This window comes from Mytilus edulis, chromosome 14 (genome assembly GCF_963676685.1).
Source record: "Mytilus edulis chromosome 14, xbMytEdul2.2, whole genome shotgun sequence".
Lineage (NCBI taxonomy): Eukaryota > Metazoa > Mollusca > Bivalvia > Mytilida > Mytilidae > Mytilus > Mytilus edulis.
The window spans coordinates 64,515,398-64,587,486 of NC_092357.1; the positions used below are offsets into that span (position 1 = coordinate 64,515,398).

Here is a 72,089-nt window from a genome sequence, read left to right on the forward strand (position 1 = left end):
GAATTTTTGAAAATTCTCAAGCATTTAAAAAAATTCTAATTAAATATTTCGTGGAAGGGCAGACTAAACATTTTCAGTGGTAGAAGATTATAAACCCTAGTTATCACACACAAGAAAATCATATTTTTTCGAAGATATCCATTTTCATCATCCAAATTAAAAGACTGTCGTCAAGAACTTTTAGAAAAAAAATAGCGATTCGAACACACCTACTCTGTTTTTGTGATTCATTAGATAGGTATCTCAATTGACCCATATATTTCATCTTTTTGTACTGTCATTTTTTTACGTTATAAAGTCAACCTGTAGCTTTGATATATAATAATGATAGAATCTGAAGCGAGATGCTATATAAAATACTCTTGCTTTGTACGTTTTAAAGACAAAATATACACCCCAAACATGCCCTAACATAAAAATGTGCACTCGATTTTTCTCTTTTCGATACAATCGTTACCTGTTTTGGGGAATTTTTTCTTGATTCACATAATGGAAGGGCAGACACGAAAATTTCTGAACTAAAAGATTGATATGTTCTCCGTCCGTGATAAAAAAAAATCGGAGGTTATGCATTTTCTACATCCAACTTATAGATACTATATATAAAAAAGAAGATGTGGTGTTATTGCCAATGAGACAGCTATCCAGAAAAGACCAAAATGACACAAACATTAACAACTATAGGTAACCGTAAGGCCTTCAACAATGAGCAAAGCCCATACCGCATAGTCAGCTATAAAAGGCCCCGATAAGAACCATGTCGTCGACTTGATATCTTATTGTTTTGCATTACTATGTAATAGATACATTGAAAACTTATGCAAATGGTGTTTTTAAAATAAGAAAATTGTCGTTTTATTTGTTTCTATTAACTTTTTAAAATTTTGTTACTATATCAAACATTACAGTTAACTTTTATCGCTTTCTCGATAAACACAGCTTCGATTCTTTTGTTCTATTTCAAAAGTGTTTCCGCCTGCATATATCAAGACAAATTAAGATTTTGATCTGCTTCCTCTGGAACCATACACATGGGCTCGATTACCAAATATTCGTATGTATTATTAATGTTTTTAATGCTCCATTTATTGGCATTATGTTTTTCTGGTCTGTGCGTACGTTCGTCCGTTCGTCTGTTTGTTTGTCCGTTTGTCCAGCTTCAAGTTAAATAAAATTGAAAATTAGTACACTTTTTCCCTATGGTATGATCTTTTTAATTCTAATGCCAAATTACAGTTTTATCCCATTTTCATAGTCCACTAAACATAGAAAATGATAGTGTAGATGAGGCATTCGTGTACTAGGGACACATTCATGTTTCTTCAAATTTTCGTCGTATCGCTGTCAATTTGTGTTAAAATTTTAACGTCGATATCAATAAATATTTCATTGTTTACGAGAAATATGCAATTTACTATCATTGTTATAAATCCTAAATATGGCCAATTATATTATAGTTAAAAAAAGAAATTTATGAAACATATTTATATCCGCTAACCGAGCCCCTATTGAGATCGACAAACCCAACAAAAAAGCTTTGAATACAATACGGATATTTCTTAGAATTGATGGTCATCCTATAAAAGTTACTGTCGTCCTATGTAAATTACAGTCAGTCTTTACAAATTACGGTCATCCTTTACAAGTTACGGTCATCTTTTTACTAATCACGGTCATCCTTGTTTTATGTTACGGTCATCTTGAAAATATTTTGATTATGATTTACGGTCATCTTAACGATTTTTTCAAATCGAATTTCCCGTTCCATGCACATTTCTCGGAAGTAATTAGTGATTTTCGAGTGATTCTTTTATAAATTTACATCGTTTCAATGTATGATTTGTAAAGAAAATGATATAGAAACACTTTAACAGACAATACAGAAACTGACCTAATTTTTCATCCGACATCTTGGGATGACCGTGAATGCAGTTACGGTCATCAGCTTTACCCCAGTGTACATATGCATGTATTAATTTACCTCTGAGCCATATGATACATACATGTATCTGTACACATACATGTACTTGTAATCATACATGTACTGACTTACGCGCCTGTAAATTCAGTGGTTGTCGTTTGTTTATATGTAACATATTAGGGTTTTTTTCGTTAATATTTTTCCCTTATATTTTTCCTTCAATAAGGCAGTTATTTTTCTCGTTTGAATTGTTTGACACTGTCTTTTCGGGTCTTTTTATAGCTGACTACGCGGTACGGGCTTGCGTCATTGTTGAAGGCCGTACGGTGACCTATAGTTTTTAATGTCTGTGTCATTTTGGTCTTTTGTGTACAGTTGTCTCATTGGCAATCATACCACATCTTCTTTTATAAATTACCTCTTAGCTATATGAACATGAAAACATACATGTTATAACTAACTTCGTAGCCATATGATTAACCTTTATCAAATGATGCTTGATTTGACGTACACATGTACTTCTTAGCTATACGATGGATCTGTACAAATGCGTGTACTAACTTTCCTCTTAGTAGCATAATGTACCTGTACAAGTACATGTACCGACTTACGTCGTAGCTATATAAAATACATGTATATGCACACATGTGATAACTAACTTCACAGCCATATGATCAATCATGTATCACTGCTTGTTCTGACCTACCTCTTAGCTATATAATGAACCTGTACACAAACATGCACTGAACAGCCTGTTAGTTATTTGACGGACCTGTACTCATACATGTACTGAATTATCTTTTAGCTATGTGATGGATTTGGAAAATTCATGTTCTAACTCACCTATTAGTTATATGATAAACCTGTATAAATACATGTACTGACTCACTTCTTAGCTTCATGACGAACATGTACAAATACTGAATTAACTATTACTTTTATGACGGACGTGAACAAAAACCTGTCCTGACCTAACTCTTGGCTTTATGATGAACCTGTACAAATACATGGACAGATCTACCTCTTAGCTATATACCTGTAACGAACCTTTACACATACATGTACTGACCCACCTCTTAGCTATATATCGAACCTTTACAAATATATGTATTGACCTACCTCTTAGCTTTATGATGAACCTATACCAATACATGTACTGACCTACCTCTTAACATTATGATGAACCTTTACACATACATGTACTGACCCATCTTTATGCTATATGACGAACCTTTACAAATACAAGTACTGACCTACCTCTTAGCTTTATGATGAACATATACCAATACATGTACTGACCTACCTCTAAGCTTTATGATGAATCTGTACAAATACATGTACTGACCTGCGTTTTAGCTTTATGATGAACCTATACCAATACATGTGCTGACCTACCTCTTATCTTTATGATGAAACTATACCAATACATGTACTGACCTACCTCTTAGCTTTATGATGAATCTGTACAAAAACATGTACTGACCTACGTTTTAGCTTTATGATGAACCTATACAAATACATGTACTGACCTACCTCTTAGCATTGTGCTGAACCTATACCAATACATGTACTGGCCTACCTCTTAGCTATATTATGAAACTATACCAATACATGTACTGACCTACCTCTTAGCTTTATGATGAAACTATACGAATACATGTACTGACCTACCTCTTAGCTTTATGATGAAACTATACCAATACATGTACTGACCTACCTCTTAGCTTTATGATTAATCTTTACACATACATGTACTGACCTACCTCTTAGCTTTATGACGAACCTGTACAAATACATGAACTGACCTACCTCTTAACTGTATGCTGAACCTTTACACATACATGTACTGACCTACCTCTTAGCTAAATGACGAACCTATACTAATACATGTACTGACCTACCTCTGAGCTTTATGGCGAACCTGTACAAATACATGTACTGACCTACCTCTTAGCTTTATGATGAAACTATACAAATACATGTACTGACCTACCTGTTGGCTTTATGAAGAACCTTGTCAAATACTTGGACTGACCTACCTCTTAGCTTTATGATGAACCTATACCAATACATATACTGACCTACATTTTACCTTCATGATTAACCTGTGCAATAATACTTACGGATCTACCTCTTGGCTTTATGATGAATATGTACAAATACATGTACTGACCTACCTCTTAGCTATATGACGAACCTGTACAAATACATGTACTGAAATACCTCTTAGCTATATGATGAACCTGTATAAATACATGTACTGACCTACCTCTTAGCTATATGACGAACCTGTACAAATACATGTACTGAAATACCTCTTAGCTATATGATGAACCTGTACAAATACATGTACTGACTTACCTCTTAGCTATATGACGAACCTGTATAAATGCATGTACTGACCTACCTCTTACCTATATGACGAACCTGTACAAATACATGTACTGACCTACCTGTTGGCTTTATGATGAACCTTGTCAAATACTTGGACTGACCTACCTCTTAGCTATATGACGAACCTGTACAAATACATGTACTGACCTACCTCTTAGCTATATGACGAACCTGTACAAATACATGTACTGACCTACCTCTTAGCTATATGACGAACCTGTACAAATACTTGGACTGACCTACCTCTTAGCTTTATGATGAAACTATACAAATACATGTACTGACCTACCTGTTGGCTTTATGATGAACCTTGTCAAATACTTGGACTGACCTACCTCTCAGCTTTATGATGAACCTATACCAATACATGTACTGACCTACCTCTTAGCTATATGACGAACCTGTACAAATACATGTACTGACCTACCTGTTGGCTTTATGATGAACCTTGTCAAATACTTGGACTGACCTACCTCTTAGCTTTATGATGAACTTATACCAATAAATGTACTGACCTACCTCTTAGCTATATGATGAACCTGTATAAATGCATGTACTTACCTACCTCTTAGCTATATGACGAACCTGTACAAATACATGCACTGACCTACTTCTTAGCTATATGATGAACCTGTACAAATACATGTACTGACCTACCTCTTAGCTTTATGACGAACCTGTACAAATACATTAACTGACCTACCTCTTAAATATATGATGAACCTATACCAATACATGTACTGACGTACCCCTTAGCTATATGAGGAACCTGTACAAATATATGTACTGACCTACCTCTTAGCTTTATGATGAAACTATACCAATACATGTACTGACCTACCTGTTGGCTTTATGATGAACCTTGTCAAATACTTGGACTGACCTACCTCTTAGCTTTATGATGAACCTGTATAAATGCATGTACTGACCTACCTCTTAGCTATATGACGAACCTGTACAAATACATTAACTGACCTACCTCTTAAATATATGATGAACCTATACCAATACATGTACTGACCTACCTCTTAGCTATATGACGAACCTGTACAAATATATGTACTGACCTACCTCTTAGCTTTATGATGAAACTATACCAATACATGTACTGACCTACCTGTTGGCTTTATGATGAACCTTGTCAAATACTTGGACTGACCTACATCTTAGCTTTATTATGAACCTATACCAATACATGTACTGACCTACCTCTTAGGTATATGACAAACCTATACCAATACATGTACTGACCTACCTCTAAGCTATATGATGAATCTGTATAAATACATGTACTGACCTACCTCTTAGCTATATGACGAACCTACACGAATACATGTACTGAACTACCTCTTAGCCTTATGATGAAACTATACAAATACATGTACTGACCTACCTGTTGGCTTTATGATGAACCTTGTCAAATACTTGGACTGACCTACCTCTTAGCTTTATGATGAACCTATACCAATACATGTACTGACCTACCTCTTAGCTATATGACGAACCTGTACAAATGCATGTACTGACCTACCTTTTAGCTTTATGATGAACCTATACCAATACATTTACTGACCTACCTCTTAGCTATATGATGAACCTGTATAAATACATGTACTGACCTACCTCTTAGCTTTATGATGAAACTATACAAATACATGTACTGACCTACCTGTTGGCTTTATGATGAACCTTGTCAAATACTTGGACTGACCTACCTCTTAGCTTTATGATGAACCTGTATAAATTTTTAATCGCAGATTTAATCCTCAATTTACTTTCGCTAAGAAAATGCCTGTACCAAGACAGCACTATGACAGTTGTCATTCGTTCTTTTGTTTTGAGCTTTTAATTTTGCCATTTGATTATGGTCGTGGTTAATTGGTTTTTGTGATTTTCTTGAAACAACGGACATTCATAAACACTATCGACTGACGTAGCGATTGTCAAATGAAGGGAAGCTTGGGAAGAAGACGTTATACCGCAAACATGAGGTGCAAATATTGGTAAACCACATCCAGATCTTGACATCTCTGTTGTGATGTCAGAAATCGAAACAGTATTTGGTAGGTCATATCTTTTTTTATTTATTTTTTATATAGACAATGATTTAAAACGGATCGTGAATAAGCTGAATAAGTTGCAGACAGATTTTAGACACACTAAACCGTGGAAGTGCTCAGATGTTATTTACAAGGTGATGTTAGCTTGCTGGATTGAAAAACCAGAACACAGACCATCTTTTGACGATCTATTTAATTTTGTTGATACCTACAAGATGTCGCCAGCGGATGTATGTCCAGTATGGGCAGGTAATTGCAAAAGGAAGACATACAGGATCTGCTTACCCTTCCGAAGCACCTGAGATCACCCCTAGTTTTTGGTGGGGTTCGTGTTGTTTATTCCTTAGTTTTCTATGTTGTGTCATGTGTGCTATTGTTTTTTTCTGTTTGTCTTTTTCATTTTTAGCCATGGCGTTGTCAGTTTATTTTAGATTTATGAGTTTTACTGTCCCTTTCGTATCTTTCGTCCCTCTTTAGTTAGTAAGCTTAGTATCCAGACATAAATTTTATAAATTGGAGTACTAGTAACCAAAATATTATTAAAGATACACGTCGAAGATGTCGGAAATCTGATTTAAGTAAAGTTAAATAACAATAATAACAATAAAAAATTCCAAGCATAAAAAATAATGAAATCGTTCTTTTAGTATCAAATCATAAACATCATGTATACGGAAAATTTCAACTGAAAACGACAAAATAAACATCAAGAGTAACAAAACGAAGTAGTGAATGTTACTTTTACGTGAAATAAATAAGCTCATTATAGATACCAGGATTGCAATTTTGTATTTGTGTCAGACGCGCCTTTCGTCTAGAACAAAATGTAGAAAAGACTCATCAGTGACGTTTGATTAAAAAAAGGTTAAAAAGGCAAAATAAAGTACGAAGTTAAAAAGCAAAGGACCAATTATACCGTGACGTTTTGCCAAATACAGCTAAGGTTATCTATTCCGAAAGCCTTCGTTTTTCAAAACAAAAAGTGATTACTGTGCTCGTGATACCCTTTGGAATAAGTACAAAAAAACTCTACGTGCAGTGGCATCTACCCAGTGGTTGCAAGTTACTTTACCATATATACTAGAATTGACATTTGTATTTGCACCAGAAGCGCGTTTCGTCTTCTTAAGAATTATCAGTGATGTGCTGTGTTGATTCGATAACATACTTATTTTTTTATATGTAATTAGTGTTTTCCTAGATCGCGACCGTTTGCCTTTTGGGAAAAGGAGAGGTTGTCAAAGCAAACATTAGTGTTACACTAATACGCAACTTAATAAGCACTTAGTCCAATAGACAAAGCATTCCGGAACTAGCATGAAAATACGAAAACTCTTATTTGAAACAACTTTTTTAAAACATGAAATCAATATTCAACCTTTTTCATTAAACGTTTTATATCTGAGCAACATGCAATATACATGAATGCCCTCAATATTATAATTACTTCACACATATTGTATAATTCACAATTATTAGTAAACATGTGTTCTACATAGTAAACATGTGTTCTACATAGTAAACATGTGTTCTTCATAGTAAACATGTGTTCTACATAGACAACATGTGTTCTAAATAGGAAACATGTGTTCTACATAGTAAACATGTGTTCTACATAGTAAACATGTGTTCTACAATGATCAGCCATTCATTAGCTTTCATTGCGTTACTTGAAAGCTAGACAGTATTCTACATAGTTATATATGTACGCCAATGCGTTAAATTAATGTTGTTTAAAATATGTACCAGATTTCCTGTAAAAATTGATCTATAAAAGCAATGAATCTTTTCTCTAACGTTGTTTTAATATATGATCGTTATGCTATAATCTAGAGAAATTTTGGCCAGTTATTAACAAACAAGTTTCTGATGTTACCTATGTTTGCAAGGAATTAACTTTTAAAATTGATTCATGGATATACTAGAATATTGTTCTGATACTGTTATTATTCATTTTAAATGAATATAATATATAAATTTATTTTGAAGATGAATTCATTTACACGCATAGTGGAGAAGATATGCAAATACTATATGAAGACGAACCAGCATACGCAGAAATAGGAGAATTATACCAGTCTGAATCCATAGATACTGCAGGTACGTAGTAAATATAAGCTTAGTATTTTCTTACAATCATGATAAGAGTCATAAAAAAATATTACACCTAGGTTTTCGATATCACAAACTAGTCAAAACATTTACTAAATGTTATAATCGGTACAAGGACATCATTCTTAAATATAAAATAATACGCAGACATTATATACGTTCAGGTATTTCACAACTTATAGTTATGGTCATATTCTTAACAAAGCACAAAGCACAAAAATGTTAGCATTAACCTCAAATACTTACAAGATCTTTAAAGAAATATAATTTGATAGGATATTGTTACGATACAATTGTCATGTCATGAGAGATTGTATTTTTTTATTCTAAAACCTGTTGTTTGCTTGATACGGGTTATGTGCTTCTCATATATTTAATGATGGTTTGATACTAAACCACTAACGGGAGGGAGAGGAACAAAATATACCAAAGGGACAGTCAAACTCATAAATCTAAAAAAAAATAAACTAACAACGCCATGGCTAAAAATAAAACAAGACAAACAGACAAACAATAGTACACATGACACAACATAGAAAACTAAAGAATAAACAACATGAACCCCAGGAATTGTACTTTTCTATTGATGAAGACATAATATTTCAATGAGTTAAATTGAGTTAAACACCCGTGTTAAGTATGTTCTCATACTATATTCTATATAGTAAATTTATGATTATTTTGTAAAAATGACTTGAGGACAAACTGTTTCTTTCGATAAAACAAATTTTACAAACAATTCTTTCTGATCACTGAGATTCAAATCAGTGCGGTAAAACATAATACACTGAGAAAATATGATTTGTACATAACTGACTCATTGTTGTTTGTCAGCTTCTAGTAGCTTATATTTCGTGCATTTTTTGAGACGAGAATGATGTAATATTTCTGCAGTGGATTAATCTGGATAAAGAACAGAAATTACAATTGCCGCTTGTTAATCGTTACATGTAGCATTGGTTTCGCAATACAAAGCGGCTAATGGTTGTGATGCCAATATAGGAGTGACTTCATTTCTACATTTAAAAAATGCCTGTTCCGGGTCAGGAATATGACAGTTGTCATCCGTAAACCTTTGATGTGTTTGACCTTTTGATTATGCCATGTGATTAGGGACTTTCTTTTATGATTTTACCTCGGATTTCAGTATATTCGTGATTTCTCTTTTTTATTATTCACTGCTTCAAGTAAACTTCTGTTATAGGTGCATCACTGTTATGTGCAGATCTGATTCACTTGGTTAAAAACGATAAGACAACAGATACAATTTAGTAGGGCATAAGCTACGAGATATATGAAAAGCCTAATATATTATTTTGTTTGGATCAATCAGTAATGAAATACAAATAGTGAAATAATAACTCCTTTTAAGAAGACAAAAAGGTTAGATTTTGTCAAAATACGCAATAAAACATTGATTTTGAAATATTCACTCTCATTGGATCCGTATTTATGTGAACTTTAATTAAACCCCTTAGCTTGAGATAGATAACACGTGAATTGTATGGGCTTAGTTATTTATAGGCAGATAATATCAAAATTGAAATAGAAACAATCATTTGATTGACTGATTCGATCCACAATTAAATAACCTAGTAAAACGATGATAAACATTTATTTTTAACTGTAGTATGAAATTGTATAGACCTAGAATAATTCAACAGCACATGTTTGCTTAATCTTTTTATATCTATATGTATGTTTAATTCGATTATATGGTCATCAAATGACTATAGAGGTCATTAGAAACTCGGTAAATAATTAGATGGCGTTTAGACTCAAATACATAAGAAACGAAGCTACGTATTTTCATATATGTGCCTTGTTTATTGTTTTATTTAAACTTTCAATAGTTTGGATAAATACAGTATGAGAATTTGATTAGAATCGGTGAATAACAATTTGACAGCTAGTGACACTTTTAACACTAATCATGATTATTTATTTTGAATCTTCTGAGAACATATGAAAAAGAAGATATGCATGTGTGACCTGTGTGCTCATTGCGAAAACTAATGTTGTTGAATGTTAAGTGTATTCTCAGAAATGGTAATGGACGTGCTTAATGAGTGTTAATCCAGATTTCCTAAAAGTGGTCGAAGTGCTAAAACCAAATTTTATGCTAACCAATGAATTTGTAAAATATCATGACAAATATTGTGATCAGTTCTATCATCCAAACATTTCGTGAACTTATAAATATTAATGACCTTGTGTGAATTTGAAATAATTCAGTAACGTTTAATCTTGGTTATTTTAACTGAGTTTTTTTGATAAATTTAGTAATTATCAAAGATAAAGTTGCTCTACTGTTTAAAGCTTTCAATTGTTTGCTTTTTACATTTCATTCAATTAAATATATTTAGGCATTTTTTGTTAAATGCCTTTCAAATTTTTCAAGCATTATATAAAAATCCCCATTATGTGTTATGACTGAATCTTGCAGGTATTCAATATAAAATGCTTCACTTTTTAGGCATTTAAAATGGCTGTAATTTATTGTTTTCATGTGAACTGTAACATATTTCTGTAAATTGTAACATATAATTGTAAATTGTATTAATTAAATCAATTAAATGTACTTTGTAACGTCAAGCTACTCATTTATCTGATTGTAGATTCTCAGAATTGATGCTTTCCTTTATTCTTATTTTTTTTTCTTTTCTGGTTTTTATTATTCATATACACCAATCTTTCTTTGGTAGAGGAAATAAAGTTAAATATCAGCTAATTCAGTGATTGTTCAACAATGGAATTTATTTAAAAGTCTTTTGTATCTTGTGTACTAGAATACAGTCATATTATACGTACATACGTACACATATTTCCACTAACTTTAGTGTATTAGTGCTTCTTAAATCATGTATATACTGCATATATACTAAGAACGGAACCATTATAACGGACCTTCATACCAAACAAACGGACAAACATCAATTTCTTTCTCCAAAAAGTTGCCATCATAAACACTGCTCCCGTGGTATCCCATTCAGCCAGGCATTACGAATCAATAGAATATGCTCTAGTGAAAATACGAAAGATGCTAGACTTGGACAACTTCGTAAACATCTAGATGTTCGAGGATACAATAACAACATCATTGATAGCGCTTTCGAAAGAGCAAACAAAACTAGTCGCCAAGAACTTCTTGAGTACAAAGATAAGAATAAAGCAGCTAACAGAACACCCCTTGTACTCACTTACCATCCTGATTTTAAAAATGTGTCATCCATTGTTCAGAAGCATTGGAAAGTTATAGAAAATGATTTAAATCTAAAAAAAGTATTTTCATCACCACCAGTCATGGCCTTCAGAAGACCTAAAAACATCCGTGACAAATTAGTGACTTCTGTATTAGCAAAGCAGCCTACTCCATCGCCCGGTTGTTACAAACAATGTGGTCGAAGGAATTGTTTGTGTTGTAAAGCTGCCAATACAAGCAGTTTTTTCATCAGCTCCGTTACTAAACAAAGTTATACCATCTACTCAAATTCCAACTGCAGAACGGAGAACTCAATTTATATATTAACATGTGACACTTGTGGCATTCAGTATGTGGGAGAAACAATGGACAAATTTAATATTCGGCTTAATAACCATCGTTCATCGTACAAAACCAACAAAAATTGTCCTCTCACAAGACATCTTCGTTCTACGAAACATCCTTTTGAAAATGTCACTTTCCGAATTATAGAAGTCAACACCGAGTGGGACACCACGGCGAGAATGAGAAGAGAAAACTTTTGGATCCACCAACTCCACACTTTAGAACCTGATGGTCTTAACGAAAAAGACGAGAAAAGATACAGGTAATATCGGCCAATGGACGTTGCTAATTTCAACTTCCAATTATGTATTTTTAAGGCAGCTAAATCCAAGAACAACATATACATGGAGCTGCAAATTTTTTTTTATTTTTAAGGCAGCTCAATCCAAATTCAACATAGACATTGAGCTGCAAAATTTTCTTATTTTCAAGGCAGCTAAGTTCAACATATACATTGAGCTGCAAAAGTGTCTTATCATCTACATCCGATTTCACCTGGATAGATGCACGCTTGATAAAGCTAGTTGGTCTAGCGAAATATTGCGTTTTTTTTCATCATTTTGTTAATATTTTAAACATTCTTATATTTACATATTAAATAGTGTGTTAAAATTACATTGTTAGGCAATCTACTGCCAGGGTTTCCGCTGGCGGTCGCCATTTTCGCAATTTGCGAAAAAATAATAATTGTGGCGATAAAAATTTGTCATTTGCGAAAGAATTTGGCGAAAGAAATATATAGAACGATTTATTTTCCTCCATCTTGCTTAATTTTTTTGTGGAGTTTCTAGGACTTTACCCGATCAGACAATATTCGGAATTCACCTTGACCTCATTAAGATTTGGACAGAAAATCAATAATCAGCTGATTGCATTTATAGATATCGACAACAAAGGACTAATTAATAAAGGTGTTGATTCAATTGTTTGACAAAATGGTATGGTTAAAAGGCTTCAGCTAAATTTCACATACAGAATTTATTTACCCCTTTGCGACGTACCTGTTTTAAGAACTCTTTTGACGTTTCCTCTCCTTTTAAAGATAGTTTGGAAAAGAAAGCTGTTGTTGTGACGAAAAATGTTCAAAAGCGAGAAAAATCTCCGATTTGAAACTTTAATTATCCTTTGACTTTAATATAGGTAATTGATCAGGGAGAATACTTTAAAGTCGTTTGAGTGACAATCGTCTTTCAAGCATAGTTTTACGTCTCAACTTTTTCATTTCGATGGTCAAGAAAAGAAAATGGTCGACATGAAGAAATATATCCAAAAGGTTGGGAACAACTCCTCGAATGAGAGAAGCCCTTCAATGTTATGACTACACATGAAATAAGTTTGTTACATTCCAGGACTTATATCTTCTTTATTATTAAAAGTATAGTGGCCCCCTAATTTAGAAAAGTTGTTTAAAATACAATGAATATAGTTCCCTTTTAATTTAATGAGTGTTTATTCATTAAATGTAGACTCTGAAATAAGTTTGAGAGAATAATCATAGACACAATGGGGCAAAATCACTTTATTAAAGGGAAAAAGGGGGGGTTAGGGGTAGAAAAAAGGCAAATTGTAAATGGAAAATATAGTTGTGTTACTTGGCGAAAAAAATAATAAAGTGGCGAAAAATATATTGTTTTGGCGAAAGATGTGGCGAAAAAAATAATTGACCATGGGGAAACCCTGTACTGCATATATACTATATATATATATATGTTGCAGACCACCATCGACAAAAAGAAAGAGATTCACAGAAGTGTGAAGAAAACGAGTCGTCAACAGATGAATCATTGTACAATGACGACGTAGAAATTGGAAGTTCAGCAATTCTGAAGACTTTTAAGTGTCCAGTGCGTTATAATTCAATTACAAAGATAAAAAAAATGGACAAATTAAAAGCAAATTATAATTGTATTCACAATTTATCTTAATATGGTGTCTATATTGTATGAATGCTTATTAACAAGAAAGATGGAAATTTTTATTTTTTTATGGTGTTTTAATGCTGATAAAATAAATGCCGCTTCAAACAGAAAAACTATGCAAGTAACAATATAGGTAAAAAGTACGGCCTTCAACACGGACCCTGAACTCATATTGAAGTGCAAAACATATCATACAGAAAAAAAACCAGTCTAATGAAACGCCAAATATACTCATAATGTATATTGTGGAAGATATCTAGTATAAAAATTATGATGGCATCTTTTCTTGTAATTTACAATGAATGAAATTCGAGTTTCTAATATTAAATGTCGATTTTTATTTTTAAATCCAAGTCAAATTGACTTTTAAACTGCATTAGAACATTTTGTAGTCTTATAGAAAATTCAAACTTAATTTATTTTGTCTTGTTCATGTTGTTAAAGATTTGATTTTCAGTGCATTTCTATTATGCATTACATCGTTAATATGTGTACTACATTTTATCAACATGAAAATCAAATACAATTTAAATGTCAACAAGCTGTACAATGATCTTGTAAAGTGAAGAAAGATATTCAAATCCATTCAACGTATATCCTTGGAATACCTTTTAATCGATACCATAGAAAAACATGACGAAGATAGTATTTCAAATGAAATATTCAGTTTTTTAAAAAAAAATTTTACACTGATTATGCACCTTTATTATCTAAATGCTACAATAGTCATAACTAGCCGTATGCTTAGTAAGCATTTTATGAAGCTTTGCGACTATTGGATCCATTATTTGTATAAGTGAGAAATTGACCGGATAGTTCAGCATGTTAACTAGTCAAAGTCATAAATTAGGTTTCTGAGTATTTATTCCGCACCACAATATATATATACATGTAGTGCTTTTCAAGAATCAGTCTATCGTATTTTTTCAAGCAAACCATTAAAAAGTATAAAAAAGTACAATCACAAAAACACTGAAATCAGAGGAAAATTCAAAACGGTAAGTTGTTAATCAAATGGCAAAATCAAAAGCTCAAACACATCAAACGAATGGATAACAACAGTCATACTGGTGATTTGAAATAACGAGATAAAACAATGATTATCGCGTAATTACGCGATAGTTTTCTCGTAATTACGAGATAAAAAAAAACCATCTTATCTCGTTATTAGGCGATAATTGTCTCGTTATTTCGCTATAATTGTCTCGTAATTACAAGATAGAAAAACATCTTATCTCAATGACGTGATAGTTTTCTTGTTATTTCGCGATGAGGATCTCGTAATTACAAGAAAAAAACTTCTTATCTCGTAATTACGCGATATTTTTTCGTTATTATGCAATAGATATACTTCTTGTAATTATTCGTAATTACGACATATTTACTTCGTAATTACGATATGAATTTTTTAAAAATGTTACCCTAAATGGCTTTCGTGAAGTCATGACAAGTTAGAGAAAAAAATGAATGAAAAAAGCAATTGAAGGTTTGAAAAATTTAAACATTTAGATTTACCAAAAAAAAACATGAACCCTGTTTGAATACAACATAACGCCAACACAAACTTAAACCGAATTAAACACTATAGCCTTTCCATATATTATTGTGCATATAAACTATAATGCACATTCTTGATCAATTTTTCAAAAACCTTAACTGTATATAATGCGTGTCAAACTGTCCTTAAACTGTTATAAGACATTTTATGTTTAAAGATAAGTTTAAATATGATGTTTTAACCTTTTTTGTTAAAGGTCTGTTTAACAGTTGGGCGTTATTACAACAACCATGTCTATTATATGTTATTCTAATATTGCTGACATTGAAAGACCTGCAATGTGGTACAATATATCTTTAAAGGCATAAATAATGCATATCGTTGTCCTAGATAATACTTTAATTTTAATCGGTCTCGTGCACTTTGTTTAGATATTTAATTTTCGAAAATCATTTTATTCACTGAGAATGGTTGCAAGTTAATCATGAAATCTTTGAATCGTTATATTTAAATACTACAACAAGCCAAATGAACGACATGCTCAACAAGCATTGTTAGTATTGCTTTGGGTCTAGGAGATTTAATATTTTCTACTATATAGATCTGGTAAGAGAAACTAATAAATATTAAAAAAAAAAATCATGTTTGCAGTTTGAAAATATCAGTTTTAATAATTTGAGTGAGGAAGAATAAGAGTTGACAACGCAATGTTTAGGGAGTGAAAACTGCTCTGAGTTAATCGATAGAAATATCAGCTCAATCCCATATATATATATAATTATATATAAGAAAAATATTAAAATATGATAACGGTTTCAATGCATCATTTTTTACTAGTACTTTCACTGCTTTCGCAGATCTTCAGGTAAATATATATATATACTTTTTACTTTTCTACATTGGTTAGAGGTATAGGGGGGGGGTTGAGATCTCACAAACATGTTTAACCCCGCCGCATTTTTGCGCCTGTCCCAAGTCAGGAGCCTCTGGCCTTTGTTAGTCTTGTATTATTTTATCTTAGTTTCTTGTGTACAATGAGGATATTAGTATGGCGTTCATTGTCACTGGACTAGTATATATTTGTTTAGGGACCAGCTGAAGGACGCCTCCGGGTGCGGGAATTTCTTGTTACATTGAAGACCTATTGGTGACCTTCTGCTGTTGTTTTATATTTGGTCGGGTTGTTGTCTCTTTGACACATTTCCCATTTCCATTCTCAATTTTATATGTATATAACAATCTAGTTTGTGTAGTTGTTTAGTTGACTTCATAGTTTGAACCATGTTAACTAGATATAATAGAAGTCTTTTATTTGCATATTTGTACATGATTTACTGCATCATGAGATTATGTTTCAGTAGCGTAATGTGAGGACCGACAAACGTTACCTGGTTAACCGGGTCTTTTTTCTCATTTTAATAGATTAGAAATGAATGTGCATTGGAATCCTTAAAGTCATAAGAAACCTCAAAATAAAAAAAAATATGCATATGCAATATGGATAGTTTTCATTATACAACTTGCGTACATATACTTTTTTTCTGAGGAAAGTTCTTTAATATGTCCACATTTAGAAGAAGTTACTTATTTTTAATTGCTTGCTTCCAGGAAGCAATTCGCCGACATATTTTACGTATGCATAGTGACCTAAGCGTAATCCTCCTCGTAAAAATCTGGTGATCGCAATACGCATGAATCTGTCATTAAAATAAACAGTTATCTGATTGTACATGTTAAACACGTGCTCAATACCAATGCTTTTTGTTATTTGTTTACTATAAGGTAACAATTGGTAAACTTCGGCTTCAAAACACGGCATTTAATGAGCAGCCATATTTGTTAAATCATAACAGACAGATAGAAAAAAAATTGACGATTATACGATATATTTGAGTACAAAATGATAAAATCGTGCCCAGAGGACTAAGTTTATGATATATACATGCATTGGTTCATGAATTGGATGAACATTATTTTTCACCACTCACTGGTTTCATATGACTTTAAGATACATTTTCATGCCCCATTTATTGGCAATATGTTTTCTGGTGCGTTCGTCTTTCCCGCTTCAGCTTAAAAGTTTTTGATGAAATTGAAGTCAAATCAATTTGAAACTTACTACACATATTCCCCTATGATATGCTCGTTCAAATTCCAAAGCCACATTAGATTTTTTACCTTAATTTTACGGTCTACTGATCATAGAAAATGGTAGAGCAAGTGGGGCATTCGTATACGATGGGCATAATGTTTTTTGGGGTTTTATTTAATGATCGTTATGGAACCCAATTTGACAAATCAATTGTCTCGTCGCCAGAAAAAGCTTATTTTTGCGACCAATAAAAAACAATTGAAGCCATCAGTTTTTAAAAATACAATACAGTTATCTCCTGATTATTTCGGTCCTGAATGTAAATATATCTTCAGATACTGTTTCTCAGTAGATATATGATAATTAGTTAAAACCAACCATTTCATAAGATGAAAACTGCTATCAACTTGAACATATGTAATATAGATCTGGTAATCCATGTTTTGTTCTTTAATCTGAAACATGGGTAGGTTATCTAATTGATCAAGAAATAGCAAATCATTATAGATTATGATACAAGTATTCAACTTATTTGTTAAAATAATATTTCGTAAGAGCTACCAACTGGGTATTTTTATTCAGAACATGTGACGGCCGCATATGTTATATTAATACGTCTAAATATTAGTGTTTTCAGGTTACATTATTCAGTCGAATCGGCTTCTAGGATAATCTACGACCGATTTACCGATTAAAAAAGTACAGAAGGTGATGTTCAAAGGTCTTGTTTATAATACAAATGCACATTTTTGCAATCAGCTAAATAGAAATTTTTCATAGGCATACTCCCCCAAGAAGAAAAAAAAATGTTTTCAAGGTTTTGAAAAATATAAGCTATTCAAAATTGGCACTAATATCAGACACCATGGATCGGCTTCTGTAGTACTGACAGAGTTATATAAAACCTTACAATGTATGAAATGTAAATCATGTGTAAAAGCTAAACAATCGAAGATGAAAATGTTCGAATATGTCAAAACAACTAAATTTTATATATTGATTCATTACAATTCTTTTATATAGATTATGTCTTTGTACTGTTGTATACCAAAGACTCTCTTGCTCATTTTCTCAGGTAAGATGATTTTCTATTGATATGCCATCTATAGTTTGAACGATAATTTTGACTCACCGAGAACTAGGTTGCTCTTGTGTATATACTACTAAGGCCAATATATCTGAACGTGTTTATTGAACTAAAAATTAATCTAATTAAGTTGAGGAACAAACCAGTGGTAAAGCAAGTAGAGGTAAGTTTGGTATGTATGTAAACATTATTTTTTCACATCTCACTGCATTCAAACGACGCCGACATGACTAAATGCAAAATGATTCAACAACAAAATCAACAATACACTAATAAGAAAGACGCCAACCAATTAAAACCACCGAATTAGTGGTTACTAAATTAAGAATACGGCTTGTTAACAAATATATTTGGGAACACTATGTACTCTGCATCACCTAGTGCAGTGGTTATCTTTTATGCACGTTTTAAGTATCACCAGCCTAGTAGTCAGCACTACTGTACATGTGTTGACACGAATATCATAAACTGGTCATTTTGATTAATTTTTCTTTGAATTTTACAAAAAACTAAGATTTTGTTATCCCATAAAAAGATTAGCTTAGCCGTATTTTGCACAACTTTTTGGAATTTTGGGTCTTCAATGCTCTTCAACTTTGTACTTTTTATTTTGATCTTAGCATCACTGATGTTTCTAATGTAGACGAAACGCACGTCTGGCGTATTAAATTATAACCCTGGTACATTTGATAACTATTGTCGACATTACGACATTAATCTATAATCAAAGAAAGGTTTATCGCTGCATTGAAGACCTATTAGTGACCATCTGCTGTTGTCTGTTATATGGTCGGGTTGTTGGTTCTTTGACACATTCCCCATTTCCATTCTCAATTTTATTGATTAAGATTTAAACTCGTCATTCTAAACCCAAACCGGGAACGTTTTTTTTTTCGTTTGTCATGTTTTTATACTTTTGATAACTATTTACACCACTGGGTCGATGCCACTCCTGGTGGACGTTTCGTCCCCGAAGGTATCACCAGCCCAGTAGTCAGCACTTCGGTGTTGACATGAATATCAATTATATGGTCATTTTTATAAATTTTCTGTTACAAAACTTTAAAATTTTCGAAAAACTAAGGATTTTCTTACCCCAGGAGTAGATTACCTTAGCCGTATTTGGCACAACTGTCTTGAATTTTGGGTCCTAAAATGCTCTTCAACTTTATATTTGTTTGGCTTTTTAATTATTTTGATCTGAGTGTCACTGATGAGTGTTATGTAGACGAAACGCGCGTCTGGTGTTTAAAATTATAATCCTGGTACTTTTGATAACTATTTACACCACTGGGTCGCTGCCACTGCTGGTGGACGTTTCGTCCCCGAGGGTATCACCAGCCCAGTAGTCAGCACTTCGGTGTTGACATGAATATCAATTATATGGTCATTTTTATAAATTTTCTGTTTACAAAACTTTTAAATTTTCGAAAAACTAAGGATTTTCTTACCCCAGGAGTAGATTACCTTAGCCGTATTTGGCACAACTTTTTTGAATTTTGGGTCCTCAAATGCTTTTCAACTTTATATTTGTTTGGCTTTTTAACTATTTTGATCTGAGCGTCACTGATGAGTCTTATGTAGACGAAACGCGCGTTTAGCGTTTAAAATTATAATCCTGGTACTTTTGATAACTATTTATGCTTTTCGTTATTGTGTTAATGTAGATATTTTATTGTTTCCGTAAGATTCATTCAAATGTATTTCATACCAAGAGCTTGGAAAAACGCAAAAGAATTTGTCTTTCATCGCCTTTTGCTTATAATGGTTGATCTACTGTCTCATTGAAGTACATTTATTTTCACATATTACTTTTACTATTTATATTCAATGAATTCTAATTGAAAACCATGAAAAATCAACCCTAGTAAAAAAAAAGTAACCGAGTTAAAATTTGAGTTTTTCATGTATTCTGAATTCCTTCATTCAATACAATCGTATTATAACGTAGCTGTTGAAGTCTCCGGGTTATTTAATAGCACTTTTTTGATGGATTATTTTCAGTGTGTTTCCATGTAGAAATTGTAGTGTCTGTATGGGGTAAGTATTTCGTCAACACTAATGAAACAGTCGGTTTGAGTTTATTATTGCGAATAACTATTAAAAATATACGCGTAAAAAGTCATGAAAAATAAGGTAAGGAAAGGTTGTCGACACGTTTTCGAACACGGATGTTGTTCAAGAAACAAGCTCATCATAGATACAAGGATTGACAAACAAATGAACGGAAATTATTTTTATAATACATCGATTATACAGCAAGGCTTAAAATATACGTAAACCGGTATTTCTTATTATATAATAATTAAAAAATATGATGAGCAATGCAGTATAAACGTAATTAATATATTTTAAAAGTAGATTTTTCTTCTTTATCAAAGATTCAAGCTTTTAAAAGCTTATGATGTTGACAATTTAGGTGGTACCTGTACGCATGTTGAACCAGGACCATTTAATTTTAAGTACTGTCAAGATATCAAACCATTTTGTAACATCACTATACTACGTTTACTGATAATAGAAACTAATGCAACGATACAACACTTATAATCGCTTGATGAGATGTAATCTTTGAAGAATCAGGTCTATACAGGTGCCATATTAACATTATGATTTAAATTTAAGAATGCTACCCTTTAAAAAATCGCTTTTAATAGAGCTGCGTAAGACAAAATTAATTACCTTAAAATGAAAATCACACTAAAATGCGTAAAGATTGTTATATTTTAAACGTTATCAATACAAACATATTGCAAATGCATGTAAAGTATTCTTTTCTCTGTGTTCGACAATTACAGCTTTTTTTCTAGGCCCTAAATCAAAATGACACACGATGTTACAAACCTTACATAGTATGATATTATAGTATGTTGTCATTGAAGTCTCGTATTTTCTTTGTGTCAATACATTAATAAGAAATTAATCGATTTGTTTAATAAATGTTGAAAAAGTACATCAGCGATTGAAATTAATACGGACAAACTAATACAACCTGTTCATCGCATTTTACAGGTGTTCCAAATGTTACAATACCCAATGCTGAATATAGCGGAGGGTATGGTGGGTCTATAACTCTGGAATGCATTGTTGATTCTACTCCAAACTACACTGATGTATACTGGCAACACATATATAATGGTACAATAAAGAATATAACATCGTCTAGTCCTAATGTTGCTAATGGTGCAACGATTAGTGAACCGTCGTTGACCATCAGTCAGATAACGTTTAACGATGACGGACAGTTCATATGCTTCGCGGTAAACATCGTAGGAACAGGGAAAAGCACACCAACAAGTCTGACAGTCTTAGGAGGTACATTGTTTTTAGAAATAATTTACTTAAGTACGTCTTAATTTCGATACATACATACTAATCGTAGTTATCCAGATATTAAACATGAACTTATTGATTACAATTCTCACAGGGAATAAAATAATACATATACGTTATACACAGGTTTGATAGATATTCATCAATAAATTATATAAAAACGAATTGTGTACTTAAGCCTTATTGCATGGGTATTTAAAACATGGACTAATATTTTGGGATAACGGCAATACAAGAGATTATTAGAAAAAGAAAGGTTCACAAAGTGTTGGAACATTTCATTTATGACATGATAAATGATTATATAATTTTATGACTTTGAAAGTTAGGCGGCAGAAAGGGAGGGAGTCTGATCACACATATTGCTAGGGAATTATACCCGTTAATAATACACTGTAAGCTTTAAAATGCTTTTTGTCGTTTAATTTCTCGGATTATTAGCGGACGATGTAAAATAGTAACTTGTTTAAATACTTTTGTCACATACTTTGCTGGTCTATTCGGGTATAAATCAGGTGTGAAACTGCTGCATACGCTACCAAAATGAAAATCGGTTTACATTATCTTCAATCTGCAATTTGTGTTGCTTCCGAACACAAAGCGTGCTTCTTTTTTCAAATTTGTGAGAATGAAATTTGCAACAATAAACTGTATAAAGTTATGAAATTGCAGTTTTCAATTATTCCACTTATTTTTAATGTATTAAATCATACGATACAGTTTTGATCCCGTATTTACAGTTTGATGAAAATTTGTGCCTGATTAAATCAAATATGTAATAAAAAATATATCATGTGCTACTTTTTGAGTTTTATGAGGTCGAATTTTTGTATATTTGCTCAAAATTCTGATGTGTGGCCGTATTTTCCCTTTCGAAAGAAAGCCATAACTTTATTGTTTTAAAAAATAAACACAAATTGGTTTTTGTTAAATGATTTTCAATTTCTGTATTTTATAAGTATCCTAAAAATTTAAACATTTTTTATTCAGAAACAAGTGTGGACACAGATCAATGTGGATAATATGTTTGAATGTTTGACGGTGTTTTCTGATTAAAAAAAATATGTCCCCCCCCCCCCCCCATAGTGTTACAGAGTGACAGCCATCTTCAATATCAGACCAGTACCAAACACTAAAAATGTGTAGTGTTTTTTTCAATATTTGGGTTTTATGTTCAAGATTATCTTGGAGGAGACACTTTTTGTACACAATATATGGATTATCAAATGATTCTGTTAAAATGAGATCCACTACTTTGCTTTTGGATAAAAAAAAAAATACTAAAAATTAGTAGAAGAACACATAAGCTGCATTTCTACATTATTTGTTATTTTGATATACAAGATGGTTAATAAGAACCTGTATGTATGTTCTTCTCGTATGGTTCTAATTATGTCCATTGTGGTGGGCATTTCTTACTTGGAACACTGTAGTCAAGGATCATCCCAGTATCATTAGTGAAAGATTCCCTTTACATATTCGACATTGTTTCTTAGATGTCTTATAAATCAAAGTGATGATAATACATGGCATGCACATGGGCTAGCTGAGCAAGAAAGTACACTTCTGTTGTATCACACATATATTTTAATTCTTTCTTTGAAATTGTCTTTATCTTAGATTCTCCATGGCCTGATTGAAGTTATATAAACATGATAAAAGACAAATTTACCAGAATGAAATAATTTTAATAACATGGTATATCCAATTTATTTGTTTATGATTCTTAATTTCTCTAAATAGATTATTACAAATAGTGTAGACTATAAAAAAATATGAATAAGGTTTTGCAGAATTATTCTTGTTTCAAGGTATTTGTTATGTGGATAGAAATATAAATGAAACTTGTAGGATGCAGTTTTTTTGTGGCCATGGTATAAAAATAAACGGTGCTGTAATCCGTCAATTAACATCAACACAAAAGAACCTTCGTGAGCGCGCTCACACACCCCACGCCCCCACATTGTCATTGGACAAATAAAATAACTCTAAGAAAAAAAATTGAATCATAATTTCCTGTCGATAAGCACATCAACATAGTATGTCCTTATTATCGAAAAAGTTTCATGAAATTCTGTTATGATGTTTCAGAGTCGTTTTGATGATAAACTGTTGCATTAGTTTATTGAGCCAAATAAGTTCAAAGGGGAATAACTCCTAGAAAAAAAATCGAATCATAATTCCGTGTCGATATGCACATCTACATAGTATGTCCTTATTATCTACAAAGTTTCATGAAATTTTGTTGTGTGATTTCAGAGGAGTTGAGATGACAAACTATTGCAGTAGTATATTGGTGCAAATAAGTTCAAAGGGGAATAACTCCAAGAAAAAAAATGAATCATAATTTCCTGACGATATGCACATCTACATAGTATGTCCTTAATATCTAAAAAGGTTTCATGAAATTCTGTTGTGTGGTTTCAGAGGAGTTGCGATGACAAACTGTTGCAGTAGTATATTAAGGCAAATAAGTTTAAAGGGGCGTAGCGTCTGGCGTATAAAATTATAATCCTGGTACCTTTGATAACTAACTAGAAAAAAAATTGTATCGTAATTTCTTGTCGATATGCACATCTACATAGTATTTCCGAAATAACTCATATTTATCTAAAGGTCATGAATTTAGAAAAAAACGTATTTTTTGGCTGTATATTTATCAAATTTAAAAAATTGCACTACTTACAGTTTTATAAAATTTGGTCCACACAATCCACCAGCAAAATGAAACAAAATGTCGTTTAAAAAAAAATAGGGGGCCATGCACTTGTTTTTAAATTAAATCACATTGAATGATAAAAATCAGTCGAAACATGCGTCTTTTCCCGATATGTCATATATGTTATAGTTTGACGTCGCGAAAATAAGATTTTACGTTAGCAACGTCATTACCTCCCCTGTAACTGTATCGTATGCCCTTAAGTTAAAATTGATTATTGCTATAATCGAAATTAATTAAGTGTCTATTTAGGACAATGAGAATAACATACTGCACAGGAGGCGCTAATATTTAAACGCCCATACCACCTTAAAGAAAGAAGAAAAAAAATCAAATACTAAAAAAACAAAATATGTGGTAATATTTGAATAAAACAATTATCCTTTTGAATATGATTGACCTAAATTTACGTAAATAAAGGACACCAAGGACAGTTCATTTGAAGATGAATATCTATTAAGTTTTCTGCATGCATGCATTATGATGCAAAATAACAGTAGTTTTGCAAAATTCAAACAACAAAACATCTTATTATCATAACAACCATATCAACGAATACTGAATTTGCCTGAAAAGCGAATCTTGTAGAGCTAGGAGTGTCTACCATATCGATGTTCCAAGACTTCTTCCGTTTTATGTGCTCAGCGAAACTGTTCGATCGGGAATTGTCATTGCCTTGTTTGTCATTTCAACTTTCCGTATGTCTAAACATTAAGCTTTTTCCCCCAATCAATTTTGTACATTTGTAGATCGCTAATCATTATACCATTTATGATTTAAATCGAAGATCAGCAATACAGTCAAATATTATTGCTATATTTAAAAGACGTTGATTATCCTTACTATCAAAAAAGCAAATTGTAATAAACCTTAACTTAATCATTTTAATGTTTAACATTTAGATGTTCCAAACGTGCATGTTGAACCAGGACCATACAGTGTGGAATACGGTCAAGATATCACACTTGTGTGTGATATAACATCATATCCAACTCATTTCAACGTATACTGGTCACGTGTACTCAACGGCAGAACACGAACTTCGCACTTTGACGGAAACATTACCTATTCTCCAGTTATGATTGCCCTATTAGAGGTAACATTTGAAGAATCTGGACAATATAGATGCCATGCTGAAAATATGATTGGAATAGGACAAAGTAATCCTGTGAATTTGACCGTTAATGGAGGTGATAAAATAGCTATTTTATAATACAAACTAACTTGATATGCCTTAAACTTTTTATATATATTAACTCGTTTAATATACGAGTAAAATTGAGAAAGGAAATGGTGAATATGTCAAAGCGACAACCACCCGACCATAGAGCAGACAACAGCCGAAGGCAACCAATGGGTCTTCAATGTAGCGAGAATTCCCGCACCCGTAGGTGTCCTTCAGCTGGCCCCTAAAAATATGCATAATAGTACAGTGATAATGAACGTCATACTAAACTCCGAATAATACACAAGAAACTAAAATTTAAAATCATACAAGACTAACAAAGGCCAGAGGCTCCTGACTTGGGACAGGCGCAAAATTGCGGCGGGGTTAAACATGTTTATGAGATCTCAACCCTCCCCCTGATATAACTGGATGGTAACTTCTTTTAGTATAAAAGTCGTAATCAGATAAATATTGTATGTGATATCATTAAAAATCAAAAATGTATCAGAATAACACGAGCGATGGAAATATTGCAAACATAGTTTTTACGACGTTATATAGTACGTGTGTAAACCTGCAGAGGAAATTATTCAATGATTTTACCTCAATACTGCTTAGTATTTCCAGCTTGAAATCCTAAGTTATCTGATGAAGAATGTCTTTCGACGAGTTTTGAGAAATAATGTTGTAACCCGTATCTTTTTTTTGGCAAAGTGTATTTCAACCGTGCAGTATAATTAGCGTAATCGCGCAACGGAATATTGTCACCTATTTTTGTTCGTTGCAATCGATTTTTTAAAATTAGTTAAAACGAACAAATAAATTATTGAGTTAATCAGACAACGTGAACAAATTGAAAGTGTCTTTTCATTGATTTAAACAGGTGTTCCAAATGTAACAATACCCGATTTGAAATATAGCAGAGGGTATGGTTGGCATATGACTCTAGAATGTATTGTTGTTTCTACTCCAAACCACACTAGTGTATACTGGCAAAAAGTATCTAATGGTACAGTAATGAATATAACATCGCCTAGTCCTACTGTTTATGGCGCAACAGTCACTGAACCATCGTTGACCATCCGACGGGCTACGACAGATGATGAAGGGCAGTACACATGCTTAGCTGTTAATATTGTTGGAACTGGAAAAAGCAAACCAACCACTCTTACAGTATTAGGGGGTAAGCTGATTCATCTTTTTTTCAGTTTTGAAGCAAATAACACCAATTTATTTAATGTTTATATTCCTATGTCGTGTAAGCAGTCATACTATCAAAATACAATTTAAAGATAACATAGTCGAAAACAGATAATCAGACAAGACGGTGGTAATAGTTTATGAATTTCTGTCAAAAGATTTGTTTTAGTAAAGACTTCTAGATATAACTCTCTACCATTGTATGACTTTTGAACAACGGTAAACTACTGTTGCCTTTATTTTGTCTTTAACATATGTTGTTGATTGTAGATCTATGATAATACAAGTACAATTATATGATTGATGCACAATTGTAAAATAAATAAAGGAACACCATAATAAGATCCCTGTAAAAATGATTACACCATGTATGTTAGTGAAGGTATTTAAATATATGTAGTACCGAAATCCTTAACTTATTAATACAAATTTCAAGAAATAAATAGATCAAAATACTTCAAAAATTCAATATAAAAACGTCACTTTAGACAAAAGCAAGGAGCACAACGTGTCAAGGACGAAATTCACAAATCGATTGAGAAAAACTCATATCCGGGTAACAATGGCCATTTTCCTGGCTTAATAAAGTACATTTTAAGAAAAAAATAATTGAACCTGGTTTTGTGGCTAAGCCAACCTCGAGCTTGTATTGTAATGTTAGCTGTAACACTAAATGGGCACCATTTCATGCCAGGAATACAGTACAAATAAGTTCAAGAACATTCAGGACAGTGAATTACACACATAAACATTTCGACAACAAAAAAAAAACAGAAAGACTGAAGTGAACGGAAAAAAAACGACGATGCAACACACTTATAAAAAAGCTATACGATAACAATTGCCATTTTCCTGAAAAAAAAGGTTTGGTTGAACCTGGTTTTGTGGCAACAGATATGAGTTTGCAGGATTGATTTTTCAATAGACAATCGGTATTCCAATTGATACCTAGAGTGATACCATCATGTCCAAGTGGGTTTACTACTCGTATGCAGCAGACTTAATTATAAACCTTCTAAAACCAAAAAGAAAAAAACACATTTTGAAAAGCTTAACTATAAAGTTCAGACATAATTATGTTGTCCTAAGACAAAATAACTGATATGCCATACAGAAGTTGCATCTCTTATATCCAAGTGAACTTGAAATTAAGGATAATACAGATACTGCTCATGTCTTGATATCTGCATCAATATTAGCACAGATGGACAACTTAACATTAGAATCTATGAAAAACGGGATGATGTCAACTTCCCAATTATCAATAATTTATTTCTCAGCAGCAACATAGTCTCTGCTAGTCGAATGGTGTTATAATTTCCCAATTGGTATGCTATTTTCATGCAAGCTCACACTACAATGTATACGGACTTAAAGTGCGGGTGTGGGCTCCTTACGCAGAAACAATTCCTACAGATTTTTAAGGAACAAAGACTAAAGTTTACATTTCGTGAACTTTGTCGACTCCTTCGTGAGGTATTTTATCTTCAGGTATATGTAAGAAGACGAAGTATGAGTGTCAATGAGACAACTCTCAATTCAAGAAACAATTTGTAAAGTAAACCATTATATTGTAAGTACGGTCTTCAACATTAAGCATTGGCTCACACAAAACAGCAAGCTATAAAAGAGAGACGAAGGATACCAGAGGGATAGTCAAACACATAAATCGAAAATAAAACGCCATGACTACAAAAAAAGACAAACAGACACATACAAGTACAAAAGACACAACATAAAAAACTCAAAACTATGCAACACGAATCCGACCTAAAACTGGGAGTGATTTCAGATGTGCCGGAAGGGTAAGCGGATCCTACTCCACATGGGACGCCCGTCGGTAGGTCACACTCGGGGGGAAAGGTAAGTGGGTTACCTTTATGACATGAGAAACATATCCGATACATCTATGAAACAGTTATTCTATAACGGCCATCCAACTCGTGATTGCGTCCATAACATTTACGAAGGGATGTTTCATAGCTTCCATGAAGGGCATCAACCTTCTATCAATGAAATCATGATAGGAAAAATAAGCCCAGAAATATCGTATTAATTGGAAGATATATAATCCAGATGCAGGACCAAAATGACTAGTGTTAAACCAATCAAACTGGAAAACCAACGGTCTAGTCTATATGAATAGCGAAAAACACTTGGTAGATGACACTGCTGGGGAACGTTTCTTCCCCGAGGGTATCACCAGCCCACACAATAGTTTACACTTTGGTATTGACATGAATACCAATTGTGTGTTAATTTTTAAAAAAATGCTGTTTTCAAAACTTTGAATTTTTTGAAAAACTAAGGATTTTCTTATCCCAGACATAGATTACCTGACCTGTATTTGGCATAACTTTTTGGCATTTTTAATGTTCTTCAACTTTGTACTTCTTTGGCTTAATAAATATTTTGATCTGAGCGTCACTAATGAGTCTTATGTAGACGAAACGCGCGTCTGGCGTACTTAATTATAATCCTGGTGCCTTTGATAACTATTCATCAATCACATCAACAAACAACTGAACATAAAATTTCTGACTTAGGACATGTGCAAACAAATGCAGCGGATATAAACGTTACAATAAGTACCAATCTTCATCCTTAACTGAAACAATAGTTTAATAACACGACATAGAAAGACACACTTTAACGTCAATTGAAATTACTTGACATATATAATCACTAGTTAACATACATTAAAAAAATAAATACAAAATCATTAAAATAAAGGGTGAATACAGGTTTATGGACCTGTTTAATTATTCTCATAACCAAATGTAAGAAACATGAATGATTGATCACTATTTTCATTACTTCTACGTAAAAACCACAATTTCTTTCAATCCATGTGTATGAGTTGTCTCTCATATAACAGGTTAACCCTCTTAACAAACAAAAAAGCACCTTTTATAAAAGAAAATAATAATATAGTTTGATTGTTCACACAGTATCTATTTGAGCTAAAACCAATCTGTTTTAACTAGGGATGTCAACGACTACTTGAGTACCAAAATGATATTTAACTAATCGGTTTCCTGAGGTAATGTTGTTGCTTTCTTAAGTTTCAACAACATTTATATGTATTTAGAGCGCCTACCTGACAACTATTAGTTTATATATAGTTAAGCAGTTGTTATATTTGGCTTATACAGGCTACAGCTGTCTAATCTGAAAACTTTTACAATACGTTGTTTAGTATGACGTTTATCTTTACATAACATAATTTACACCCAATTAACAATATTTTTTTTACGTTATATGGTTGAATAATAACTGGATATAGTTTTTCATTACTTTATATTAATTAAAATTCATTGATGTATCTGCGGGTTGACATAACTTATGTATTTTATTACATGACGTGGTGTCGTTGTTCTTGCACATGTACTCTTTGCAAAAGGTTACTTCGGGCTTACTTTAACGATGTCACATTTTAGTTCAAATAACAAACAAAATTACACCAATGTAAAGTTTATCATTTAGCTGTATTTGAATGAGGAAAGGGCAAATTTTATAAACCTATAATTAAGGTCACATATTTATCTTATTTGAATAAAAATGTTCAACATATTACTTATGTCAAACATAAAATACGAAACAATGCTTAATTTAATTTCTCTAATTATTACACGATTTATCCCTTTCCTGGCATGTTGATTGTTTTTATTCAATCAAAGTGTGGATCGTTTGATCACCGTTCTTCATTGGTCAAAATTCGATTATGAGGTCAAATTTTCTTGCTTTCCTCTGAATTGCCTATTGTGACGGCGCGAAAAAATGTGACCATGTCTGATGACGTCATATAGAAAGAACACATCTTTTTGCAGATTATTTGAAAAGAAGTATTGCATTTGTCTGCATATTGTTAATAAATCATTAGAGAAACAGACTATACCACCAAATCTGCAAATATTTATCCACTCTAGACACTTAAATTCCAAATGTTTTTTAAAAACGTTCGTCGAGCATTGCATTTTAAATTGAAAAATCTAAACGTCTCGAGTGGATAAATTTCGTAATACACTCGATGCAGTGGTATAATTTTTATGTGCCGGAATGCTTTGGTTCAATAAAACAAAGCAAAGCAAGGAGGTTATTCCGAAAAAAAAAAACCGAGAAAAACAGTATACGTGATGCAATCACTGAAGAGAAAACCTTTATAAATCATTTCGCAAGAAGAGAGTAATTATTTCAAATATTGAAAACAAAATGTACAAAAAACACATCATTTGGAAGTGACCGATGCATTTACATGTATAATAAGTTCTATTTCGATTTTAAAGGGTAACGCTCAGATGAATTTAAATATACAAATATTTTATTTTTATTGATAGGCGATTTAGTAGTCAACTCTAGCATAACTAGCTACACAGAAGTATATGGTTCACAAGTAACACTTCGGTGCAGTGTTACTTACGAAACAAAGTTCGGACCGGTCGGTGTATCCTGGAATAAATATAATAGTAGTGGCATTGGCATTCTTGTAAATCCTTTATATTATGGAAATGAACACGTTACCTTATACAATGTCTCTGTTGTAATTCCCGAAAAGAACGGTTTTGTTATGGATCACCATTATTTGACAATAACACTGCTTTCATTCGAAGACGCTGCTTGGTACAATTGTTTGGCGCACAATAATTTCTCCACTGAAAGAAGCCCACGAATTGAGCTAACAATCATTGGAGGTAAGTAATTGCTGAGATTTTTCCAAACGTACTAGTCTATAACTAGTTTACATAGGAAAAAATAAATAAATTCAGATAGCATTAACAAAAGTCGAGGTTCTAACTTCTCAGGAACATGAGGGAACAGGACCACCATAAATAGATCTTACTTTCATTTTGGGGTCAATTTTAATCACATACTATAAGATTCTCCGGTTAAAAGTTTGTATTTGGCTTCCAAATGAATGGTTTAAAAGATTCTAGTAAACATTGATCAAGAAAAGCGATTCTGACGCATCAAATTTGTAGCGTTGAGTTTGTATTATGATGCGCTGGTTCAATAATGCTGAAGTGTTCCACTCACTCCCCAGTATATTCTACTATGAGCTCACAAACTGAAGAATATAAAAACAGAAGATGTAATATGATTGATTACTATCCTACCTTTCCCAAACACACCAAATGAAAACAGTATTTTCTAAACATGATTGAAATAATGTTTTGATTGAAACTATCGATCAGTTGATGTGAAATGAAGTTGTTCACTTCGTAGCTACTTTTATTTAACGGTTTTTGAACCACGTTATCGATTATAGATAATGGCAACAGTAGTATACAGCTTTTCGAAAGTCATAAATCGATAGAAAACAAAACAGAAACACTGACGTACAAAAAAAAACGAAAACGACAATGCAACACACACAGAAACGATCTATAGGATAACAATTGTCGTGTTCCTGACTTATCTTATGCGTTTCCCTCGTTTTTGTTTTTTTCAATCGATTTATGAGTTTTGAACATCGGTATACTACAGTTTGCTTTATTTGGTACAGAATATTTTAAGAATACAATAGTCGTTTGAGCCTTGTTTGAGGCTAGGCATTTATGGCAATGTAAAAAAACCACAAAAACATTCAGAATAGAGCAATACACAAATAAACATTACAATAGGACATGTCGACATGCTAATAGTCATCAAAGATACCAGGCTTATAATGTAATACACCATAAGTGTGTTTTGTTCCACCAGTGATGGCCAGATGACAAAATAGAAAATAATATATATGGTGAGTATATAGATAAATGATGATAACATGTGCATTATTTTTGTCCAAAGATAGATGATGTTTATAAAGATAGATGTAAAATTACTTAAAATGGGAGTTTTTTTTTCCTCATTTACTTTTCCTCCGACAAATAAGACTGTAAAATCGGGGGCCCCTTTGTTTCTTCCCTATGCAACTAAGGGTTGATTTAACAGGTGATCATTAAACATTAATAAAAGAATATGTAAAAATAAAAAAAAACAAAAAACATAAAAATAGTCAAGAAAGCCTAACAAGTACAAAGTTCATAAAACAACGAACAATTAAAACTTATTTCCACGGCTCACACCCAACATACTACACAGGCGTATTTCCATTGCTCTCCATCAGAACAAATCATCGTGGTATTTGCCTTTATGTTAGAGATTTAATTACGTTGATGTCAATAAAAAGAATTAAATCGAACGACTTTTCAATTCATTTGAATATAACATTGAACTGGTTTTTTTGTTTGTTATAAATATGATTACAAAAAACATCAATACTTGAAATCAACATGTACTCATCGCATTTTACAGATATTCCGAATGTTACAATACCAAATACGGAATATAGCAAAGGGTATGGTTGGTTTATAACTCTGGAATGCATTATTGATTCTACTCCAAACCACAGCAATGTTTACTGGCAACACATATATAATGGTACAGTAAAGAATATAACATCGTCAAGTCCTAATATTATTTATGGTGCTACGGTTAGCGAACCATCGTTGACCATCCATGAGATAACGTTTAACGATGAAGGGCAGTATATATGCTTCGCTGTTAACATTATAGGAACAGGAGAAAGCAAACCAACCAGTCTAACAATATTAGGAGGTATGATTCTTTTAAAAAATGTTTACAAACGTAAATTATATCAATACATAATGTCGATCCAACCAGGTCATGTAAAAAGGTGTAGTACTGTATCAAAATTTAAACGAAACTTAACCTAGCATAAACAGATAATAACATAAGTATTAATAATCGAAATAGCATGTTGCTCAATAAATACAAAACAATGCATACTTACAATTTACAGTAAAGCTTACATTTAGCTTGACATGATATTCTGCTTTTTTTTGTGTTTGAAGAGACCTCATTAAACACGTCCGAAAGGGAGTCATTTTAATTTTCCTAAGAAGTAAACATATTTTTAATAAATCGTTCCATGATTTAAAGTTGATCATTTACCTTTTGTTTGTGATGATAAACACTAACTTTGTCATATATTTTATTGACTTCAAACACCGCAAATTGTTTATATAGCACATGTATCCCGTGTAGTATGCATTACACATGTTACAGCTGATGTTACAAATCTCTTCAATGACTGAACATGTGTAACCCAAGTCGCGTTTGAATAGGAAACTACTCCCTTTAACATGATGAACATGATCTGCTTAGCATGCTGGCGCACTTAGATTACATCTTTTGTTTTTAGGGTTTGGTTTATTCTTGCTTTTTATTTTCTATGTTGTGTTTGTTGTCAGTTTGTTTGTTAGTCATTGTTTTTTGTCAATGACATTAATTTTAGGTTTACTTACTGTTTATGAGTAAGAATATCCTCCTATTGCCTCCAGTCTCTCTTAATTTTTTTGTTTTTGACTATTGAAATGATAAGTGGAAAGCTTACAATAACTTGAATAACGATAAATGAATATTGTGAGTAGTATTTGTTAGTGAATTAAAACAAAATGTAAAAATTTGTGACATAAAGTAGTAATTCACTTGTAAGAAAACAAACTTGATTTACAATAAACGGTGCTGTGAAATCAGCTATTATTCTGCAATGGAATAGAACGCACAGAACAACAAAATGATGCGAAAAGGATATTAACATAAGTAAAAAACAAAAGAAGGAAATATGATAGCCCAAAACAAAACAAAAAACAGAAAGCTAAGAACTAATGATTTATTGAAGTAATTGGGATCCTGCGGCTACACCAGGGAATTAATTGCAGCAATTAAATGATTTTCAAAAAAAACGAAAATTGTAACAAAGGTAAGTTTTTCTTTCTTTAAAAGCAAAAACAGTGTACAAAATCAATTGCAGTATAAATACAATAACTGTTAATCGTAGAAGCTTGCAGTACATATTTCCCAATTCCATTATCAATTTTACACTACACATATAATAAATATCATATATTTCAGATAATATTGCCATAACTTATAGCTAGAGGAACGTGATTTTTTTTTTAAAAACCACAAAAGAATTTGTACTGATTGAAAGTAGATCTCACTGAATAATGTAAAGAGGGAAATGATCGCGGCAGTTTTGATTTCGGTATTTTCTTGGGGAATTGAAACGCGAAAGTAAAACGACCGCGAAAATTTCAAGAAATCTCTTTCTATAAGATGAAGGCCATACGTATATGAATAGGATATCTGTAGAGCCACTGATTCTATAAACGACAGATCTGTACCTCAAATCATAACTGTTTCTCTAAATGGAAATTGAAAGTAAGATGTCGGTCATGACTTTAACTCAGTTCAGTAATCTTATTAACACGGAAGACATCTCAAGCAAGCAGACATTGCCGATAAACAACGCGTGTTACAATTTTGTAAATGACACCTGTCAGTCAGTTATAAAAGTATTACCTTATCTAATATTCTACACAGACTAATAAGATCAAAAGATGGAGTAACAAGTTAGCATGAACACAAGTTTTAATTTCGATTTAAACTGTTCACTTTCTACATCATTTATAAAAAATATTTATATCTCAAATTCAAACGGCGCGAATTTAGATTGTGTTAATATATGGCGAAAATTTCCCGGTTTACAGTTGTTATAATTACAATACTTTTGCGATGGCCCAAATTTTCGAATGCATGGTTAATGATACAACATGAATAGTTGACGATGATGATTCTTGATAATTATCCAAACAAATGCACATGCTGGAATGATAATATTTTATTCAATGTTGATACTCCTAAATGAATATTGGTCAATGTTATGCTAGGCTTTTTTAACAATTTGTTTTTTTCCAAAAAAAATCAAACATTTCAAATAAGTTGAATTTCAAAAAAAAAATGATTTAAGGAAAATTTAAATCGGAAAGACCCTTAGCGAATAGCAAAATTAATAGCTGAATCTCATCAAACGAATTGAACATATTTCTTACCTTGTACAGACATCTCCTGATGTAACAAATGGTGGAATAAACCTTGTAGTATGCAAGTATAATAAACAATAATTATATTTAAAGGGGTAGTTTCAAGATAATATTAAAGAAACAAATTATAATTGTAGGAGAAATATTGGTAAACTCTAGCAAAATGAATTACACAGAAGTCTATGGTTCACGATTAACACTTCGGTGCAGCGTCACATACGAAACGAAGTTTGAACCTTTGTATCTGTACTGGAACAAATTCAACGACAGTGGGTTTACTGTTCCAGTTGATCCTGCATTTGACCATGTTACTTTAAGCAATTATTCAGTTGAAATTCCGGAAAGTGATGGTTTCAAAATGAACCACCATTTTCTTACATTAAACCCTCTTTCATTCGACGATGATGGTTGGTACCGCTGTAGTGTTAGAGATCAGGTCTCAATGGGATATGGTCAAGCAATTCTTCTGAAAGTAATTGGAGGTTTGTAATTAAAAACTTCCAGTGAATTTATGTGAAATATTAATAAGGAACACATCTTGATACACTATCAATGCTATATATATACACGTATAATTATCCAAAGATACACGTACTATACTATTTTGTTTTATCCTCAGTTTTTGATGTATTACTATATCCTAACTTAAAATGGCTTCAGGTGGTACCTAACACTACAGGGAGATAACTCTATAAAATCAGCTAAACGTTTTATTTACAATGTGTTGTAAACGGAATATTAAGCTTTTCAGTGATCAAAATTGTTTTTTGTCAAACTGCTATATAAACAGTGTAATTTTTCTGACAAAACAGTTGGTTCAAAAATTTTGAAATTTTTACATTTTTGTCAAAGTTAATACATTGACAAAATTTAATGAAAATCAAACTAGCCAAATTAATTTAAATGAAAGTGTTGGGTACCACCTTAAGCCTTCCTGGTCAAGATGAATTCACTAAATAGAAAGATTAGTGTTGGAAAATGTGTACATTCATTCACATTCTACTTTCCTTTTTAATCTCTTGTCTAATTTCCTTCCTGTCGTACAGTTGTAAACAATAAAAACGGTTGTTTGACTATTCAACCCAATTTAGATAATACAAACAACTAAATTAATCAAATATATGTTGTATACAGTCTTCATTTTAAGTTGTGGCAATCGCGTTAACGGTGTCGGACCTATAGCATATTATATACTCAAATTATTTATTTGCAAAATTAAATAGTCGATTATCATAACATTCGCAATCGTCGATTTCACCTTAAAATACTGATGTTTTGTTTTTCGCTGCACTCTTTATTGCTTTTCTGTAAAATTAAGTAACTCATATTTCCATTCTATGACTTTTGAAATATTGCATCGTGTAATGTTGTTAACTTTATTGTATATATTTTGTATGTTTCTGGTGTATATTTACCTCCAATACATTTCAATAGATTTTTTAAACTTAAAAATAAATGGTTTGTTTCAACATGGGAAAACTTAATGTTTTCTGTTTAACTCGTTGTACAGGTGTTCCAAATGTTACAATTCCCAATTTAAACTATGCAAGTGGGCATGGTTATCATCTGAGACTAGAATGCATTATAGAATCTACTCCAAACCATACTGATGTATACTGGCAAAAACTAACTAATGGAACAGTAACAAATATAACATCTTCTACTCCTGGTTTTCGTGGCTCAACGAGCAGCTTCCCGTCATTAACTGTACCTACACTATCGCCAGCTGATGCCGGACAATACACATGCTTTGCTGTTAACATTGTAGGAACTGGTAAAAGCCAACCAACCACTCTGAAAGTATTAGGGGGTATGCTTTTAAGAACGTTTAACAAACGAAAAGATTTCAGTTATTAATTTAATGTTGATTTAATTATAACATGTGTAAGGTACAGAACAGTGGCAGAAACGAGGTAGCAACTTTATACGGCATGTTTATTTATTGTCATAACAATTCATGATATCAAAAAAAAATAGTAGATATTATAACTAAGTCCTTATAATTGGATAAAGTAATGTTAATTTCTAGTGCAAACTTATTTTAACTTTAATTAATCTCAACTTATTTGTTTTTGCTAACCCCTCTTTGTGATCAATGTAATATAACTCTGGTTAATTTTTCCAAAATTTCATGATTTTTACTATTTTATTAATTGTGACTGTTTATTTAACGCATCATGTAAATGTAGCGGAATTTGATGAGACTGTTATTAAAGTGAGAGGGTAAGCGCTATAGAACCAGGTTTAATCCACCATTTTCTACATTTGAAAATGCCTGTTCCAAGTCAGGAATATGACAGTTCTTGTCCATTCGTTTTTGATGCGTTTTGTTTTTTGATTTTGCCATATGATTATGGACTTTCCAAATTGATTTTCCTCTGAGTTCAGTATTTTTGTGATTTTACTTTTTTTCATATAGATGCTTTAAATAGATTATGATCATAATTTCTAACTAAAGAATATGATATAAGTTTGAAGTTTCTTAAAAACAGTGGTTATTATGTTGTTCTGTTTTCAAGTTTGTGCGTGCGTGTTTGTTGAAGGGATGTCACATAATACATTCATTTGTCGCTAAGGAATAAACTAATCTAACTATATTAAGACAATTTGTCGGCTTCATTTGAATTCTGACAATAACAATAACAAGATCTAAAATCTATTGAATTCATCAATTAAGTAATCATTAAAATTAAACCAAATAACGATATTATCACAATTTCCTGTTAAGATCCCATGTTCCGCTATCGTCAGGTTAATTTGCTACTTTATATCTGTTTCTTTTTGCTTAGATTAGTTCATTGGCTTTATCATTCGGATTACAATTTTTTTTATGTTTTGTAAGATTATATTTGAATGACGATCAGTGACATTTGTTTTTCACATTTTGATGAAATTAAGAAAGGTAATGAGTAATTTGAAAAAGAGACAACAATCCGACCGAAGAGTATAACAGCCTAATGTTTTTAAAACGTAATCTCTTGTCTTTTTATAAATAATTTCTTCTTTTTATTTGCACAGACACATCGCAGTTATCCAGATGTTATTATATAAATAACACATAGCTGAGAGGGTGATAGAGCAGATTGGGTACCCCAGAAAACATTGTCATTGACACTTAAAAAAAATGTCACCCGCTCAGCCATGTGATAGAGTAACTAACACTGTATTACCCAATCAAAATATCGAATTTTAACGTGAAGTAAGCATATTAAATAAAATTTTATCGTAATGCTTGAAGGGTATGAAATAATACAAGGACATAATGTACAGACAGGTCTAACATTTGTCTAATAAACAACAATTAAATAATTGTAAAAAGAATGAAAACAAGTAAATTATCAATACAACAGTCTGAAATATCTATAAAAAAAACACTCCAGACCCTTTTGTTTTACACATAATTAATATTGCCAATAATTAAAAAGGTCCGGGTCTAATCCGATACCGATACTAGTAGTATATTCACCTGTTATCTATTACCTTACCCGTACCTTCTGCATCTGACGGGCGCACCACCAAACGGTGGTATTTAAGATTTTGCTATATACAAGGCTCATAATCACTGAGTTGACACTGCTATATTCAATCATTGTCAAATTGTTCCCTATCGTAGTATTTCAATCAGTAAAGCTTTTTTAAGATGACCATTCGAATACTAACTATCTAGACTTATAATTAGGCGTATAGACACAGTTTTCAAATTGTTACCAGGCATGACGTAAAACAGCGAATTAAAGAATTCAACTTTATTGATAACTTATATAGCACAATGCTGTTGATTACAAAATACTCCATTCCAGAACCTTTGTTTTTCCGAATTATCAATATTACCAATAATTGATAAGTTCCAGGTCGACGGGTTCAAACAGAAATATTTTGAAAGTAGAGACAACTGTGAATTTTATAATTAGCTTGACTTTATCAGATGACAATACCAATACTTAAATAAGGCTTACGCATAGAATTCAGTCGCGGACCCGCGGTATTACGGGTGTGTAACAGAATATAATTGGGAGACAAAAGTAGCTATTTTTGCGCCTGTCCCAAGTCAGGAGCCTCTGGCCTTTGTTTGTCTTGTATTATCTATAATTTTAGTTTCTTGTGTAAAATTTGGAGTTTAGTATGGCGTTCATTATCACCGAACTAGTATACATCCTTGTTTAGGGGCCAGCTGAAGTACGCCTCTGGGTGCGGGAATTTCTCGTTGCATTGAAGACCTACTGGTGACCTTCTGCTGTGATCTGTTCTATAGTCGGGTTGTTTCCCATTCTCAATTTTATATCAAAATGTTGCAGGTATACACGTAGGCCATATTTCTTTTATTTATACTACGTATGGTGTCTTTTGTTATATTTTTGTCATGACAATAAAGAAATCCAAGGGATCAAGGTTTTATCCACACTACTGAGTCTTGCTTAGAAATTTATACATATTTTCCTTTAAAAACAATTCTTGTTAAAAAAAGATAATACTACCATATTTGTTCTGATGCTGTATTTGCCTCCATGACATGTATAAATATTGAATTTTACTAACTGAATTATTAATTCTTTTATGACAATTTTACTGGTTTTCGTTGGAATACCATATAAAACTAAACACTAGTATATATTCAAAGCTTATTTATTTCTATATTTCAAATATCATAGAGTTAGTTTATAAGAGATGTAGTCAGAAATATACCGTTCTATTGTTTCGACTACACTAATTGCAAGGTTGAACACTTTTTTGAAACTTTCATTTTTATTTTGGGGAGAAATTTGTTAGTTCATAAAACTCGATGTATGGTAGTCTGTATTGACACAACTACAATTTTGAATGCTTGATAGTATGAAATAGCAATACACACGGATATTTTTTCCAATTGTCGAGAATAGGGATTTTTTTTCGCATTTTGTTTAAGAGATGAACTTTTACTATTTAAATAATATTCAACAGTTTCATCTTTCAGTTTTGATATAACATTTATTTGTCCAATTGTACAGATTTTTTGGTTTACCTTACCTACGTTTGCATTAATTATTAATGAATCCTAGTCCTGCAAAAACATGACACAATTTCAACATTTGATAACAATGTAAATAAAAATCCCCAACCCACTACAAAAATACATAAAAAATAACAAGACATTTTAATCTGGAAATATTTTGGACTATCTACTTGCACTCTTGGTTGAATTTCTCATTTAAGTTTTTATTGAGTCTTAATGATTTTTCTTAATCTTAATATGTGGTTCTAGTTTTATTTAAAGGATTGAATATAAAATGCTTCAAGATGGAATTACTTATATTCTTTTATAAATTATGATTTGCAACGCTGTATATAATCATTGCTTTGTAATATTTGATATTTTATGAAAGAAGTCACTTACATTGATTAACTGTTTAGAAAATCGTATTGTAGGATATATATTTGTCAACTCCAGCAAAGAGTACTATGCAGAAGTATACGGTTCAAAGGTAACACTTCGGTGTAGCGTCACATTCGAAACAGATTTTGGACCTGCAATTGTAACCTGGTATAAATACAATAACAGTGGTAATGACTCTTCTGAATATATTACATTGAACGGAAATGACGACATCACTTTCAACAATTATTCGGTTGTGATTCCGGAAAAAGATGGTTTCACAATGAACCACTATTTTCTTACAATAACAACACTTTCTTTCAAGGATAATGGTCGGTACGTCTGTGAAGCTACTGATCAGTTCTCAGTTGGCTTTAGTCATTCCATTCACCTGAACATAATCGGAGGTAAGAAATTAACTGTTCACAACTAAAAATGCTTCATATCACGCGCATTATTATCATAAGACAGACTTTTTGTAGATTCCACTTTGTAAAAACAGCTGTTTCTCAAATCAGGCCCCTTTTGGGGAGATATATAATATTCATAAATAATTATTTCAGTTTACGTACTGGTTCCCAGATGTCATCTCTATGTTTTATCTCATAGATACATAACTTATGAATCATTGTGAAAAAAATTGGAGTTAAGCAGTGCCAAAAGAAAAACTACAAAAACAGTGCAAGAAAGAGCAAATACAAAAGTCGAAAAGAAATGTTGATTGCAAGTAGATGTTGGTCATTTCAGATCCCAATTGGTATATTTTCTGGAGAATATATTGAATACCGCCAAATCTGAGATTACTTTAATAGCAGTCACACAGCTACAACTGCATGCAGGATTATACCAATTTAATCTTTAATAGCCTAAACTGTACAACTTTTGATCTTTTAATTCTCTTATAAATAATTTTGATCGATGAAAGTCAGATTTCCGGTATTGCTATGCTAGTATGATAGAGTGTTCATTTTATATCCTAATAGTTCTCGTACATGATAACAATCATTTGACAATTCAAGATACATTTATAGCATTTGTTTATGTTACTGTTTTCTTTAGGTGACATCTTTATGGCATAATTAACACCTTTGATGGTTTCGAACTGTTGATCACTTTATCATGGGTCAGTTAGTTTTATCACTGCAATTAACACGGGGCAATGTTACTTTGCAATTTCTTCAATCCAGACTATTTGTAACCTTCGTTTCTTAAGACATTAAGTTTTCCATTTTTTTTAGAACACTAAAATCCACGAATTTAAAACCGCACGAACATGTAAATCTTGCTTAAACCACAAAAATTGATACCCACGAATTTAAGTACTTTCACAGTAGTCAGTCAATGTTATCTGTATTTGAAAACAAAACTGGTCATGTGTATTCTTTTTTTCATTCTGATCACATACAAGTCTTCTGCAATTTTGTTTTTGCCTTTTAGATATTCCCTATGTTCACCTTGAACCAGGACCATTTAATGCTACCCATGGTAGTAACATTACACTTAAATGTAACATTACATCTGTTCCGACACATTTCAATGTATATTGGGAAAGCGTATCGAATGGTGTTACTACAACTTGGCATCAGGGAGAAATATACGGAGAGTCTGATCAAGGAGAAACACACTCAGAGTCTGTAGCATTACTGGTTCTTGATAATGCATCATCCAGTGACTCAGGACAGTACATCTGTTTTGCAGAAAATTTACTCGGTACTGGTAAAAGCAAACCTGTAAATGTGACTATATATGGGGGTAAGACATTTTTATAGCTGTTTGTATCACCTGTATAAACATAAGTAGTTTCCTCCATGTTGAATTTCTTAGCATTTTTTAGCTATAAACGTGATAAAAAAAAATTAAAAAATCAACAAAATGAGCAATATTATTTAACCAAATTATCTTGTTTTTGGAGTTTGTGTTTTATTATGTTGAACAATGTAGAGCAGATAAGCAGTACACTTGTGATATATGCAAATGAGTAACACATTTTGATGAAATCGTCTTTGGACATTTGCTGGTAAGAAGTAATATGTTCATGCCTGAACGGAATAATCAAGGGTATCAGCTGTACAATCTTATATACAAGACGTGCTTTGCATTTACACCAGACTTATTTGTAGCAGGGAATTAAAAATAAAACATGACGAATTTAAACAGTGTTGATACCCGTAGATATCGAAAAGTTTAGCAGCTTAATGATTTTAAAATTTGTCGAAAAACTATTGTATATGGTACACTTAAATGTATAGACATATAATGGTTAGATACACTACATGTAATGATTAGATATACTGTAGTAATTCAAAATAATGTTATTTTGAATTGGTAAATGTGTCCGAGACTTTCAAATTTTACTTACGCTGCAAACATTAAATGTTGGCTTATCCGACAAATACTTCATTCTTGGTCGCTGGTAGAGATTTGTTTTATTGAGAAAAAAAAAGCATACTACATCGTATCTATATTATAATGGATTTGTGAAATGCAATGCTGGTACTTTTCAATTATCGGTCTCTTAGACTTTTCACTATCAGCATTTTCATTCCGGAGCTTATCATTGATACAATTTAATTATTTTACAAACAGTATAACAGAGGAAATATTTCTTTGTAGACCAGAATCATCCTAATGTAAACATTGAATCAAACCAGTATGTTGTGAATTATGGCAGTTCTCTCACAATTACAAGTTCAGTTCGAACAACTGAACTAAATGCTGTGTCTAATGTTTATTGGCAGTACAATAATAATGGTGTAATTACAAAGATTTCAGAAGAAACGGACGGCATAAGCGGAAGCTCAATCGAAACTCCATCACTAACCATTTTGAGTGTGACATCCTCAGAATCTGGAACCTACACCTGTTACGCTACAAATGATATCAAAACAGGAAAAAGTAGACCAATAAATGTTATTATTATTGGAGGTAATACTCGTATATACAGGTTGAATACGTGTTTGTTTATTCTAAATTGGCTAGAAATATACATGGAGGGTTGGATCTTATAAAATCTTGCGCCTGTCCCAAGTCAGGAGCGTCTGGCCTTTGTTAGTCTTGTATGTTTTTTTTATTTTAGTTCATTTTTATATGTTGTGGGGTCAATATTGACTGAACCAGTACACAATTCTTTAGGGGCCAGCTGAACACCAGTTCCTGGTGCGGACTTTTCTCTCTGCTTTAAAGACCCATTGGTGACCTTCGACTATTGATTGCTCTTTGGTTTGGTTTTTGTCCCTTTGACATATTCCCCATTTCCATTCATAATTCTATCGTAAATACAGGTTTGAGGCTTTAAGTTATATTGTTTACGGTACTTATGTTCTTTTGATAACGCCGGCTCTGTCTTTGATATTTTGATTTCCATTTTATTTGCCTTCTTCTGTTCTAATTTTTCTAGTTGTTTTTTTTTCAATTTTTTCTTGGCTTTATATTTTCAAGTACATAACCTGTATATTTGACATTTCAATACGAACATACTTAATTGTTCGAAAAAGAGGGATGAAAGATACCAAAGGAACAGTCAAATTCATAGATCGAAAATATATTGACAACGTCATGGTTAAAAAATAAAAAGACAAAATTATAGACCAAAAGTCAAAAACAAGAAAACTAAAGACTAAACAACACGAACCCCAACAAAAACTGTGGATGATATCAGGTGCTCCGGATGGGTTTTGCAAATTTTGCAGACAGTTCCAAGATAAAAGCAGAAATAGTGTGGTGAATGTGATCATTATGGAAAATAAAGGCAATAAAGGCTTTCTAGCTTATTGTTCGGTATGATCCACGGCTCCGTGCTGAAAGCCGTACTTTGACCTATAATGGTTTACTTTTTTCAATTGTTATTTGGATGGAAAGTTGTCTCATTGACACTCACACCACATCTTCCTATATCTATATAAAAGTTGATTACCGGTATTCAAAAGTATTTTTTTAGAGAAATCAATTCCGTGTTTAACACCTAAAACAAGGGGCGACACATCAACTATAAGAGAAATACAGTGAAACCTGTTTAAACCGAACCTCTTCGGGACTTATGATTTTGTTCAGTTTTGACCGAAGTTAGGTTTAATCAAGTTGACAACACATACAATTTGATATGATAGTGCTTAAGAACAATTTTGGTTAGTACAGGTTTTCGGTTTACGCAGGATTCGGTTTAGTCAGGTTTTTCTGTACAAAGGAACAATTAACAGAAACACTGAAGTGCAACAAAAACATAAACCGTCATTCATAGAAACGAACTGCCATATTCCTGACTTGGTACACAACATTTTCAGAAGAAAAAGGTGGATTGAACCTGGTTAAATAGCTAGCCAACTTTTCCTGCTTTATAGCAACGTTAAATATCAGTATGACTATACACAAATGATAAAGATCAAGTCTTACTCATCGTATGTATTGTATCAACGTCTATGTTTTAGAATAACATTTTGTTTACGAACGTTGAAAATGCTCTTTGTGTCACACATCAAATTTAGAAGGAGATTCATTATTTACTCTGAGACTCGTTACGTTTTAAAGTCTTTATGGATAGTAATAGAAGAACTTTACTAGGTTCATATATCGCTGGTCAAGTTTTAATAAACACGCGTTTCACAAATAGATTAAGATTAATAACCAGTTTAGTTTTGTATTCATCGTAATAATTCTTGGCATATTTCTCCGTTCTTTTTTTGACAATTTTTGGTTTGCGGACAATATTGTTAATATAGTGTATATTATCATTATTATACCTTACATATATGTTAACCAATTCTATTGGGTGAAACGTTATCACGTGACATGGATTAATTCAGTTTTTTTTTTCATTCAATTGAAAGGAAGGACGAATAACCCTAAAAATTTCCATCAGCGGTGAATAAGCCTATTATTAACCGGTGAATAACCTTTTGAGATTGTTGATTTGTGAAGTATCTCCCATAAAAATGACGTCAGAGACGTTAATAAACAAAATGGCAGCGTTCACGTTACACTGGAAGCCCATCAAGAGACGAGGAAATAAGGCATTGGACATGAATAAAGTGCCAGCAGCCGATGATAGCTCTTATAGAGTAACGGTCCTTTTCATGGCCATTAATATTTTACAAAAAGATTCTACCTTACAAGTTTGTTGTACATTTCTAAAAATTCTAGAACACAAATCTTGAATTGTATTTTCAAACGTCAGCTTGTCTTTGACTTTGTGATGTAAAATTAAAAAATATAAAGTGTTCGAAAGGCCTTTCCACTATTAGTTCTTTATAATAAAACAATTGTGGCCCCTTAGAATCGATGAATATCCAAAATTGTCAACCCTTAAAGGTTATTTCACGTCGGGCTGCGCCCTCATTGAAATAACCTTCTCGTGTTGACAATTTTGGATATTCACCTTTTCAACGGGCCATAATTGTATATTGTATGCCTCAACGTCAACTTATGTCAGAAATGTCCAATGAAATGTAATAATCCGTATTTCGTTTTCAGGTGTACCGAAGGTCTCTGTTAGAAAAACAAATTATACAGCAGGGTATGGAGAAAACGTTACAATGTTCTGTAATATAACTTCTGATCTTATTGTCACAAACGTTTACTGGGAGAAAGAATTAAATGGCACGACCATAGTAATTAATAACTTGACAACAGGAATACAAGGAATTTCTATAGATGCTCCATCGATGACTATAGTGACAACCACTACATCAGATATAGGAAATTATAGATGCATAGCCACAAATGGTGTCGGAACTGGTTGTAGTGAAACCACAACGTTAGAGGTCAATGGTGGTAAGAGTATTTTAAAGATGCTTTTTTTTCTTTTCATATCTGCTTTTAAAATTTACAATTCACTGTCAATATCAAGTTATTAAAAGTTCTATTTATGATTCGCTGATTGATCAAAAACTAGAAAACGCTACAGAAATTTAATAAGTGAATGCATTTGTAAACTATCAACTATTAGCCCTTCAGCTAAATCTTCGTTATGTTTCAGAACTGCCATATATTAGTATCACATCGAGGTTGTTATCAGTGAAATATGGCGAAAAGGTACACATAGTATGTGTTGTGACCGGCAACCCTCCGCCTACCCAAGTTTACTGGGAGAAAGAATTCAATGATATTAAAACAGTAATACATAACGGCACCATTGGAACGGAAGGAATAACGCCTGAAAATCCATCGCTTATATTGCTCCACGCCACAGATTCGGATAAAGGACTTTACAAATGCTTTGCCGTCAATGAATTTGGAAGGGATTCTAGTTCATCAGTTGAACTCAATGTCGTTGGAGGTAACTAGTTAGACTTATGCATACATCTTCAAAAAAAATATATAAAAGCCATCATAATCACACGGTAAACGAAAAAGTCAAGACGATTAATTCGTTACGAATGGATTGTGTGAAAAAAGTATTTGACATTATCACATTACTGAAACATCAATCAACGTTCTAACAATAATAGACCAAGTTTGTTAAATGTACTCACAGATAAACGGATCATAACAATTAAAGGAAAACTAATGATGTATAGTACTATATATATGTCTGTTTCCAAAAAGGTTTTACATGAGTGAAAAAAAGTATGCATGTTTGTAGGAAAGTGGTATTTATGTAGCATTATAGGTCTCATCAATAATGTATTGGGAACCAAGTTAATTTTATTCAATATCTTAGATAAATCGGATGAAACATGTTAATACTCTTCATTGTTGCAGGTCGTCCTGTAGTTGATGCTCCATCTATAACGCACATAACAGGCATTGGTTATACTGTAACACTTACTTGTTCCATACGAAATGCTTTTCCAGCAGTTTCAAAGGTGTACTGGGAAAGATCTATACGTGGCGCTATAACAAGACTTTCATCTGTTTCAATTGGTATCATGGGAGTTACAGTTGACAATCCATCCCTTATTATTCCATCGGCAATGGAATCGATGACTGGCGAATACACATGCTTTGCTGTAAATTCTGTCGGAACTGGTAGTAGCTTTCCAGCTACGTTGACTGGTATTAACTTTTCTAAAAATAACCTTTTCATTAGAATGTCTCTGTTCTATCCTCATGTAGTCTTTTTCACACTATACAGACGTCGGGACAGTAATCAGAATGACAATCTACTTTTATCATTATCGCGAACTGATGTTTGTAATGTATTAGAACGAATAATTTGTTTGGTGTGTATCTGGTATAATCACATTCATAGTACCGCCTCGGACGCGTTCGGTTATTACGTTATCGCCTAAAAGAACATTTTTTAAAACAATGCAATAGTCTAAATTAAATAACTTTTTATGGAACATTTTTTATATAGAATTGATACTATTTTACATTAGAAAACCAATCAAATTGAATTTGACAATATAACGTTTGCAATTTAAGTGCAGCTTACTAATATTGTCAAAAGTAAATCTAGTTTTTCTTTGTCATATATTTCATAAAGACGCTGTATTCCTAATAGCAAGTAGTAGTGTATAAGAGAGGGGCGAAAGGCAAACTCTTAGATCGAAAATAAACTGTCCATGCCATGGCTAAAAAAGAAAAACACCTACAGACAAATAATAGTACACAAGATACAACATAGAAAACTAAAGAATAAGCAACACGAACCGCACAAAAACTTTAGGTGCTCTCAAATGCTCTGGAAGGGTGAGCAGATCCTGCTCCACATGTGGCACCCGTAGTGTTGCTCATGTTATTACAAACCCGGTTAATAGTCAAATTCGGTAGGTGAAAAGGGAACGGGATTGTAATTACGACATAATGAAAATACCCTCTGTGTACAGGATATTCAATTACAGTCAACCAACTAGTAATTGCGTCTGTAAAATTTACATTACATAATATGTTTCATTATGATCCGTAATTTTGATAAGCAGACAACAATCGCAAAGCATTAAAAATAAGTTGGCCCTAAATAAAGTATTTGCTTCCACGAATTCGTCGAATAAAAAGAAATGTAAACAGGTCAGAAGCCTAGAGTTAACTATAAATCAAACAGTGAAAAAACCAAGGCGACTATATTTCATCGATGTTCAAATATCAAAATAAAATATAGAGGAAACAACCAAAGTTGAGTAATCAGTCGGACTCCAGAAGAAAAGAGAAAGGACAGCAAACAATTGAAGCGGCTCTCATTTTGCATGCTTGCATAAAAAACTGTTAAAAAATCAGGTTGCTAGTAGCATTATATTTCTATTCAATTAACAAAGCCCATATTTTGTGTGTGTACATATCGGTTAATTTTACTGTACAATTTACATAATTTAATACCATTTTCAGTTAAGTCTGAAGTTACATCAGAAGACGACTCTGACGATGAGGATGACGAGGAAGACAATAGTATGTATTGATACCCACCTGATACGAAGCTTTTAAAACACATTTATGTAAATTTGATGCGACTTTCATACATTTGAGGCTAGGATTTAGGTTTAGGCTAGGTTTTAAACCAGGTTTAACCCACCATTTTCGACATAAGGAAATGTTTGTACCATTTCAGTATTGTGACAGCTGTTATTTATTCGTTTGATGTGTTTGAGATAATGATGTTTCCATCTGATTATGAACTTTCCTTAGTATAACTTACCTCCGAGTTCAGTTTTGTGTGATTTTACGTTTTGATTGCTCTGTTGAAACACTTTTCTTTTATTTCTATTTTACATCAATCTTGTCTGATGCTTGGTCCGTTTCTGTGTGTGTTACGTTTCGGTGTTATGTCGTTGTTCTCCTATTATATTTAATGCGTTTCCCTCGGTTTTAGTTTGTTACCCCGATTTTGTTTTTTGTCCATGGATTTATGAGTTTTGAACAGCGGTATACTACTGTTGCCTTTATTTATAACCGTTTCACAAATGATATCGGATATGTTCCTTACGTTGTAACTACAATCCCCTTCCCTTTCACGAATGTGACCTACCGAATTAGACTATTTACCGTTTTTGTTATCACATAAGCAACACGACGGGTGCCACATTTGGAACAGGATCTTCTTACCCTTCCGGAGCACCTGAGATCACCCCTAGTTTGTTGGTGGGGATCGTGTTGTTTATTCTTTAGTTATCTATGTTGTGTCATGTGTGCTGTTGTTTGTTTGTCGTTTTCATTTTTAGCCATGGCGTTGTCAGTTTGTTTTAGATTGATGAGTTTGACTGTCACTTTGGTATCTTTCGTCCCTCTTTTGTAATATACAAAATTGATAAGCATTTTGATAAATGTCTTGGTCAAACTTATGTGCGGACGGCTACAAATATATATTGTTGTTGGGGTTTATATTTGGTGTTTATAGTTGTTCCCTAGTCTAATCTTTCTTAATATGTTCATGGGATAGAGACAATCATGTGGTATTTTTTGGTTAATTAATATGTGAATGTTACACTAACAAAAGACCCGCCTATTTGATTTGATTTGTTTTATATATAGGACCATGCCAATTTGAATATGCAGAACTTCTGTAACGTTTTAACAATTATAAATTTAAAAATAATACTACTTATAACTTTCTCAGCTGACACATTAGTTAATGGAATAATAGGTGCGGTGAGTGCATTAGCTGGAATTGGATCAGTAGTTGTCGGTTACTGGGCATACACGTACTCCAAGAAGCCTGGTAATTCTGGTAAGTGTAATAGTAATTCAAATTGAGACATACCAAGAGTGTCTTTGTTAATTAATCTGTATATGAATGAAAGTGATGCATTTATATGAACACATATTTAACAGCATTCAAACCCGAGGCTACCTGTTTATCTGGCAGTCCGTAAGTCCATTCCTCAATCCCTCAGTTCGTTTGTCCGTCTGTTCAATATTTTATAAAAAGTAAAATCACAAAAATACTGAACTTAGAGGAAGATCAATAGGGAAAGTCCATAATCATATGGCAAAATCAAATAACAAAACGCATCAAAAACGAATGGACAAGAACTGTCATTATCGCATCGTTCTTAATACATAACAGGGATTTTTGAAATAAGGTTTCATGTTGTATATGAGTCAGCTATACCGAATTATGCATTTTCTTTTATAGCTTATGTCACAATAATTTTCTTTCTCGGTGTTGAAGACAAATGTAAAAAAAACTCCTTTTATCTCTGAGGGAAACTTGCCTCATTGGCATTCGTACCTCATTTCCCAAACGTATATAGTATAGTTGGAACAACGTTCCAAATATATTTTGGATGTGTGAATATAGATTGGAACAGCATTCAAATCCGATGCTTCTCTCGGATAGATATATAACTGTACTGAATACTATATGTACACAACGAGTATATAAGATATAAATATATTATTAAGTTTGTATGAATCATCGAAAGGTAATTACCTGTTAAGTCCTTGTACTTGTTATAACGTTGTAAATGTGATCACCTTTTTAGAGTTATGAATAAATAACCGTTTTAGTCTTAAATTTAGGAATGCTAAAAATTAAGTCACATGTGGTAGCTCTCCACTACAAGACAATCATATTGAAAATCACGTTATGGTTATATTTTTCTAAGCGATGTATACTTTGTTTGCAGAAACCACAGATACCACAGACAAGCATGACATGTAAGTAAAGTTATTACCAGTAGAAGTGGTCAAGATGGATAGTATGTAATTTATGTTAGTCCTCATCTGATATATGACATGTCTGAGTTTTATTGAAAACATGAATTAAAAAGAAAATCTCATATAGTTGTTTGTTTCTTATATTAAAATAGTAAAAATTACTAAAATCATGCAGGTCAAATTCATTATTTAAAATGTTTAACAGATATAGCTATGCAAAAATTTTTTGGTTTAAATTAATTGTTTAATCCATGTATGTCTTGATTTAAAATGTCCTATGCTCACAAACAAAAACGTATTCATGAAAAAGGATGTCAGCTTATATTTACAACATACTGGAAATATAAAGAGAAACCATATTGTTTTACTTGCAGATAAGTTAAAAATTTCTCAATAAACATTGCAGATATTTCATTGTTATTATATTAAACGTGCAAAGCTGACATGTGCAATGCAATTTCAATAAAACTATTTCAAAGAGGGACGAAAGATACCAGAAGAACAGTCAAACTCATCAATCGAAAATAAACTGACAACATCATGGCTAAAAATAAAAAAGACAAACAGACAAACAATAGTACACATGACTCAACATAGAAAACTAAAGGATAAAAAGCACGAACCCCACCAAAAACATAATATCGGGTGCTTCGGAATGGTAAGCAGATCCTGATAAAGTTATTAATTTTGTGTAAGAGACATTGCATACATACTAACTAATTTTGATTGAATTACATAGACATTTAAAAAGTTATCTTTTTTTAATACATTTTCTTCTTCTTTTTTTTTTACTACATACAAAAAAAGAGGAAGTATACCATATCTATGTGAATTTTCTGTGATATAATTATTTGTACCATTCCTGCCTAAACGCTCTATCAATGAACAAACGATATACACACTTAAGCAGGGTTGTATAACATCTATAAAAAGGGACAAATTGCATTCATTGCGAATATCTATACATCTTTTGTGGATAGTTGTCTCATTGGCAATCATACCACATCTTCTTTTTTATATTAACTTTGATATACAATGAAATATTTGCAAACTAAATGTATAAGTTGATAAAACACGTGTCTCTGTTCTAGAAACAAAGTTGGACCCGTTGTTGAAGCGTCGAATTCTCGAGAAAAAGGTATGGAGCTAACATATATGTGTCTTTTAATAGAAGAGGTTACCATTTTAGATAGTGTTGACAAGAAACATGAGAAAGAAAAGTATCTATTTAAAAAAAAAACAGAAAACCTGTTTTAAATAGTTCTGACGTGAACTATTATTTGCTCACCTGATAATATAATTAATGTAACGAATTATTTACTAATTTGTAACGGTTAATATTTGCCGTTTATCTTAATTTTGAAGAATGAGTCAATGCTTTCAATTGACAATGATTGAACTGAAAGTTTTCTTGTTCAAACTGGTAATGCGTTCAAAATTATAGCTGACACTTATAGACAACTCGAGTGATATAAACCGTGCTGAAAAATTTCAAACATAAAACCTAATAAACTTTCTGGATAACACATTTTTTAACATCGTGTGTACTGAAAGTCAACATCTATTAATTACACCTCTTTGGCAACAATTAATGTATACGTATCCAGGTGTGTTGATAAGTCGTTATACTAAGGCTATTTTTTTCTTAATTTTTCTGTAGACTTAGCTTTCATTTTTTATTACCATGCATTGTCAAGCTTGGTAACTCATAATTGTTTGTCAGTAACTAAATGTACGATGCTCTCCCATACTGAACCTTCTGACCTTGTTTGTTTACTTTAAAATTTCAATGGCGTCATAATCATGTGATTTCAATTCGTTATACCCAATCAAATTGCTCTACTGTCAATTAGGGGATTTTTCAGTCTGCGGCAATTACGTCATATCTTTGTGGGATATTGCTTTTAAACAGTTTGCAATAATTTTAAGTTTTATTCAACAGGAAAACTCTTTTTATGCCATCCCCTTTGACATCAAGGGAATTTTGTTTGAATATTTACCTACAGTCATGATGGTCAGAATATCGATGTTTTTTAATGAATAAAAAGAAAATTCTATGAAAAATAAATGTAAATTGTTTTTTATTAATCAACTCTATATTCCTGTACAAAATTATGGCATGGACATCGTTTTTTTCATCTAGTTTTCCGTTATTAGGAACACTCAAACCGAAACATGCAACAGCCAAATTTTGAATATGTGTGGAGATATAATAAAAAGAAGAATCATCTTTGTCTAAGTTAGAGCATATTTTTCGCAAATTTTATTTTGTCACGGATAATTAGAAATTTAAACAAGATCTGTTTAAATTAATCACCTATTACAATGCGAAATGTACTATCGTAATGATTTGTTATCTTATAATATTATAATCATTTTTCACAATCAAAAATATTCAACACATTTCGTAACTTCTTATGCAGCAGATGTGCGAGACAATGCTTATATATCTGCGATTGCGCTAGTCGTGACTCATTCACAATTTAAAACAATAGTTGGGCTCATTATGGAAAGACGCAGCTGTGAAATATCTAAAATGTCTATATAAATCCTGGCAGCACTGTCATTCCTATATGTACCTCGTTTCCTCTGTTTAAAACAAACCTATACGTCTAATATGCCTAAGTTCAATATCGGAATGTGATTAACATTTTGATCACCTAATACACTTTAATTTGAAGGAGTTTATTAAAAATGGACATATAAAGCTTTCGATATTGAATGTTCCTTTGAAATAACTTTCTTTACTATTAATCCTATAACTAGCTATCACAGGTACCAGGCTTATAATTTATTATAAGCCATACGCGAGTTTCGTCTACATAAAACCCACCAGTGTCGCTCAGATTAAAATAGTTATATAAACGCTGCACTGAAATCAAAAGCCGTTTAAAAAATGGCAGAAACTATCGGCCAAAAGATAGCTTATAGCTTTGACGTTGTAAAATGAATTCATACATGACAACACTGATTGGTAGTTTTTAGTCTCATTGATGTAATATTCATTGATATCGTTTGAATATATTGTATTTTTTTAATGTTGCATAATGTAAAAATCATTTTTAAATTCGACATTTACTGTTGCAGGTTCCAAAAAGAAAACAAGTTCTAGTTGTAAGCAAAATGTTTGAAACGAAAACCGAACACTTGCTGACACTTATAATAACTAAATGATGTTTGCTTTTGGATTTATAAGATTTCAAACTTTTAGAAATGCTCAATTGTTTTATTTTCAAATAGAAACATATTACTGTTGGATTGTTTTATGTGATATCCGTTTAACGTGGCTCGGTACTTAAACATCCCGTCAATGTGTTTGTATTATCTTTCATTTTTTGCTGGTGTGTTTTGTACTAGTATCTCATGTTTTTTCTTACCAAGTAGTATTCAACATTTAAAGTCATCCATAAACAGCTATTGATATAGCGTGTCCTTGTATGATGTTAATTAATATGTTAAAACAAGTTTAATCAAATATAACTGTTGTGTGTACACGTATGGTTAAGTCATTTTAGTATATCATATTTAGTTGTAAATTTATTACTCCATCATCTTTGAATCTATTGTGTACATATATTTGGCTGAATATCCTACAACTTGTAAACACCTATAGATTATCTACCTTGTAATGTTAAAAATGTTTTGCTAGTACCATATGTTTTCACACAAAAATGTATGTTGATAAGTAACAATTGAAAGAGTTGTCTCAGAGAAGTTCATGTCAACTATACGAAAGTATCTGTTTTCTAATTTAGAATTTATGTAAAAACCTGATACAAACTTTTAATAAACCAACAAAGAACAGTCATAACAGACTTTCTGCAAGTTCAAAGACAACAACAGTATATATGCATATCATGAATTTAACAATATGATTTAAATCTTATCAAAATAGTTATCTCCTCAAGACTAATAACGAAGATAAGGAAAATAAAAAAATACTGAACTCCGAGGATGATTCAAAAATGAACGTCCGTAATCAAATGGGAAAATCAAAATCTCAAACACATCAAACAAATGTATAACAACTGTCATAATGATGACTTGGTACGGGCATTTTATTGTAGAAATTAATAATCGGTTGCACCTATAAAATTTTATTCATCATGAATGATGCATGTCATGACATTTTGATATGTACAATTTGATTTACCAGATAAACACACTATTGCATTCTAGATCTATCACAACATGCACAATGTGCAACTTATTTCATAGAAACAGATACAAATTTGTTTGATAGACTGAGATATAAGAGAAAAACTGTTCAACCATATTGGGGTTTTTGAAAAGTTTTTTCATGAATTGATTTCTGATGAAAAGTCTGAACTATGATGACACTTATGTTTTATTAGCCAAGACACTGAATCTTATGTTAAAACATAGACAGGTAAATTTGTAATGTTTTAATGTTTTCTGAATATATGAATGAATTTTAACTACTATGTTTTATTTCACTTTTAGTATCATATAAAAACTGCTGTTATTATTTGATTTTTATTTTACATTATATCATACATGTATGTTTTAATTGGAAAAGGGATAAAAATAAACTCATTTATACCAGAATTATTATTTACGCAAGACGCGCGTTTCGTCTTCAAACGATTCAGTGAGGGTTGATTCTAAAAAAGTAAAAAAGGCCAAATAAAGTACGAAGTTGAAGAGCATTGAGGATCAAAGTTCTTAAAGTTTTGCAAAATATAGCTGAGGTTTTCTATTCCTGAGGCAGGAAAGCCTAAAGCCTTAGTATTTCAAAATTTCAAAATTGTGTAAACAGTTAATTTATGAATATGACAATAACAATGTTAAAAGAGGGACAAAAGATATCAGAGGGAGAGTCAAACTCATAAATCGAATATAAACTGACAACACCTGGCTAAAAATAAAAGAACACAAACAGACAAACAATAGAACACATGATACAACATAGAAAACTAAGGAATAAACAACACGAACCCCACCAAAAACTAGGAGTGATCTTAGGTACTCCAGAAGGGAAAGTAGGTCCTGCTGCACATGTGACACCCGTCGTGTTTTTTATTGTTAAAACAAATCTTGTAATTAGTTCTATTCGGTAGGTCACATTCATGAAAGAGAAGGGGATTGTAGTTACGACGTAAGGAACATATCTAATGATTCATGTCAGCACAGAAGTGTGTTATATCGGAGCATGTTATATCACTCCCTTTCTGTAGGGTTCGTAATTTCAAGTCTTTATTTCTCTATATTGTCTTTTACTAACTTGTGTCATTTTTGCCATGCCGCTGACAGCTTGATAAAAACCCTAAGGCAGAGGAATTGACAGTTTTGAAAACTGTTTTCTGCTGAGATAACACAGCGGTGACGTACGTCAATGTTGATGTTTTCATTATCCGAAATTCAATAATGAATAATTAAGTAGGTCATTATTTACTATACAACGTTAAGTGGTGATAAAGAATAATGAAACAGATTACATTTCAGAACTCAATATGTGCAAGTTGAAAAGTGAAAAATGAAATTAAAAAACAATGACTGTAAATATAAAAAAAAATGTGATAGAATCATATTCGAAACAGTGTGGTAACATTATAAGATTAGATTTCGGTTGCCCGGATGACGAACATGGCGGACCCACTTTTCTAGCTGCAGAGGAAAACTGTGTTATTTTACTGTTTTAGTCATACCATTTTATATACACATATATTTTATTAACACCACCTCTACTCCAAAACAATCGTTCATGTTACCTGAACATTAAAACTTTTATATTTCACCTGGAAAGCTACGAATCGTGTGTTAAACCGCAATCTGCTGACGACGCCATCTTGAGTTTTTTTGGTAAATTGATATTTACGCATATATACTCCACATTTATTGTGTCTTTGTCTTACCGGACTCTATAAGCAACCCTTCCATAGAACTATTTTTACCTTTTAACAGATTTTATTACATTTTTAAATGAATCTGTTCTTTTAGTCTTGGACATTTTTTAACTTTTTTAAAGTTTCGTTTTACTGCTCATAATTTTTACTGGTTTAACCGTGTGTAGTAAATTACCTATCATCGATATCCATAGTACTACCTCTCGATATATATCACTCATCTCCATCGATAAGTAAATAAACAATAATGGAGATAGCAAGAAGAAGGAGTGACCGAGTCAAAACAAAACGCTCGGCCTATACCCCTGCCAAGACAGCACGTAAAGCTGTAACTGTTACCTCAACAGGTGACAAGTCATCTATCGTCAATACTTCTGATCACTCAGCTGAATATGCTCTAAATAAAAACAAAGCAATTCGTCAAAAACTTGATGCCTCAAATCGAACATTCTCAGTAGTACCTGAATTTAGTCCTGGTAACTTGGTGCTTACATTCACTGCCGGTGCTTATGAGGAATTTAAAATCGTGTCCCTGAGTGTGCTTCAAGGTCAGGGTCTCTCAATAAGAAGGACTAATACCACCGACATAAATAAAGCAGTAGTCTCTGAATCTGTCGTTGTCAATGATGCACAGAACAAACTTTATGTATTAAACTTTTACAATACCTCGTCAAAAGTAGTTTTGAATGGTAATCAGCTACATATGTCAGTTTTTATTTCGTCAACCCTACCTGATATCTTGAATGTATTAGACCACAATAAGGATTTCATAGCAATTAACAGTAAAATCAGGCATTGTTGCACAGCATATTTGAATTCAAATCAGGCCAGTTGTATGCAAACTACAGACATTAATACTAGTACTCAACAGGATCAGTGTCAACATTCTAATCAAAATAGTGCTTCTGCATCTTTAAAGTCAATAATAAATACTTCTGATCAACAACTAAATGACTAGTGTCCTACATGTGAAAATCTTTGTAGTTTTGACGATAAGGCAGTTGAATGTGAGATCTGCAATAAATGGCTACATTATAAATGTGAAAATCTAACTGATAAGGAGGTTGACGAGATAGAAAACGATTTAACTCTTCAATATAATTGTAACAGCTGCAAAACTTTAAAAACATTGCAATTAGATCTACTTGTTCCTCAACTAAAACATGCATCGGAAAACATTGGTATTCGACCAACCACAAGTATTCGGTCACGTTTAGAAAGTAATGATATTTCTACAAACTTGAGTCATCCCACAGCTATGGGCTCCACTCCGCCACGTTTAAATAACTGTAACTCATATCCTATTCCTGTGTCCATCAGTGCCACTCCAACAACAACGTGTAATAACACTAACATTTTAGAAGAGGAAATAAAACATTTAAAATCTCAACTTGGACTAAAAGAGAAGCAACTGAAAACCAAAGAATCACTCATTTGTAAACAAGATTCTGAAATAAAACTAATGAAAAAGGAATTGGCTACTAACAGAGCCCTCACTATTAAATTAGAGCAAGATAAAAAGGATCTTGAACATTCATTATTGATTCAACAACAAAAACCCAACAATACGGTACATGAACCATCTGCATCTAATCGAGAAGATAATTCCAGATCATATGCCATGGAACAACGTGTGCGTTCATTAGAATTTGAACTACTTAAACAAGATAATAAAATTTCAAATTTAGCTGATAAATTTATCGACTTTAAAATAGATAATGGACGTAAACAACCAAGAACAAGAAAGAACAAGAAAGAAGAAACAAAAAGTGTTTAACTACCAAACTGCTGACCAGTTTAAGTATGAGAATCCTTCAAATGACTCTTGTACAAATATTTTATTTGACTCTGAACTTGAAATGCGCGATGACGAGGCAGGAGATGAACAATCGCCCAGTCATAGTATATCATATAATGAAAAGTCGCCTTTTTTAGGCCATACTCGTGCGCCGAAAAGACACCTGCCACATATGAACTACTCTCCACCAAGGAAACCAATATACCACCCTCCTCCGACAATACAGAGAAATCAGAATCATGTTCGTCAATCAAATGTCCTTCGACAATACCAAGTGATCCCGAGATTTCAGAATCAGAGTCAACAATCTCACCTATCGAATCAGCCAAGAATTTAACTACACATATGTTAAATATTTTATCTTTTAACATTGAAGGACTGACCTCTAATCTAGTGTATCTTTATAAACTTATTAAAAGATCAGATATCATCTTACTTCAAGAGCACTGGCTCTATTTTCATGAGAAGGATAATTTGTATTCTAATTTTATAGATTTTAACTGTCATATTAAGTGTTTTGACGATGGAATTATTGATGATGTAGTTGATAGAAAACGTGCGCATGCTGGAGTCGCAATTTGCGTAAACAATAAATATAGTCCATATTTGGAGAAACTACCTGATGGAAGTAATAGAATTGCCGCAATACGTTTGAACTTTGAAGTACCTCTGGTGATTATTTCTGTATATTAACCTTCTCGTAGTATTAATTATAGTCGTGATGACTATCTTTCTGTATTAGACGAATTTATCGAAATTGTCACAAAATATAGAGACTCTGCTAATATTTTAATTGGTGGTGATATGAACGCCTCAATTTTCAGGAACCACCCTAGAGATAATGATTTTAAAAACTTTCTACGTAATAATAATCTACGTATTCCTGACAACTGTGTTGAGCGTAGTACATTTTATCATTTTAACAATCGTATTGAGTCAAAAATTGACTATTTTATTCAGAATTTTGATATTATTAATACATACTGTACGTATAGCCGTGAATCAGCTAACACCTCTACTCATGATCCGATAATGGTATCAGTTATAACAAAAACGTCAGATAAACCAAATGCTATTCCAAAAAACAATCATTTGCAGCGTATTAACTGGAATAAGATTGATAAATGTGAATATCAGCGATTATTGGAATTAAACTTACAGTCAAAAGTAACTGAAATAGATAATCTATCAATTGAAAACTTTGATGAATTTGTGTTCTCTGCTTGTGAGATAATTACTCAAACTGCTGATTCGCTCCAACCTCCGAAAAGTAGAAAACGTGGGAAAAATAATAGATGCTGGACTCCGAATATGACTGAAATTTTAAACCGTAGTAATTATCATTATTGGATGTGGAGACAAGAGGGAACATCAGATAAACTAAGCATTCATTATCAACAAATGAGAACACTTAAAAAGAAACTTAGATCAGAACAAAGGAAAATAGAATCTGCTAAGAGACAGTCTAAATTTACTGATATTATGTCGCTATCTGACAGAAATGATAAAAATTTCTATACTTTAATTAACAACCAGCGTAACTTGCGCTCTTCTGTGACATCTTTTTTAAAATATGGCAATAAAATAATAAATACTGAGGAAGAAATTTTAGATACCTGGGCTTCATATTACGAAAAGTTAGCTACCCCGGTCGATAACCCGGACTTTGATGGTACATATAAACTTATTGTGGAACAGGACATATCAGCCTTGACCGATACTTATACTAATAATAGAGATACTCTAGCCCCAGTCTCAGAAAAGGAGGTGGTACAAATTATTAATTCACTTAAGAATGGAAAGGCACCTGATGCCTCTAGAGTAACTTGTGAACATTTAAAATTTGGTGGAAAAACTCTCTCTTATGTTTTAACATCTATTATAACATTCTCATTTTCAAATCATATTATTCCAACTGTATTTAAAAATGGACTTGCTTGTCCTGTTTTCAAGAAAAAGGGGAAACCGAAAGAGGATCCTGGTTCCTACAGGAAAATTACTATTACTAATCCCGTTGGGAAATTAACAGAAAAATTACATCTTGTCAGGAATAAGGACAATATTTCCAATATACAAAGTCCGTTACAGAAAGGCTTTACTCAAGGTGAAATACCGCTTGTTGCTGCGCTTATTCTTACTGAATTACATACTGAGGCTAAAGAGAATGGGAATCCACTAATTATTGCACTCACTGATGCTAAAAGTGCTTTCGATGTAGTTTGGCATGATGGTCTTCTTCGTGAAATGAATAAAGCTGGACTTTGTGGTGACAATTGGCTTCTCTTTAAGGACTGGTATAATGGGCTGAACTCTAATATCAAATGGCAAGGACAAACGTCCAGAACATTCCTGGAATCTCAAGGTGTCCGACAGGGTGGTGTCTGGTCCCCAACTGCTTATAAGATTTTCATAAACTCTCTTCTCACTACACTCGAAACCTATCGTTTAGGTTCTCATATTGGCTCAATCTACGTAGGAGTTCCGACAGTCGCAGATGATGTCACCTTAGTTTCAAACTGTCCATACGAAATACAGTCTATGTTAGATTTACAAACTGTTCATGCTAATAAATTTCGTTATCTTATTAGTAGTCAAAAATCATGTGTATTAAACTATAGATGTGCTGACTTTTTCGACTGGTCTATTAACGGTGAAATTTTGGATTCTCCGGAAAACGCAGTTCATCTCGGTATTAAACGTGATAAACTTTCCCGTTTAGGCACTAAAGAAGTTGTCCCTGGTCGCATTCAACTAGCCAGACAGACCGTCTACTCACTGATGGGTGCTGGACTTTATGGACTAAATGGAGTCAACCCTAAGGTTTCACTTCATCTTATCCGCTGCTACGTGATTCCCAGGCTTTTATATGGACTTGAGGTCATACTGCTTTCAAAAACAGATATTAGTAATCTTACAATATATTTTGTGAAACTTTTAAAACGTATTCAACATTTACCGGACCGTACAGCAAATGCTGCAGTTCTACTATTAATTGGACAAATTCCTATTGAAGCAGAAATCCACAAAAGAATCCTTGGTATTTTTAGAAACATTATTGATAATGATAACTCTGTCGAACGTGACTTAGCATTCCGTCAACTTGCAATGAAAACCGAGTCATCAAACAGCTGGTTTCGTAAAGTAGTTACAATTACAGAATTATATGATCTGCCGTCACCTCATGATCTACTTGTCAACCCTCCTTCAAAGTCAAAATGGAAAAAACTGGTTAACTCCTTAGTAAACTACTACTGGATAACTAAACTAAAATCTGAAGCGTCAGAAAAATCATCTTTAAACCTTTTAAACTATACTGATGCTGAATTTGGAAGCATTCATTCTATTTGGAATACTTGTGGATCTGAACCTTACTCTACCTTACGTGCCTGTATCAAATCTAAGTTAGCATGTAACACTTATACTCTTCAATGTGATAAGTCTAAATTTAGTAAACGACAAATTAGTGCAATCTGTCCGCTATGTGGAACTGAGGATGAGAACCGGTTACATTTTATCTTGAGATGCAGTAGTTTAGATAATGTGAGAAACAGTTTTATACAGAGTCTAAAAACTGTTATTAAAGATGTTGTAACTACTAAACTTTATGATGAACTATTTAGTTCCGAAATCAACACTTTACAGTTAATTATCGACTGCAGTGTATTTCATTTTCTGTCCAGAGGCGATGTTTTTAAAGTGGAATGTATTACTAGAGGACTATGTTTTAAGTTACATCAGGTGCGATCGAATTTATTGAGGTAGTACTAATAAATTAATATCAAACAGCTTAATGAATAAGTGTGCAAATGTGACAATTGATAATTTGAAATGGAGCAACGAACATTTTAGAGTCCAATGACTTGCGCTCCAGTTTCGGTCATGTATATATTCATGGGATGTATTTATTCTCGTGTGTAAATAGAGGTGGTGGTTAATGTGTATAAACAATCAATACTAGTGCATTGGATTAACTGACAATATATATACGTATGATATTCACACTGAAAAGTGGGTCGTCTGATATAGGCGGAACAGTACAGACTAAAGTAAAGTAAAGGTCCTGGCCATTGATTGACAACCTAAATTATCCCATTGACTGGGACAGATTAGCTGAACGTTTGTCAATAACAATCACTGCTCACTTTGTACTTGTTAAAGACACTGAATCTGTGGGGTAACCAAGAATCCGGGTCCGTTCGCGCCCATTCACGTTCGCACCCACTCATGTTCGCCCCCTTTCACTTTCGCACCCCACATGTTCGCACCCAAAGTCCGTTCGCACCCTACATGTTCGCGCCCAATTTTAATTGGTTTTGTCAGGGACGTATATATATTTTAAGTCCTTGCAGGTTTTGTGTTTAATAACTTTGTAATCAAGTTTTGGCAAGTAGTATTCTTAAAAGTATAATTTATTTTATTGTCTCAAAATAAAGCGAGACAGCATTTTTTATGTGTTTAATGAATCTTAATCATGTTTTTAGAGCGTATTGTTAAAAAAAATAATATTCCGTTCTAATTAAAAGGGATTCTGTCAACGTTTTATTTTGTGTTGAATAACACTTAATCATGTTTTGTTTAGTGTATTGCCTATAACTTTGTTTCATTGACTTGTTTCAAAATGAAGTGAAATTCTGACTACGTTTTTTTTTGCGTTCAATAAATTTTATCACGTTTTGGTTTATATAATAGTGTATTGCTATATTTCCTTATTTCATTGCTTCAGATCAAAGGGACCAATCTGTTAAGAACAATTATCCTTTGTGTTTTTCATTTAAAATAATTATCTTTTACTCATACCAAGCTATAAATACATTCAGTATTTACATCAAAGCAATTAAAAACAACAATCATGATTTTCTAATTATTCAACTGGAATTTGAATTAAAATTGGGCGCGAACGTGTAGAGTGCGAACGGACCTTGGGTGCGAACGTGCGAGGTGCGAACGTGTAGGGTGCGAAAGTATATTGGGCGCGAACGGACCTGATACCGGTCACCAAAGGTTCTCAACACCTAAATAAAGCAATTCGAAAAACTAATTCGGAATAATTCGATGTGTTGATTTATATCAATAATATATATCAAAACATAAAGATTATTCCTGAATATTTTTTCAAATTATTTTATCATTAAAGGCGTTAAGAACCTTTGGTGACCCCACAGTTTAATAAGTAAGAAGTGAGCAATAGTCGTTACCGACAAACGTTCATCTAATCTGTCCCAGTCAATGGGATAATTTCGGTTGTCAATCAATGACCAGGACCACACTGTTTCGAATATGATTCTATGATTTCAAATGAGACACCCCTCCACAAGAGACCAAATGACACCGAAATAAGCAATAATGGGTCACCGTACGGTCTTCAACAATGAGCAAGGCCCACACAGCATAGTCAGCTATAAAAGGCATCGAAACTTTTTTATGAAACATTATATCACATATTTCTGAATTCGTCAATCTAACATTTTTTTTCAAATTCATACAAGAACAAAAATTCAAAATACAGTATGAAATTTTAAACTTTATTTATTTATTTAGTTTCGGAGGGTCAACTAGTGGGTTTTCCTAACTATTTTTAACAGATATTCCATAGTACAATGTATGGACGACCTAATTCCAAAACATATTTAGTTTGTTATGTTGTACTGTTACACAACTGTCCCAGGTTAGAGGTAGGGTTGGGATTTCGCTAATACATTTAACCCCGCCACATTCTGTATATATGTGCATGTTGTCGTTTGTTTATGTGTACTTTTTTTTGGTTGAATTTTCTTGCATAAATTAGGCCTTTACCTTTCTCATTTGAATTGTTTTACATTGTCATTTCGGGACCTTTTTAGCTGTCTTTGCTCATTGTTGAAAGCCGTGCGATGACCTATAGTTTTAAATTGCTGTCTTATTTTGTCTTAAATGGAGCGTTGTCTAATTGAAAAGCATATCACAATTTTAATACGCGTAAAATTTTTTAAGAACAAAATGGATATTTTGAAATATGGAATGGACTGCTGCGACCCTTCGAACCCTACTCACAGACATACCTGGGTTGATACCTCTGGTGGTGGACTATTAGTTCCCGCGGGTATCATCAGCTTAGTAGTCAGTACTTTGGTACTGACATGATTTAACAAATGAATCCGTTTATAAATTTTGAAATTATTAAAAGCTAAGGTTTCAACTCACTCAGGCAAGTTGACTTTAGATGAATTTGAATATTCATTTTAAGTATTTTTTGTCATATACTGTAGCTCTTCAACGGTTTAGGTACTTATACATCCTCGGATTTCACATGTTTGGCATTGAGCGTTCCTGATAAAGGTACATCAATTATAAAAGCGCTTCGGACGCACTAAATCATTACACGTCTTGTTTCCATCTTTTACATCACTGGGTCTTTTGATACTTATACAGCTTCGGATTTCAAATGTTTGGGTTTGAGCGCTCCTGATGAAGGTAAATCAAGAAAAAACGCTTCGGACGCTTTAAATTCTTTAACGTGTTGTTTCCAATTTTTCATACCTCATTCTAAATCTTAAGGATATGTCATTTGTAGTATGCCAGCTATGCTGGCACTTATGGTAGAACCATATCGTTTTGGGACAAAGAACGATAACTCTTGCTAGACGACCCATCTGAAAAGTTTCGTCACTCTCGTTAACAATCGGAACAACTCGGCCTTTCTGGTTGCACGAATCATTGTACTGCGTAGGGTGCAATCAACAGTTTTTTTCTATGACGTCACATTTGTAGGGACCATGCATAAGTGACCCTTAGTGGTGGACTGATTAATAAAGATACTTGTATAAAACTTGATATCACTGGAATCAGAATGTTCTCTAGTTTATAATGAAATAAAAATAATGTGTACTTTTAATATATTAAAAACATTCCATCCAATGAACATGGGGGAAAAAAGCTCTAATTTTGACAGAAAAAACTTGAAACCAGGTCATGTGCACAGACATGAAGACATGATCCATGCACATTTTTCATAATCAAAACTGTATGAAATTTGTAGGTTTTTACCTGGCCTTTTAAAAAAATCTTGTTTCAGGGTACGGTTTCCTACTCCGAAAAGAGCTACAGTGGCTGCAAATAAGTTTTCAATTTTCACTGCCAAAAAAACAGGATGTTTACAAAGTTGTCTCCCCTCAAAACATGTAAAGTTAATCCAATTTTTAAAAATATTTCAATCATTCAACCTGTTTTAATTGAAAGCTAATTAACTATTTTTTTACAATCAAACACAAAAAACATGATACTTTTGCACCAATTGAGTTAATAAACAGGGGTTTCCCTCCATGGTTATTTTTAGTCAGGGAATAACCCCTAGTTTTTTATACGAAACTGTTTATAGCACCCTTAAGGCAAAACTTTATATTCAATATATTAAAATTTCTTAGCTTTTCTGAATCCGTACACTATACCGATTAAAATGATGTCTTACTTTAAGGATTGTGACCACGAATAGTGATAATACAGCTCTTTTCTCATGTCGCGTAGTACTGACATATTGGCCAGTGGCAAACAGTTAAACCAGCTAATTCCAAACATTTCCTGTATCTCATTTTCATCAGTTTTACAAAGAAAATAATTCATAAAATAGGGTTTCTTTTGAATAAATAGAATAAAAACTATGAAATAAGCATGACTAAAGTTACTTGAAATATATTTTGTCCCTAGTATTATGTGAACTAAGTTATAGCTGAGTTGAGAAAAATATGGAAAAAGTGTTTTTCTTAGGAATGGCATATGTACCTTTAAGACTATAAAAAGTACCAAATATATAATATAATGAATTAAGATTTATGTCACACTGATCAGTAGTAAAGGTCAAAGTAGAAAATATCTACACTTTAAATGTGCAACCTATGGTTTCAAATATATGAGAGATTAAATAAAATATCATGACGTCGCAAAAAGATGCAAAAAACTTCAATATTCGCGCAGAGTCTGGTTTTCTTATTTCTGGTTGCTATGTACAAATCTGTAATATTTGCATTAAATATACCAAACTGATGCTTTTAAATTAAAGTATACATGCCGTACAATATTTTTCAGAATTATTTTACTCCATTCGCATGTACTTTTCTATGCTAAAACATCACTATAATATATATTTGTCCCTTTAAGGGTGCAATCAACAGTTTTTTTCTATGACGTCACATTTTTAGGGACCATGCATAAGTGACCCTTAGTGGTGGACTGATTAATAAAGATACTTGTATAAAACTTGATATCACTGGAATCAGAATGTTCTCTAGTTTATAATGAAATGAAAATAATGTGTACTTTTAATATATTAAAAACATTCCATCCAATGAACATGGGGGAAAAAAGTCTAATTTTGACAGAAAAAAATTGAAACCAGGTCATGTGCACAGACATGAAGACATGATCCATGCACATTTTTCATAATCAAAACTGTATGAAATTTGTAGGTTTTTACCTGGCCTTTCAAAAAAATCTTGTTTCAGGGTACGGTTTCCTGCTCCGAAAAGAGCTACAGTGGCTGCAAATAAGTTTTCAATTTTCACTGCCAAAAAAACAGGATGTTTACAAAGTTGTCTCCCCTCAAAACATGTAAAGTTAATTTAATTTTTAAAAATATTTCAATCATTCAACCTGTTTTAATTGAAAGCTAATTAACTATTTTTTACAATCAAACACAAAAAACATGATACTTTTGCACCAATTGAGTTAATAAACAGGGGTTTCCCTCCATGGTTATTTTTAGTCAGGGAATAACCCCTAGTTTTTTATACGAAACTGTTTATAGCACCCTTAAGGCAAAACTTTATATTCAATATATTAAAATTTCTTAGCTTTTCTGAATCTGTACACTATACCGATTAAAATGATGTCTTACTTTAAGGATTGTGACCACGAATAGTGATAATACAGCTCTTTTCTCATGTCGCGTAGTACTGACATATTGGCCAGTGGCAAACAGTTAAACCAGCTAATTCCAAACATTTCCTGTATCTCATTTTCATCAGTTTTACAAAGAAAATAATTCATAAAATAGGGTTTCTTTTGAATAAATAGAATAAAAACTATGAAATAAGCATGACTAAAGTTACTTGAAATATATTTTGTCCCTAGTATTATGTGAACTAAGTTATAGCTGAGTTGAGAAAAATATGGAAAAAGTGTTTTTCTTAGGAATGGCATATGTACCTTTAAGACTATAAAAAGTACCAAATATATAATATAATGAATTAAGATTTATGTCACACTGATCAGTAGTAAAGGTCAAAGTAGAAAATATCTACACTTTAAATGTGCAACCTATGGTTTCAAATATATGAGAGATTAAATAAAATATAATGACGTCGCAAAAAGATGCAAAAAACTTCAATATTCGCGCAGAGTCTGGTTTTCTTATTTCTGGTTGCTATGTACAAATCTGTAATATTTGCATTAAATATACCAAACTGATGCTTTTAAATTAAAGTATACATGCCGTACAATATTTTTCAGAATTATTTTACTCCATTCGCATGCACTTTTCTATGCTAAAACATCACTATAATATATATTTGTCCATTTAAGGCAAAACTTTATATTCAATATATTAAAATTTCTTAGCTTTTCTGAATCTGTACACTATACCGATTAAAATGATGTCTTACTTTAAGGATTGTGACCACGAATAGTGATAATACAGCTCTTTTCTCATGTCACGTAGTACTGACATATTGGCCAGTGGCAAACAGTTAAACCAGCTAATTCCAAACATTTCCTGTATCTCATTTTCATCAGTTTTACAAAGAAAATAATTCATAATATAGGGTTTCTTTTGAATAAATAGAATAAAAACTATGAAATAAGCATGACTAAAGTTACTTGAAATATATTTTGTCCCTAGTATTATGTGAACTAAGTCATAGCTGAGTTGAGAAAAATATGGAAAAAGTGTTTTTCTTAGGAATGGCACATGTACCTTTAAGACTATAAAAAGTACCAAATATATAATATAATGAATTAAGATTTATGACACACTGATCAGAAGTAAAGGTCAAAGTAGAAAATATCTACACTTTAAATGTGCAACCTATGGTTTCAAATATATGAGAGATTAAATAAAATATCATGACGTCGCAAAAAGATGCAAAAAACTTCAATATTCGCGCAGAGTCTGGTTTTCTTATTTCTGGTTGCTATGTACAAATCTGTAATATTTGCATTAAATATACCAAACTGATGCTTTTAAATTAAAGTATACATGCCGTACAATATTTTTCAGAATTATATTACTCCATTCGCATGCACTTTTCTATGCTAAAACATCACTATAATATATAATTGTCCCTTTAAGGGTGCAATCAACAGTTTTTTTCTATGACGTCACATTTTTAGGGACCATGCATAAGTGACCCTTAGTGGTGGACTGATTAATAAAGATACTTGTATAAAACTTGATATCACTGGAATCAGAATGTTCTCTAGTTTATAATGAAATAACAATAATGTGTACTTTTATTATATTAAAAACATTCCATCCAATGAACATGGGGGAAAAAAGCTCTAATTTTGACAGAAAAAACTTGAAACCAGGTCATGTGCACAGACATGAAGACATGATCCATGCACATTTTTCATAATCAAAACTGTATGAAATTTGTAGGTTTTTACCTGGCCTTTCAAAAAAATCTTGTTTCAGGGTACGGTTTCCTGCTCCGAAAAGAGCTACAGTGGCTGCAAATAAGTTTTCAATTTTCACTGCCAAAAAAACAGGATGTTTACAAAGTTGTCTCCCCTCAAAACATGTAAAGTTAATTTAATTTTTAAAAATATTTCAATCATTCAACCTGTTTTAATTGAAAGCTAATTAACTATTTTTTACAATCAAACACAAAAAACATGATACTTTTGCACCAATTGAGTTAATAAACAGGGGTTTCCCTCCATGGTTATTTTTAGTCAGGGAATAACCCCTAGTTTTGTATACGAAACTGTTTATAGCACCCTTAAGGCAAAACTTTATATTCAATATATTAAAATTTCTTAGCTTTTCTGAATCTGTACACTATACCGATTAAAATGATGTCTTACTTTAAGGATTGTGACCACGAATAGTGATAATACAGCTCTTTTCTCATGTCGCGTAGTACTGACATATTGGCCAGTGGCAAACAGTTAAACCAGCTAATTCCAAACATTTCCTGTATCTCATTTTCATCAGTTTTACAAAGAAAATAATTCATAAAATAGGGTTTCTTTTGCATAAATAGAATAAAAACTATGAAATAAGCATGACTAAAGTTACTTGAAATATATTTTGTCCCTAGTATTATGTGAACTAAGTTATAGCTGAGTTGAGAAAAATATGGAAAAAGTGTTTTTCTTAGGAATGGCACATGTACCTTTAAGACTATAAAAAGTACCAAATATATAATATAATGAATTAAGATTTATGTCACACTGATCAGTAGTAAAGGTCAAAGTAGAAAATATCTACACTTTAAATGTGCAACCTATGGTTTCAAATATATGAGAGATTAAATAAAATATCATGACGTCGCAAAAAGATGCAAAAAACTTCAATATTCGCGCAGAGTCTGGTTTTCTTATTTCTGGTTGCTATGTACAAATCTGTAATATTTGCATTAAATATACCAAACTGGTGCTTTTAAATTAAAGTATACATGCCGTACAATATTTTTCAGAATTATTCTACTCCATTCGCATGCACTTTTCTATGCTAAAACATCACTATAATATATAGTTGTCCCTTTAAGGGTGCAATCAACAGTTTTTTCTATGACGTCACATTTTTAGGGACCATGCATAAGTGACCCTTAGTGGTGGACTGATTAATAAAGATACTTGTATAAAAATTGATATCACTGGAATCAGAATGTTCTCTAGTTTATAATGAAATAAAAATAATGTGTACTTTTAATATATTAAAAACATTCCATCCAATGAACATGGGGGAAAAAAGCTCTAATTTTGACAGAAAAAACTTGAAACCAGGTCATGTGCACAGACATGAAGACATAATCCATGCACATTTTTCATAATCAAAACTGTATGAAATTTGTAGGTTTTTACCTGGCCTTTCAAAAAAATCTTGTTTCAGGGTACGGTTTCCTGCTCCGAAAAGAGCTACAGTGGCTGCAAATAAGTTTTCAATTTTCACTGCCAAAAAAAACAGGATGTTTACAAAGTTGTCTCCCCTCAAAACATGTAAAGTTAATTTAATTTTTAAAAATATTTCAATCATTCAACCTGTTTTAATTGAAAGCTAATTAACTATTTTTTACAATCAAACACAAAAAACATGATACTTTTGCACCAATAGAGTTAATAAACAGGGGTTTCCCTCCATGGTTATTTTTAGTCAGGGAATAACCCCTAGTTTTTTATACGAAACTGTTTATAGCACCCTTAAGGCAAAACTTTATATTCAATATATTAAAATTTCTTAGCTTTTCTGAATCTGTACACTATACCGATTAAAATGATGTCTTACTTTAAGGATTGTGACCACGAATAGTGATAATACAGCTCTTTTCTCATGTCGCGTAGTACTGACATATTGGCCAGTGGCAAACAGTTAAACCAGCTAATTCCAAACATTTCCTGTATCTCATTTTCATC

The 72,089-nt window shown here is 32.4% G+C and overlaps 1 protein-coding gene across 1 annotated transcript; it reads left to right on the forward strand.

Annotated features, from left to right (window-relative positions):
- Positions 1-6,590: 6,590 nt before the first annotated feature.
- Positions 6,591-51,822, forward strand: LOC139504407 (hemicentin-1-like). The gene is made up of 17 exons (XM_071294487.1): positions 6,591-6,624; positions 8,365-8,475; positions 13,751-13,882; positions 21,643-21,945; positions 25,585-25,872; positions 26,734-27,033; positions 33,345-33,647; positions 36,076-36,420; positions 37,449-37,748; positions 42,726-43,040; positions 43,902-44,213; positions 46,755-47,054; positions 47,260-47,559; positions 47,985-48,278; positions 49,551-49,610; positions 50,776-50,886; positions 51,788-51,822. The coding sequence occupies exons 1-17, from the start codon at positions 6,591-6,593 to the stop codon at positions 51,820-51,822; spliced, it is 3,843 nt and encodes a 1,280-aa protein (XP_071150588.1).
- The last annotated feature ends 20,267 nt before the right edge of the window (positions 51,823-72,089 follow it).

Coding starts and splice junctions, on each gene's coding strand:
- LOC139504407 (XM_071294487.1), top strand. CDS start 6,591: ATGTCGCCAGCGGATGTATGTCCAGTATGGGCAG. Junction 8,476..13,750: donor TGAATCCATAGATACTGCAG/GTACGTAGTAAA, acceptor TATATGTTGCAG/ACCACCATCGACAAAAAGAA. Junction 13,883..21,642: donor GACTTTTAAGTGTCCAGTGC/GTTATAATTCAA, acceptor CGCATTTTACAG/GTGTTCCAAATGTTACAATA.